Source organism: Megalobrama amblycephala, linkage group LG14 (assembly GCF_018812025.1).
Source record: "Megalobrama amblycephala isolate DHTTF-2021 linkage group LG14, ASM1881202v1, whole genome shotgun sequence".
Lineage (NCBI taxonomy): Eukaryota > Metazoa > Chordata > Actinopteri > Cypriniformes > Xenocyprididae > Megalobrama > Megalobrama amblycephala.
The window spans coordinates 36,851,544-36,922,105 of record NC_063057.1 but is presented as its reverse complement, the minus strand read 5'-3'; the positions used below and the strand labels follow the sequence as shown (position 1 = coordinate 36,922,105).

Sequence of the window (70,562 nt, the reverse complement as noted above, 5' to 3'; positions counted from 1 at the left end):
ACATTTTAATTTCATGGTTACAGTAGATCTAAAGCATGTAAATCAGGCCAAATGTATATGTAAATAAAATCCAGAATAATTCCCCATTTGCATATATATAAAATATATATATATATATATATATATATATATATATATATATATATATATATAATGTATATATATTCATTTGGAAGATGCTTTTAACCAAAGAAACTTACAAGTGAGGAATACAACAAGCGAGTCGTCATGAAGAGGCAAATAGACACAAGAAGTGCTCACAATACAAGTTTCAGACATTGCTCAGAGTATCATAAGCTACAACAGAGAGGGCTTAAAGGAAGTGAAAGATATATATATACAGAATGACTCACCAAGACAGACTAAAACAGAGGGCTATACACACACACACACACACACACACAGAGAGAGAGAGAGAGAAACTAACAAGATGACATTATATATATCATCTTGTTGGTTTCTCTGTGTGTGTGTGTGTGTGTGTGTGTGTAGCCTAGTCTGTCTTGGTGAGTCATTCTGTAACATTGGTGGCAAAGATGAGGTGAGGGGAGGATCAACATGCAGCAAAAGTAATGCAATTTGAAGCATGCTAAGAGCCTCAAAAACACCCAAGAATATTATAAAAGTTTGACGTGTTGCCATGGCAACAGTATTTAAGATATCAAGAATCCTTTCACAGGTCTACATCTGCCATGTCTTTATTCTAACTAAGTTTGAAGCGAATTGGGTAAAAATGAGAGAGCGTTTTCAAAGCATTTTGAAAGTGACACACTTCACGTTGCCAGTTGGTGGGTCTATGACTATGACTCACAATGGTCATAACCATGTGATCGGCATTCTATAATAAACACACAGCTGAAGTTGGTGACTGTAGGTAAAACTAACCTCCAACTTTAGACAAAAGGTGGCACTATAGAGCCCTTCCTCCATGCCCCTTTCTAAGGCTTTGTCTTCTGGCTGGGAACTCTGCTGTGAATGTTGAGTTTTGTGCAATCTGAAGAATGCTAAGTGCCTCAGAAACCCCCATAAAGAACATTAACCCTCTGGGGTCTGAGGATTTTTGGGGCCCTGGAGAAGTTTTGACATGTCCTGACATTTGTGCTTTTTTCAGTTGTTCATAAACATATAAATGACAAAAGTGTCATTACGCTGTATTCAGCACAAACTAGACTACAATAATATGTGAGGAACATGTATGCACATGTTTGTGTTTTTGAAGGAATAACGTTTATGCGTGGTTATTGAAAAAACAAAAAACTTAAGTCACTGAAATAAAGCCAAAAAATATATATACTTCTGAGTATTGGAGGTTGTAGACTAGAGTTTTTGCTTCAGAATGATGTAAAAATTATTCTGCCTACTCCTTCATATAAAACAATAGAGAGATTTAAATTTTGTAAGACACTTTTTGTCAAGAAACACAGTATGCGTGGAGGCGTGAATCATCATGTATAATGGGTGATTCTCACCTGAGAAGACAAAAGAAACACATAATAATGACCTGAAAAGACTTGCATAATAATGAGCTCTTTCATTCAGGTAGGCTGTGAAAAAACCTGTGAGACATATACATATACATAATACATATATAATACATATACATAATACATATACAGATACATAATACATATAATGTATTTCTGTGATGCAAAGTGTCTGAACAATTATGTTACCTCTATGGCATTTCATATAGGCTTTTAGCTTAAAAGCATGCACATTTTGAGAAATATTGATGGATTCTCATAAGTTTATGTCAATTTTCTATACACAGGAGTAATATTTATTCAATATTTATTGTCATCACTATGAGCGCTGAATACTGTGTTTTCAATTCATACTTGCAGCCGGAGGGCGCTCTGTACACCTTTAGTCCACAAATTAATCTAAAGAAGAACAACCATGTGACTCTCCAGGAACTAACAGAGGCCAGAGATCGCTATATCATCCAGATAAACACTTTTCAAGACAATAAATACACGATTGAGACGATGAATGCATGTATTGCCTCAGAATTTGTGTCTGAATAGCGCTGGCTCCGTGGGCGTGGCCGCATTAGCGGATAATGAGCTGAATCACGGACTTCTGACATGGCTCTCTTTTCATACAGATTACATAAACACAGAATATTTGTTTTCAATTTGACTTACACGATTTAAAACCTGACATTTCAATGTTTTTTTAGACATAAGTCTAATTTTTTTGTCATTAGTATTCACTAAGTTACAGTTCATTTTCTGAGAACTATCAGATTGGAGTTCGTTCAGAGGGAGACGAGAGATCACGCATCATGTTAGTTTTCTTTATTTTGCAAAAAGCACACCATTTTGCTTTTACTCTGAGTGTACACAAATAAAAGAAGATATTCCACAGATTAAAATGGTGTATAACTCTTAATTGTATGTGCAACATTGACAGAGTATTTTGAGTCTCTTTCACACTGGTTAGAAAAAAACCATGGTGGTCACGCCGGCGTGACCACCGACCCGAGGGAGTTAAAAGTTTAACATTTTGCTATAATAACAATATTCAAGATATCAAGAATCCTTTCACAGGTGTGCATCTGTGGTGTCTTGACATTTATCTGACAGACTAAAGCAAATTCGGTAAAAATAAGAGGGTGATTTAAAGCATTTTGAAAGTGACACGCTCCCTGTTGCCAGTTGGTGGCGCTATAACTATGACTCACAATAGTCACATCCACGTGATCAGCCTCGTACAACGAACACACAGCTGAAGTTTCATCAAAATCATTTAATGTATACAGAAGTTATATCACACTTCCCTTTTCTTGACATAAATTCATTTCAACACTACAGTCAAATCGTTCAAGATATATAAAAATCTACTGGCAATTTAGCATCCTCAATGTCTTGATTTCATGTTGACTTAGAGTTCTGTGGAGTTTGGCAGGTCTGAATTGAGTCTGTGTTCACTCATTAGGGAGTGATTTGAATTACTACATAGGCAGCAATTCACACATTGTTAACTCTGAAGACTTGACTTAGTTTTGATTTAATTAAAAATCTCTGAAATACATTTTTAATTGAACTGAATCTTTTAGCAATAATTGTTGGTTTTTAATGAATTATATTTATACATTAATATTTTTTTAGTATACTGATTATTGAAAGATAACGTTTTATACATTCTATACCTATTTTAGACTCTTATTCACATTTGTAATATTGGTAAAAACACACTATTATTCTGACACATGTATGAACTCTGCTTTATGATCTCATACACTCTCTGTAACATGTCTGTTTTCATCACATTTGTAACTATTAATATTTTTAAAACAGCGATTATCTTTTGTGATTGTAGACACCAGTGTGAACATGACTCTTATTTTGGTGCTGCAGCATGATGTCATAAGGCGGCGCCGTGTTCCTGGTTGTGATTCGGCTGAAGAAAGGTTTGTTTTAAGAATTTAAGCTGTTTAATTCGAGAGAAACCGTTCAATGTTTTATAGGTTTTACAAACGATGTGAAATATTCAGCATTGACTATAAGATTGTATTGCTCTATCTGATTTTAATGAAGGATATTTTGTGCGATTAAATGTAAAGGTGCGTCCCATATCGTGAATCAGTTTATCATAAACACGAATAAGGTCACCGGCATATAGTGATGAGAGAAACCAAAGATTATAGGGACTTTGGAGAAACTGGGCTTTTCGAAACTGCGAGTCATTTGAACAAAATACTTGTAAAATGATTCAGTGATTCGAATTGCTTGAATTACGACTCGTGCTGCTCAAACAGTGTAAATGAACGAGAACAACAAACACTAACGTGTAAAAACTACTTTTACAAACCAACTGCTAATGTTTTCATGATAATGTAATCTGTTAATTGTAATTTTATAAAATACATACAACATATAAATCACAAACATAAAATGTTTGTGTAGTTTGTGTTCTTTTATTAATTTTAAGTTAGTTTGTTGCTTTTTTTTTTTGCCTTGTTTAAAGCCATTAACTCTCATTCTGACTCTCTCACCAGTGCACTGAACTACTGAACTAGAGCTGATTGAGACACACCCAGAGATTTAGCTTGGATTTATTTTTCTTTCTGTTAATTGTTCTCATCTTAAACAGGACAAACACAGAAAAACTCCTGGTGAAGCGACTGAGATCCACGTGTCACACTATTATAAAGATGGCGTTTATTAAAAAGGATAGTGAAGACATGAAGGTTGAAGAAACATTCAGATTGAAACATGAAGAAACTGGGGAACAAACAGGTTGGTTTCAATCACAAAGCTGAGAATTTGATCATTATTAAAATGTCCAGCTCTACAGAAATAGAGAATAATACAGAATTAGCCTTAACAAGACAATTATTTAACATTAAACCCAATATCTACTTATGAATAGAGAACAATGAAAAAGTATTTTTTTTATATTTGTCCTCAAAAGTGCTCTACTAACATTTTAACATACCTGAACATAAATAGCAGTAAATGTACTTAAAATGAATGTCATAATTGAGTGGATCAATCCGAGCCATCAGATGTTTTTAAAGTTGCTGATCCTTTCCTCTGATAGAGCATCAAACCCAGGGTTTCCAGGTTTTCACAACAAAACCCACCAAATTGCTACTCAATACTAGCCCAATCCCATAGTAAAAAACGCGTTCTGGAGGGTAAAATCTGCGTTTTTTGGTTCCTCTGGTAAAATGTCACATCCTTTGCAAAAGCAACACAAAATCAAAGTTGCTAGATCAGAGTTAACAGCTAAAATTTGATTGTGGTATGGCTGCAGGTCAGAGATAGATAACCACGGTTGGATTGCGGACCGTAGAGATGAAACATTATGAAAATTTTATAGTATAAAAAATTCTCATGGTTATATACACTTTTTGTTAAAGCACTGATACAAACTGATCTAGTTTCACCAAGTTTTATATACACTTTTTGTTAAAGCACTGATACAAACTGATCTAGTTTCACCAAGTTTTATATTAAACCCATAAATACATTAAGCAGCACTATGCAGTCATGCATCACCTGGCTAAATGCTAATGTATGCGATTAATGCCACGAAACAGGAAGTTGTTGTAATTCAGGTATACAATGTCCAATCTGCCCCAAACTTCACATTTGATATTAGCCCTGGCCTAAAGACATCTACATGGCAATAATCAGTAACCGTCAAAGCACCACCTGTTGGCGGCAGGAAGTGTGGCACTTTGAAATTACTTTACCATATTTCCCTTGTATTTACTCGCTTACATGCATGTTGGCCACTGTTCACTGTTTTCCTGAGGCCAACTGCTTGCAGCTTTAATTTATATTTGACTTTGAATTATGTTGTACAATTAAAGTTAAATAAGACTCTATGCTGCTAGCACAGCACAAGTAAGAACAAACTTATTACTGCACTGGCAATAACAAAAGTTATTGTTCACTGAACAATGCAACATGCTTCAAAGTATTAGTACATGCAGTTATTCACAACCTAACAATAAGCTCTTCTCTTCTGCACAATGGTAACAATCAAAACTTCAACATAACAGAAACTCTTTCAAATGTCAAACACAACTGAACATTAAATTCTCTTTTAAAGGTGCCCTAGAATCAAAAATTGAATTTACCTCGGCATAGTTGAATAACAAGAGTTCAGTACATGGAAATGACATACAGTGAGTCTCAAACTCCATTGTTTCCTCCTTCTTTTGTAAATCTCATTTGTTTAAAAGACCTCTGAAGAACAGGCGAATCTCAACATAACACCGACTGTTACGTAACAGTCAGGATCATTAATATGTACGACCCCAATATTTGCATATACCAGCCCATGTTCAAGGCATAACACAAGGGCAGCCAGTATTAACGTCTGGATCTGTGCACAGCTGAATCATCAGAGTAGGTAAGCAAGCAAGAACAATAGCGAAAAATGGCAGATGGAGCGATAATAACTGACATGATCCATGATATCATGATATTTTTAGTGATATTTGTAAATTGTCTTTCTAAATGTTTCGTTAGCATGTTGCTAATGTACTGTTAAATGTGGTTAAAGTTACCATCGTTTCTTACTGTATTCACGGAGACAAGAGCCATCGCTATTTTCATTTTTAAACACTTGCAGTCTGTATAATGCATAAACACAACTTCATTCTTTATAAATCTCTCCCAACAGTGTGTAATGTTAGCTTTAGCCACGGAGCACCATCAAACTCATCCAGAATCAAATGTAAACATCCAAGTAAATACAATACTCACATGATCCGACGCATGCATGCAGCATGAATGACGAACATCTTGTAAAGATTCATTTTGAGGGTTATATTAGCTGTGTGAACTTTGTTTATGCACTGTATAACTGCACTTATAGGCGAGAGCTCGGGAGAGCAGGGAGCGAGAGATTTAAAGGGGAAGCAGCCTGAATCGGAGCATATTTAATGATGCCCCAAAATAGGCAGTTAAATAAATTAATTTAAAAAAAAAATCTATGGGGTATTTTGAGCTGAAACTTCACAGACACATTCAGGGGACACCTTAGACTTATATTACATCTTTTGAAAAGACGTTCTACGGCACCTTTAAAACGCATAAAATAAGACTTAATTTCAATATTTACTCTCCAATTCCAGCCATATGCAAAGCATGCTGGGAACTAACAATGGTGTCTCTAAATAAAACCGCATAATTAAACTAATTCTCTTTCCTTAATTTTATTAGCTTAATCGGTTCATCGATTCAAGCCTCAACTGCGTAAGTTTCCTTAAAAAATTAAGAAAATGTATCTCTTAGTTTTATTAGTGAAATGTTCTCAATATTTTCCATACAACACTGAACCTCAGTTTTATTAATAAAATATAGACAATATTTTTAATTATCACCTTAATAAAATTACAAGACCGAAACACTTAAAGTGACCCACAATGACTCTTCTACCTGTTGTTTTCTACCTGTGCAATTGAACTGGTGTTAATTTGCATTTGTCTCTTTTTCGCTGTAGACATGATGGCACTGAAAAAGGACGGTGAAGTACTGAATGAAATGGAAGAGGATGATCAATGTACGAATCATCCTGATTTCATACCTGGAGAAAAAACTTTTAGTTCCTCACAGGCTCCAAAGACGTTCTCACGTAAAACAGTGTGTCAACAGTGTGGAAAGTGTTTCAACCAACAGAAAAATCTTAAAGTCCACATGAGAATTCACACAGGAGAGAAGCCTCATACCTGCCAACAGTGTGGAAAGAGTTTCTCTCAAAAAGTACAACTTAAAAGACACATGAAAGTTCACACAGGAGAGAAGCATTTTACCTGCCAACAGTGTGGAAAGACTTTTTCTGAAAATTCAAGCCTTAAAAGACACATGAGAGTTCACACTGGAGAGAAGCCTTTCACCTGCCCTCAGTGTGAAAAGAGTTTCGGTTGTAAAGGAAACCTTAAAGTCCACATGAGAATTCACACTGGAGAGAACCCTTATATCTGTCAACAGTGTGGAGACCGATTCAATCTAATAGGAAGTCTTAAAAAGCACATGAGAATTCACACTGGAGAGAAGCCTTTCACATGCCCTCAGTGTGAAAAGACTTTTACTGAAAAAGTAAGCCTTGACAGACACATGAAAATTCACACAGGAGAGAAACCTTACACCTGCCCTCAGTGTGGAAAGAAGTTTATTGAAAAAGTAGGCCTTGAAAGACACATGAGAGTTCACACAGGAGAGAAGCCTTACACCTGCCAACAGTGTGAAAAGAGTTTCACTCATATTGGAAACCTTAAAGTCCACATGAGACTACACTCTGGAGAGCAACCCTACATATGTCCCCAGTGTGGAAAGAGTTTGAAACAAAAACGACACCTTAAAGATCACATGAGAATTCACACTGGAGAGCAACCCTACATATGTCCTCAGTGTGGAACAGGTTTCAATCGAAAACAACACTTCGAAGACCACATAAGAATTCACACTGGTGAGAAGCCTTTCACCTGCCAACAGTGTGGGAAAAGTTTCAACCGAAAAGGAATCCTTAACCAACACATGAGAGTTCACACTGGAGAAAGCCTTTCACCTCCAAACAATGTGGAAAGTGTTTCAACAGAAAAGAAGTCCTTAACAGACACATGAGAGTTTACACTTGTTAGAAGCCATTTATATGTGCTCACTGTGGAAAAAGTTTGGGTATAAAATGGTACAATATGAGTATTCATGTATGTAAGAACTGTTTTTGTATGTCATCATTAATTTCAGACAGGAAACACCATATTTGAAGGACTTTATAATAAGCTGATTATTATGGTACTAAATCACCTCAGATGGCTGAATCAGTACTGGAGGGACTAGAAACCTTCCTGATGGTTTCACACTTAATTCTTAATTATTTTGCAGTTTTCTTCTGCATCTGTTTTTGTCTGACCCTGCTGACCCAATGAGCATTAACTTTGCAATTTCCTAGTATTGCTTTAATATTGCATCCTTCTCATAGGCATTTAATAATTTTTGACTTTTTAGTCCGAGTTAAATCTCGTTTTGGCAAATTTTTATGCACACCTCAATATAAGGTGTTTTCATTTCCAGCCCTCATGAACAGTTTTATATATTACTTATAAATGATTAAATACAAAATTAATAGTAGTTATTAAGATTGATGTGGTTTTGAATTGGTAAAATGTGCCTGGGAGAAAAAATTTGATCAGAAAATCAACTTGCCTAATAACTCTGCACACTGTGTACATTAGACAGGTGTCCAGTTTTATTTTATTTCTTCTTTTGTTACTTTCAGACAATAATTATGACCAAGTGTTAGAGACATAACATACAGTATAAAAACATATCTAAATGTTATCCCCTGTAAGTAAAGAAATGTTAGTAATGATTAATTTTAATTAAAATTTTTCACATTGACTTGAATGAAGCTGTTTGTTCTTAACCCATTTTTATGTCCCAAATCTGTCTTCATCTACTCATCATCATCTTGTCTGATTCTTTGTTCTTATCCTGAATTTTTAAACTGAGGTGTTTGTCCAACCTCTTTGAGAGGTTTTGACCAATTAGGTATCAGCTTTGGTTCAGAGGTGGTTTTTTCTCCTCCTCTCACCAGATTACTTGTTATCACAGTTTAGACATTATTCCTCTATAAAGAATACAATACATTTTACACCGATTTCATTTAAGCCAAAAAGTTATGAACAGAGAGATACACTCATACCAAACAAGGCACACTTAGTTATAACAATTACATGAATTGTGAGTGATTAAGCATATATATATATATATATATATATATATATATATATATATATATATATATATATATATATATATATATAGGTTGTAGACATGATACAGAATTATGCAGTTAAATGATGTTTGACCATTTATTTTTAGTCCATTTATTCATAATTTTGGAATGATTTGATGCTTTTTTTATATGTAAAAGCATAAAAGCATTTCTGGGGTTTTTAAGAGATTTGAATCCTGTGTTTAAAAGGTCATTCAAAGGTCTTGTAGAAGAAGAAGGTCTGTCTTATTTCTCTGTCTCAGGAGATCAAAAGACCTCTGGTGTTAACTGATGGTTTTCTTCATGCGAGACACGATGTCCCACAAAGCAGGAGACTCCTAGGCGGATCCACATTCAAGTCGCCAAACCCGTGTGACTGTCACATTCATTTTGGCGCCGCCCAGAGGATCAGGTCGGCCCCGGGCGGCGCCGCCGGAAATTCTACTGTCAATCAGCCCATGTCGGATCCGCGGACGCGCCTTTACTGTAACAGTTGTATTAATTTGCGGGTCCCAAACGGACCCGCCGCGGAGGTAAGGTTTTAATCACGGATGCAGCGCGGAGCCAAGGCGATCTGGCTTCGTTGCGGATCCGTCACTGCGCGCAAGTGGACGCTGATACGGGTCCGTTCGCGGTTCCGGAAGCCGCGATACCTCCGCGGAGTCCTTTTGCTGTGTGGGGTGTTGTCTTTTGACAATTAGTCTTGGGTTTACTGCCCAAAGTTGACAACGTTATTCCTTAGCTAAGATTATTTCTTACAAACTTGCAAGGCCATAAAGTACTTAGCTGGGGGGTTTGTTAGTTAGCTGAGACTGGACTGGATGGAGCTCACTTCATTTATGGTCCTAGACGGTTGATTTGGGGTCTGGAGTGTTGAGTTGGGTTTTTTGTGTGAAATTATGTTTGAACAAATTATCTGGAACAGAGGTCTTGGGGGACCCACTGTCCTGGAAAGTTTATTTCCAACCTACTTCTGCACACCTGCATGTGTAGTCTCAAGCCATCCTGAAGAGCTTGATTAGCTGCGTCAGATGTGTTTGATTAGGGTTGGAGGTAAACTCTCCAGGATAGTGGGTCCCCAGGAGCAGGGTTGAAGACCTGATCTGGAAGATTCATATGTGTCTGGTTCACCCTCGATTCCTACACCAGCAACATCCTCCTGTATTGAAGGATGCCGACTCTTCAGGCTATCTCACCTTTTCTCGTGCTCAAGCTGCTTTACTCACAATGGAACTCAAAATTTACTCACATCGGTCTGGCTTTCTCCCTGCTTCAGGTGTTCCAGCCCCAACACCAGATCCCACAGGGGAAAAACCTCCTCACTAGCCCTCATGGGCCAGTCTTTGAATTTTGAGATCACAATAGAAGTGAAGGACAATAATGTGTTAAGAGTACTCACTTAAGTACTGGGGAGCTAAACCATTTATTGCTTTGTAAGTAATTATCAAGATTTTAAAATTGAGAGCAAATGCACTGTTGACAGAAATGGACTAATAATCATACTTCCTGGTTCTAATAAAAACTCTAGCTGCATTTTGGACCAGCTGGAGGTTGTTTATTAGGCGTGCAGGGCAACCACCCAGTAGAGCGTTACAGTAATCTAGCCTTGAGGTCATGAATGCATCAACTAACTGTTCCGCATTTGTCATTGGGTACGTTTACAGTACATGAGCACCAATAATGCAATTATTTCCAACAATCAGCGCAATGTCTTAATTGCATTATGATGCCAGGAGCAAAGCTCTTCACTCCCGTTTACATGCAATTTTAATTAATCGGATTATTAGAATTGTGGTTATTTTTTTGGGTGCCCACACTATAATGTTGCGCTTATGGCAACATTAAATCCTGGAGAGAAGACAATTCTAGATTCACAGCTGCACATGCAGGAGGACAAAGTTTGAGCATGCACATGTGATATCTGAGCAAGAGTACACATCCAGTTTTGTGCGAGAAGGGAATCCGCCTGTGAGCGGAGAGATTCCTGCTCACGCATTTGATGCACTCTTGTGTTACAATAATGCACTCTCAACATTTTTCATTATAATAACGTCATAGAACCCGCATTAAATGAACTATTAACATGAGAAGAAAGTCATGTCTGAAAGTCGCAATCAATTTTTTTATTGGTCGACCATTTCTGTGGGTGGCGCTTGAGCATCCACGGGATCGCCGCATGTTTGATCGAAATATTTAAGATCAGGATGGATGATTAGGCTACATGCTTTAAATCATCAATCTGGGCAGCTTTGAGCAGCTCTTGAGGTTCTTAACCAGTATGTGAGATGAAATCCTTGCTGGTGTAATTGTGTTTACTGACTTTGATGAGGCCCGCACTTAACTATTCCTTTGTGCTGTCCACTCAGTTGTCAACAGCAGGAAAACCTCTCTCTATGATTGCTTTGGTTGGTTATTTTCATAGCTAGAATATGACAGCTGCACAAATAAATTTTTAAATGCCAGTCACAGTTTTTTATTATATTTCTTACTGTGGTATTGTAATTTCTGGGATGAATAAAAAATACAGACATAAATGAAATGAGGGTCACTACTTAAGTCTTGTGGGACGCGGGACAAAGCTCCCAATTTCTGGACTGTCCCGCAAATTGCGGGACGGGTGGTCACTGTAGTCTCTTCTCTCCTGCTTGCTTCAGCACATGGGATAGTAGCAAAATGCTTCCCTTTGCTTACCTTCTATTACCTGAATGCTGTTAGCAAGTGAGCTAATGTTAGCTGTTTCGATTCATTAAGGAATGTTTTGTCACTTATGTCGGCAACACAAGAAGCCAAGTAAAGAGTTGCTTGTCTACATTGAGTCTCCCTGCGAGTCTTATAGAAAGGACAAGTTGGACAAGCATGCATCCTCTGATCAACATGGAGCTGCCATGCAATGTCACATTGAGTTGATGAAAGATGTCGTGTCATGTCTGTTTTAATTTCAGAGCTGTATTTGGAAGTCTGTGTACTGGCTATCAATGCATGTTTGTTTAATTTTTCAAATGTTAAATAAAACCCACAGGCAACACTTTGTTAACTGCATAATAATTTGCATGTCTATGCTTCAAGTTAGTAATTTATAGTTAAATTCTGTCATGTTAAATGTAACTGTGAATTTGAATAAATAATAAAATGTGTTAATGCCTATTACTTTTTTCATTGTGGCTATATTACTTTGTAATAACTGAAAATCCAAATGTTTGCATGCTTTTCAGGTTGGTCAGAGCACCAATTACAGGTCTCACAGGATCACTGATGACATGTTAGGAATTCTAGCAGCAGTCATTGAGAAACCTATCCTGCAGGAGATAAAGGGTGCTTTCACACTTGCCTCATTTAGTTCAGTTGAATCGTACTAGAGTTCGTTTCCCCCTTTGGTGCAGTTTCGTTTGGGCAGGTGTGAAAGCAGCAATCGCACTCGGGTGCACACCAAAAGCGTACCAAACAAGCGTACCAAGACCTCCTTGAAGAAGTTGTCTCGGTACGTTTTCAAACGAACTCTGGAGCGGTTCGCTTGAGATGTGAAAGCAATCCGACCCAGTTAACAGACCAACGAACCAAATGATATCATAATTCATAATGGGAAATGTGATATAAAAAGCGGTAGTGTCTGATTCTGTGAGTGACCACATTATTTACCATAGCTGAAAACCAACGAGTGCCTCTGTTGTGTAATTGCACTTCTCCGTGCGAGAATGCTGTCCCGACAAAGCATTCATTATAAATATGGTCATATGGACATATGGTCTCTCTCAACACACTGACAACAAGTCGCCTACTAGACAGCGCTGGGAAATCCAGAGACAGAGAGAGAGAAAGAGCCCGCGTTTGAATTTGCCACAGCATTAATATGGATGTAGTATATAATTTAACAGCGCGAAAGACGGCTACATTTATAAAGTGTTTGCGTGTGTCTCAACAGTTACAAATAAAGCTACAATAAGCTCATGAAGCGAACTTGTCAATCATTATTTTGATGGATGATGCAGAGAAAGCTCTGACCAATAAGAGGACGGTTGTACTCGAATGTGACTTGCCTAAATGCATTTTGGTACTCTTTGAAATGTTGCCATGTGAAAGCGAACCAAACCAAGAAGAAAATGCAACATTGTAACAAATTTAGTCCCTGTTTCAGAACAAAACAAACAATCCATAGGTGTGAAAACACCCTTGAGCCCTGGGTATATTCACTTTCTGCACCCGGACGCGTCACATGCACAGTCTTTCAAAGTATACTAAACCAAGGATACGCACAGATGACAGAGTTCGACACATGCGCAGTGCAATTTTTTCTATACTATTACCAGACAACCGGACATTCGCTAGGCAGGATCAGAGAAGAAAAATAGTGCAGCCACCATTGCAACATAGTTCAGAAGATACACCAAGAGAACAAGAATCAAAAACGATGGAGAAGGCATGATTTTGAGTTTACTCGTCTTATTTTTTAATCGTTCTTTACACACTCTTCTTCGACAACTGCACATTGTGCTCAGTACTGTATGTGTATTGCCACCTAGAGGACTTTTCTTTCCTGCTTGCGCATGCGCTGTTGCACTCGCACCGTCTGGAAGGGGTCCCTCTGCATGACGAAAATTACGTCGAACAGTGCACAAACGCAGGCGGCTGAAGTATAACCGGGGCTTAAACCATCCCAAGCAGAGAGACTTGATCTGGATGAATCTACTGATGTGTCTGTACTTAAGCAGCATCTTTTTATGAATAATCAAACTAAAAAATGAACCCTAATGGCAGTTAATTTTGATTTTGTAAGATATTTGGACCAAGAGGGCTTTGGTACACCAATCAAGGATGGGAAAATAGACACCATAGTAGCTGCTGTTATGGAGGTTGTGACAAAGAAGGAGATCCCTACTCATCTCATCTTTGTATTATTCCCTGTAAAGTCTTATTCACCTAATCATAAAATGATTTTTTTTAAGAGTTGATTACAACTCTTTTTAAGAGTTGAATAAGAGTTGAAACAAACTTTTATAGGATGAAGAAACAGAAGGACAAAACAGCTTATGTACACCTCCCCTTGTTAACAAACTTTCAAGACTAAGTTTATAAATCACCAACTTAAAATAAATTTATAGTTGCCTTTGTAAAGAAATGCTCACTTTATATGTAGCTTGGAGCCGCTGTTGCAACGCTTTACAAATGCTTCAAGTGTGAATACCTGCGCTTCTCTGCAGCTGCAGTGACAATGTAGTTATGCTCACACGCCACATTACTAGAAAGAAGAGCAGCACCACCCCAGGAGGGATGAATACCATTTCTTTTCAACAGGTTGGGTCTACCCGAAAAACTTTTCTAATTGTCTATGAAACCTATATTATTCTGCAGACACCACTTAGCAGACTATCATCACTCAATGGCTGGCTGTCTAAGTATCTCATCACTCAGATGAACAGAAAGAAGGCCAGAGCAAATTACAGTGTCCGACATCGTAATTGCGAGTTCACATACCTCTTAAATATTAATTTTAGTGGTCTCCGACTGGTGAAGTCGAACATAATTAGTGCCGATGTGAATAAAAATCTTAGTGTATTTACAATTAGCATTAGCCAGCAAATTAAATTTGCTTTGTTGTCAGGTGCTCTGGCTCCCAGCAAACATGTGACTATGGTGGCTGGTGTCTCTATTTTTACATTCTCTTTAATAGAATCGCCAATAACTAGGGCACTTTCAACAGGATTCTCAGTGGATGCATCACTGAGTGGAGAGAACCTGTTTGATGTTCTAATCACCCAGTTACCCTGCTGCACTTCTGCTTTGCTCTACAGGCGGAACTCAACAATGTACAGAGTTCACTAAGCTAGTCACATCCAAAGCCCTTGCATTCTTACTATCCTCAATTAAAGTTTGGATGTGCGTCTCTAATCCTGAAATCTCTGTTAGCCTGACTATGTCTCTGAATTTATCACATGTGTAAATCTCACCACAGACAGAGAAGGCTATACTATACATGTGGCAGGCAATGCAAATGACAATAACAGGTGAAGATGACATGACTTGCTGCATTTGTTGACTGATCCAACTGACTCAGACTCGTAAAGGTGCGAGTGCGTGAGATAAAAAAAAAGATGGCAAGCAATGACAAGTTAACAGGCTAGTGAAATGCTAATGCATCGTGCTAGCAATAACAATTAGTCAGATTAAAGTAATAGGCAATATTAGACAATATCTGATATACAGTGATGAATAAGTTATATTTAACAATATAAACAACATGGAATGATAGTAACTAGAGATTCAAAACAAAAAGCTATACAGAGCTTACAGACGCAAACCACTCAGCAGCGAGGAAGACAGGAGCAATCAATCTCTGCTCTATCACTGAGCAGAGCTTATCACTGTGAAGCTGCTTTGAAACAATCTGTATTGTAAAAAGCACTATATAAAATGAAGATGATTTCACTTGACTGTGGCTACTTAGTTTTCAATGGATTTACAACTGAGTTATTACCACTCCACTTCACATTGTCATTGACAATAAAATGTAATGATAAAATGAATATCCACGACTTCTAAATGCATTAGGGATGTTCTGCTGCTCAGTTATTTTGAACTTCTTTTAACCCCCAAACAAAGAAAGAAAGAATTCTGCCTGAGTATATCAGGTATATGTGAACCCCAAGGTTTGCTTTATTTCCGCAAGTCTTTCCACAGTGACGGCTCATAAAAGGCTTTTCTCTGGTTTGAGTTATTACATGATCCTAAAGTGATTTCTGTCAGTGAAACTCATTCTACACTGATGACATTATACAGTTATTTCATACATGAATCCTCATGGCTATCAAGTGTTTCTTTATATCTGAAAGTCTTTTCACAGTGACAACACTTAAATGGCTTCTCTCCAGTGTGAATTCTTGTGTGTATGGTAAGAAGTCCTTGTCGGCTAAAACTTTTTCCACATTGTTTGCAGGTGAAAGGCTTCTCTACTGTGTGAATTCTTATGTGGTCTTCAAAGTGTCCTACTTGATTGAAACTCTTTCCACACTGAAAGCACAAGTAGGGTTTCACACCAGAGTGAATTCTCATGTGGAGTTTAAGGTGTCTTTTTTTATTAAAACTATTTCCACACTGAGAGCATCTGTAAGGTTTCTCTCCAGTATGAATTCTCATGTGTCTATTAAGGTTTCCTTTTTGATTGAAATTCTTTCCACACTGAGGGCAAGGATAGGGTTTCTCTCCAGTATGAATTATCATGTGGCCTTTAAGTATTTCATATTGATCAAAAGTCTTTCCACACTTATGGCATGTATAAAGCTTCTCTCTAGTGTGAATTCTCATATGCCTGTACAGGTTTCTATTTTGGTTGAAACTTTTCCCACATTGTTTGCAGGTGAAAGGCTTCTCTCCACTGTGAGTTCTTATGTGGTCTTCAAAGTGTCCTGTTTGATTGAAACTCTTTCCACACTGAGGGCATTTGTAGGGTTTCTCTCCAGTGTGAATTCTCATGTGGACTTTAAGTTTTCCAAGTTGATCAAAACTATTTCCACACTGATGGCATGTGTAGGGTTTCTCTTTAGCGTGAATTCTCATGTGCCTGTTTAGACTTCCTTCTAGAGTGAATCGGTTTCCACACTGTTGGCAGGTGTAAGGCTTCTCTCCAGTGTGAACTCTCATGTGGGCTTTAAGGTTTCCTTTTTGAGTGAAACCCTTTCCACACTGAAGGCACATGTAGGATTTCTCTCCAGTATGAATTCTCATGTGGGCTTTAAGGTTTACTTTTCTATTGAAACTCTTTCCACACTGTTGGCAGATGAAGTGACTTCTAGTCCCTGCCTTTTCAGCTCTTTTTCGTGAGGAAGTCTTTTCAGGCTGTGAGCAACTGAAAGATTTTTCTCCATTTATGAAATCATGATGATTCGTATATTGATCTTTCTCTTCCACTTCATTCACTTTAGTCTCCTCTTTCAGTGCCATCAGGTCTAAAAATGACAAATGCAAGTTAATACCACTTTAATTGCACAAAGCAAGCTGAAACGTTGGTTAATAAATATGACAATGACCCAAAACATTCCAGTACATCAACCAAGGAATGGTTCAAAACAAAGAAATGGAGAGTTCTGGAATGGCCAAGTCAAAGGCTGGATCTGAATCCTATTGAGATTCGAAATGGGCTGTGCATGCAGGAAACCCCTCAAACATCACACAGCTGAAAAAAATATTTATGGAGTGGGAAAAACTTTAGTTATAGGAAACGTCTTATTAAGGTTATTCCAGACAAATCAGACAATACCAGCTATTAGGGCACAGGGTGTACTAACTTTTTCCTTTAGTAGGAATTGACATCTTTATACATTTTTTGTTAAATGTATCATGGTTAAAATGTCATTGTTGTTGGTTCAATTACATCACCTTTATCTATAAATATTGTTTGAAAAATAGAAACACAAATTCAGAGAGAATGTAGAAAAAGTGAGATGAAGTTGTCATAGAATTGTTTAAATAATAAAATTGTTAAATGCCTCATACAGATTTAAAGAATTTGTGTCTTCTCGGGTCCATTCGGTATAAAGCACATTTATTTTAAATTACCCAAGACCACTAATACTGAACCCGACCCGTTTCCAAGGCCCTCATCGAAGTTTAGTAAAATATCTAACTTACACCAGACTTCCTTCTGTATTCAAGTTACAAAGAAAGTGTAAACTGGCGTTGCGTTGCAAGTTGAACAGGGAAGGCGTAGAACGTAGTGTAAGCTTTTTACACTTTCTTCGTAATTTGAATACGGAACGTAGTCTGGCGGAAGCTAGATACTTTACTTCATAACAATTCGCTTCAGAAGACCTTTACTAACCCCCCCGGAGCCGTGTGGGATATGTTTATGATGGATAGATGTGGATGGAGGCACTTTCAGCAGCTCAGACTCATAACCCCTGATCACTGCTATTATAAAGCTCGGATGCGTCAGGATATTTATTAAAATATATAAAAAAAATAAGAAAGCCATATACTCCTAGGATGGCTTGAGCGTGAGTAAAACTTGGACTAATTTTCATTTAATAGTGAACTAATCCTTTAATACCTTTAGTTCTGTACTCCTGTTATGGCCAAATTACTCAATGCCTTATAAAACAATTTCTAATTATTTACATTATGCCTACACTTTGTTGGTAATGAGATGATTTGAGCGTGCAAAACTCAGTCAATGAACAATCGATGAACCGTGTTATTCTGAGCTTTAACACTTCAGATTGGCCTTTGCGTTTATGCGCTCAACAGGCCTACAATGCTCAGTGCACTGTTAGCCCAGATTTAATATCTACAAAAACAGTTTAATTGCAACATACTTAATTTTTTTAAGATTTAGTGCAATACTGTAAAAATGTAAGTAAATTCTACTACTTCTGCAGACATAGTTGAATGTGTGAATAACTTTAAGTTTAATGGATTAAATTTAAAAAGTTTTTCAACTGACCACACCCATCCACCCACCCCAGTTAGCTGTTGAGAAGTTTTAGACGACGCCATTTTCATGTGGTTGCAGCTGCATGTGGTTTCGTAGAGTTGTTGGTGAGTAGTTAGAATATAATCATTTAAATCAGCTTTTTGTTCTGTTGAGAGGCTGAGAGGCTGTTTATGAGTATAAAAAACACTGTTTTAAGTGTGTTTCGCATTTTTTACTCGTGTTCGGGTCCTAGGCTACTTCAACATCTGACACGACAGGCAAATTCGGCTGGCATAGTCATGACATCGGCTGGGTGATTGGGAGTAATGAAAAACACAATTTAAGGAATTTCCGCTGGCCAACTTGCAAGATTATTCACTTGCGCAGTGAACACGATACCACTTGAATAACGTTATCTTGTGTGGCGTTCTCCGCGGCCTTTTGTAGTCTGTTTATTGTTACATTTTATTTTTTAAGAGCTGTTTGCGAGCACTACAAAAATTGTTAAACGGGTTGCGATATTTTCACCGACTAGGCTTTTTACGTGGTTGGCCGTGGGCATGGTCCCGTTTTACCCGTGCGAGTTCGCCTCGCATAATTCATCGCGCCAAGCCTGAACTCACGTGAGGCGAGCTCCGCAGCCCTTTTTCGTCTGTGTATTGTTCTCGCTGTTTCATCGAGGGATTGTTTGCGAGCGTAGAAAACATACTTTAAACAGACGATGTTATTTCCAGATGTCATATAGTTGTTTTTGTCACTGGCCTGCAGCAGACACGGTCCCGTTTGATCCCATCTGAAGTGCTGCGTTTTAAACGTGTTTCCAGTGGAGCAGAAAGTTCAACAGCGTGACAAATTTAATAAATCTGGTGAGTGAATTTAAACTAACTTTAAAAACCAAGTTTTATTTAATGTTGAATTAATGTTTAAATGCAAACACAGATGAACGCTCTCTAACAGTAAATTTGTTTTGTGTTTCAGGTTGCAGGAAGGCATGCACTGGAAGTGTAAGTATTGTTCTTTTAACTGTGAAAAAAGATCACAGTTATTTAAACATTACAGACTGAAACATGGCAGTTATGCTAGAAATGAGCCATTTCCATGTTTGCATCAGGAATGTCTATGCACTTTTAAATCGTTTAATGCCTTAAAAGTGCACTTATCCCGCTTTCACTCCAAACCGTCTGGTCAGCAGAGTGTAGATGTACCAGTTAAGTTTAGCTGTCTGTCTTGTGGGTTTGCCGAGTATTGTTCTGAGGCTGATTACTTAATTCACTTGCACACTGCACATTTAAAAGTAAATCATAAAGTCAAGTGCCCTTACAAACAGTGTAACTTTGAAAGCAGTGTCTATTCCACATTCAAAGCGCACAAGAGCAAGTTACACAAGGAACAGAACTGGAAAAGATTTAAATCAGAAATCATTGGTCATTATTACACAAGCCCTGACAGTGATGCTGCAGAAGAGCAAATGTCACATGCTGAAGATCTGGAAGATTTAGAAGCCCTGAGTGAAGAAGACAGCAATAATGATCTTCCTGATTTAGAAAAACAGCTTGAGCACAACTTGGCATCTCTTCTGTTAAAGATGCAAAGTGTTTTGAACATACCAGAGAGTTCTGTACAAGAAGTCGTAGAACAGCTTTGTCAGATTCATAAACTATCACAGCCACTTTTGCACAACAGAGTCAGGGCTGTGTTAAGTAAATATCCTGACATGGATGAAACTCTTGTAAGAGAGGTTACAAGTGTTGTGTCAGAAGGTAACATTATGCATTTTTTGGCAAAAGATGGACCCTTAGGAACTGCTAAAAGAAGAGCAGCCTATGTACGCAGAGAGTTTCCTCTAGTAAACCCCATTGAATATGTTGTGGAGAAAGGACAAAAAGCACTTGCATATGTCCCCATTCTTTCCATGCTACAGAAGTTGCTTAACAAAACTGATGTGTTAAACCGAGCAATGTCAGAAAAGGTCCATGTGCTGCAGGAATACAGATCATATGTAGATGGGCAGTACTTTAATGAAAATTCTTTACTTACAAGAGATGATTTCACAATTGCTCTGGGACTTTACATAGATGACTTTGAAATTGCAAACCCACTAGGAACATCAAAGCTAAAACACAAAATGTGTGCTGTGTACTGGGTCATTGCCAACTTACCAGCAAAATATCGATCAACCCTCAACTCAATCCAGCTTGCTTTGCTGTGTAATTCGTCAACAGTCAAAAAGTGTGGTTATGCAAAAATTTTGCAACCACTTATTTATGATCTGAAGATATTGGAGCAAAATGGGGTTTACCTCGAAAAACTTGGTAAAACTGTGAGAGGTACAGCATTATTTGTTGCAGCTGATAATCTTGGTGCCCACTCTCTTGCAGGATTCCTGGAGAGCTTCTCTGTCGACAAGTTTTGCAGATATTGTTTGGCGAGCAGTGGAGACACTCAGCAGCAAGAGGTACGTTCTGGTTCCTTCCAGCTCCGAGAGAAAGACTCCCATAATAGGCAGGTGCAGGAAGTTAGACAGAACCCAGAATTGAGTCGAACCTATGGTGTCAAAGGTGCCTGCCCACTAACTGAGAATCTTGATCACTTTCATGTGGTCAGTGGGTACCCTCCTGACATCATGCATGATGTCTTAGAAGGGATTGTTCCAACCGAGTTGTCCCTGTGCCTTACAGACCTGATAGGCAAGAATTATTTCACTCTGGACATGTTAAATCATGCCATCAAATACTTTCATTACACATTTGCTGACAAAACAGACAGACCACAAGTGATTGGAAAGGGATTTTCCACCAAAGGTACCATTGGTGGAAATGCCCATGAGAACTGGTGTCTCATAAGGCTTCTTCCATTTCTCATTGGTAGCTATGTCCCTGAGGGTGACGACACTTGGGAAATTCTCATGCTTCTCAAGGACATTGTTGAGCTAGTTGTGGCACCACGGCATACTGAAGAGACACTGCATTTCCTGGAATGTAAGATAGCAGACCACAGACAGCTGCTGCAGTCAACATTTCCTGATTTCCGTTTAAAGCCTAAACATCACTATATAGAACATTACCCTCAGCTAATAAGGAAATTCGGGCCCCTGTGTGAAGTTTGGACAATGCGCTTCGAGGGGAAGCATAAATTCTTTAAAAGGTCAATTCGCAATGCACAGAATTTCAAAAATGTTGCGATGACACTTGCTACCAAACACCAGAAAGCAAACAGTTACCATCTTGATTGTAGCTCATTTTTCAAACCATCAGTTGAAGTCTCAAAGGTCACCCCAATTTTGCTTGCCTCTTTCCCCATGAATGTTCAGAGTGTAATCACTCAAAACATTCAGGATCATTCTGGATCTGTTTTTAATGCATCGTCTGTCTGTTTAGATGGAATCAAGTATAATCCAGGCATGATTCTCTGTACTGGCTCTTGCTCAGGTCTCCCTGAATATGCCCAAATTGAGAAGATTGTTGTGGCTAACACAGAAATTTTGTTTGTTTGCCACAAAATGACAGCATGGTACTCTGAGCACTTTAGATCGTACCAACTTCTCTGCAGTGATGTCACCTCGATGTGTGTGGTTAGGGTTTCAGAGCTGAATGATGTCTTCCCATTATCAGCATACAAGGTGCAAGGAGAACTTATGGTGACACTGAGACGATATGTTATCTGCTAAAAATGTCTTTATTATTTTTTCCCAGATGGCTGTCCAACAGAAACTAACCATGAGAGTTATTGTCACTGATGGAGATATAAGAAAAATGACTATGACAACACGGCCTGACAGACTTGAAGATTTGATTGGATGGCTCAAATCCACCCTCCAAACGAACTACAGCTTCTCTTTACAGTACCAAGATCCTGAATTTAACAATGAACTATGCAATCTTACAGATCTTTCTGAGCTTCCGGATAAGCCTACCATCAAAATCATCCCCATAATTGAGCTTGAACCTATTTGCTTCACAAAGTGAATGTTTTAGTGAAACATGCAGCCTGGCAGACACAGAGATCCTGTCTGTCTCTTCTATGGATAGAAGTTCTCAGTGGCCAGATGTATTTTCTATTCCAAAATTTTCAGTTGATGTCGAGTATCGACTTCGTCAAGGCAACCTGCTGTATCTGAGGGATGAAACCAATCTGAAAGTCCCAAAAGAGATGAAACATGATATTCTGGAGAAACTTGCTGAGGCCATCTATGAATTTAAAGCATATCCAACGAAGGAAGAATTTGATGCTGTTGCAAAATCCTTGGTACAAACACACCCATGTCTGAAAGAGCCAGGGTCATCCTCTGGTTGGGAAGGATGGAAAAATAGTTTAAAATTCAAGATGGGTAATTATAGGACCAAAATGCGCCAGCTGGGTCGACTTGAAGTCACTATCAATGCTGGTAAACGTGGGAGGCACACTGCAATTGGCAACCCTCCCAACAAAGACATCAAGAAGCCTAGGAAAGGGGAAATAAATTTCTTACCTGAAAATCCAGAGGGGATGGATGACAAGAACCTAGAAGGAGTTCGTCAGGTTCTTGTTAATGAAATGAAGAAGACAAAGCCAAATGGATCCCTTGTCAAGCAACACATGGACATGACATTTGCTCTTCGCAGAAAAGAAGTTGTTAATGAGAAGCCTCACATCAGCCAGATGATTCTTCGATGGCCAGCTCTGTTTACAGAGAGTCAGGTACAGTACAAGAATTTTTTTTTTTATTGTAGACTTACACCAGTGGTTTTCAAACCTGTCCCGGAGGCACCCCAGCTCTCCACATTTTGTGTCTCTGTAATGAAGGTTCTTTGTGTAATGGGAAGGAAGAGGACAGGGATCGGCTTTGGGCTTGACAGTTTTATTCACCAGAGAAAAATATCAAACACATAAACAAAAAGACGGTGCAACGCACACAATAATTCCACACCAAGGACGGGCTTCACTCCACGACACGAGCACAGCTCACTCAGTTGACTTCAGCAGTCCCTCTCTCTCTCTCACGCTCCTGCTTCTCCTGGCGTTTTATCCGTCTCCATGCCAATTACTGGAACGAGAAACAGGTGTTCGTGATTTACATTCACCCGCTCACCGCACTCCACACTCCCTTTGCAGACCCCGCTAAACCACGCCCCCCTCGCCACAGTCTCCCTCATTTATCACACATGATCTAACTCTTCAGCTTGTTAGTTTAGACCGCAAGAACTAAATTGGGTGTGTCTGATAACTGGAGCCATACAAAATGTGCAAGGCTGGGGTGCCTCCAGGACAGGTTTGAACACCACTGGACTACACAAATAGGTATAAATGACAATGGGCATGTATAACCATTAGGGGTGGTCAGCACTGTGACACAAATCATGTGGCATTGACCATGGCTTAATATGGTTTGACGTTTTATATTTTAGGTTTATTACGAGTTCAACCGAGTAGTGGGTAAAAATCTCAGAGAGAGCTTCTTTGATGCTCTTGACCGTTACTCTCCAAATCTAATGGACATCTTCAGAAAGAAGAAAGGCCTTGCTGGTCAGCTTTTGGCTGAGCTTTTACGTAAGACAAAGGTGGGTTTATTTGTCTACATCAGTCTACCTTATTCCTCCTGTTTTTTTGTCATTCCTCTGTATTCTTTACTTGTCTGTCCACTCTTGTTTCTACTTTTTCTTTCTCTTGTTTCTCTCTTCTCTGTTGTCTCCCTTTACTCCCCTTTCTCCTTTTATGTTTGTCATTTCGTCTTGTCCTCTTCTTTACTTCCCAAACTCTAAAAATTATTAATTAAATGCATTTGTGTATTCCAACCAAACTGTTTTACAATATCTGCCATATCTTCCAGACCACTGAGCCAACAGATGTTCGGTCCCTTTGCCTTCGTGGACTGCCAGTCATTTTGGGGGATGATCCTTCCACCTTCTTTAAGACCTGCTCCGTAAGTTATTCAATTTTTTTGGTAAATTTTCCAGGTACAAAGTAAAATATTATTTCATTAATGAAGATTGCCTGCTGCTAATTTTCATTATCTTCCAAAATTTTATTTTCAGTATTTTAACCATTTTTAAATAGTTGCATTACTGGTTAATGTTGGGACAGATTGAAAATATTTATTTAAAAAAAAAAAGTAATTTTTTTTTTTTTTTTTTTCTTCCCCAGTTTAAATTGTTGGTTCACCAAAAAATGAAAATCATTAGTTATTAGTTATTCAAACATATTCTAAACCAATATGACTTACCTCAATTTGTGTTCTGAACATGAATGTATTTTAATGATATCTGTTTGTCTGTTCCTCCACTGTCAGTCTATGCAACTAGCACTTTTAATGTCCAGAAGGGTAAATGCATCATTTAAGAAATCCAGGTGACTCCAGTGCTTTAATCATGCCTGTGGTGCTCTTGTGAACATGTGCCAGAGAGGAATATTTTGTTAAAGGATTAGTTTACTTTCAAATAAAATTATAACATTTTCCTAATTTACTCACCCCCATGTTTAAATGTATATGCTTTATATAAACAAATGTTCACTTCAAAAAAGCTTGCCCTCCATGTTCTACACCTTCCCTATTCTACTTACAGAAAAAATAGAGCTGGCGCTGCTTTCTTTCCGTAAGTAGAATAGGGAGACGTAGGACATGCAGCGTAAGCTTTTTGAAGAATATGTAAGTGCGTTTTTGGTGGAACCACTTGGAAGGCGATCATGTGTTTATTTGAAAATGAACTAATCCTTTAATAATAATATTTTTGTTGCTGTTGTTATTGTTGTTATAATAATAATAATAATAATAATTATTATTATTATTATTATTATTATTATCTTTTTTACTGGGCACATAGTTTTTGTGTTGCTTCATTAAGCCACTAGATAACCACTGGAGTCCCATGAATTATTTTAATGATATATTTGCAACCTTTTTGGACCTTAAATGTGCTATTTGCATAGGATGTGAGTGGAAGAACACAACTTGTATTTCATTAAAAATAAAAAAAGACATGAGGGTGAGTAATTAAAGGGATAGTTCACTCAAAAATGAAAATTTGATGTTAATTTGCTTACCCCCAGGGCATCCAAGATGTAGGTGACTTTGTTTCTTCAGTATAACACAAATGATGATTTTTAACTGCAACCGCTGCTGTCTGTCAGTCAAATAATGCATGTCAATGGGTACAAAATCTAAAAAAGTAAAAAAAATAAAATAAATAAAAAAAATAAATGCACAGACAAATCCAAATTAAACACTGCGGCTCGTGACGATACATTGATGTCCTAAGACACGAAACCATCGGTTTGTGTGAGAAACCGAACAGTATTTATATCATTTTTTACCTCTAAAACACCACTATGTCCAACTGCCTTGAGCATCCGGTGCGTGAGATGTGTATGTGCTCTGGTGTAGTTTAAAGGGTTAGTTCACTTTCAAATAAAATTTCCTAATAATTTACTCACCCCCATGTCATCTAAGATGTTCATCTTTCTTTCTTCAGTCAAAAAGAAATTAAGGTTTTTGATGAAAACATTCCATGATTTTTCTCCTTATAGTGGACTTTAATGGCCTCCAAACGGTTGAAGGTCACAATGTCAGTTTCAGTGCAGCTTCAGAGAGCTTTAAACGATACCAGACGAGGAATAAGGGTCTTATCTAGCAAAACATTTTCTAAAAAAAAAAATACAACTGTATATACTTGATAAACACAAATGATCACCTTCCCTATTCAACTTGCGTAACGAGTGCCAGTTCCGTTTTTTCCAAAAGTTGAATAGGGAAGGCATAGGACATACAGCGTAAGCTTTTTGAAGAATACAGAAAGCGGAAGCACGTGCAATGCAATCATTTGTGTTTATCAAGCATATACATTTGTATTTTTTTTAGAAAATGGCCGATCGTTTCGCTAGATAAGACCCTTATTCCTCGTCTGGTATCATTTAAAGCTCTCTGCAGCTGCACTGAAGCTGACATTGTGACCTTCAACCGTTTGGAGGCCATTAAAGTCCACTATAAGGAGAAAAATCATGGAATGTTTTCATCAAAAACCTTAATTTCTTTTTGACTGAAGAAAGAAAGATGAACATCTTAGATGACATGGGGGTGAGTAAATTATCAGGAAATTTTATTTGAAAGTGAACTAACCCTTTAAACTACACCAGAGCACATACACATCTCACGCACCGGATGCTCAAGGCAGTTGGACATAGTGGTGTTTTAGAGGTAAAAAATGATATAAATACTGTTCGGTTTCTCACTCAAACCGATCGTTTCGTGTCTTAGGACATCAATGTGTTGTCACAAGCCGCAGTGTTTAATTTGGATTTGTCTATGGAAGTTTTTTTGACTCAAAGATTTTGTTGCCATGCATTATAAGACTGACAGATGGCAATGGTTGCAGTTAAAAATCATCATTTGTATTCTACTGAAGAAACAAAGTCACCTACATCTTGGATGCCCTGGGGGTAAGCAGATAAACATCAAATTTACATTTTTGGGTGAACCCAACTCTGCGTATGTGAAGGGAAAACTTCATTGTATTTTGATTTTGAAGGACAGTGCTAATTTAATTTATACATTGCAAGTATTGGTTGCAAAATTGCCATAAATGTGGCCTGACATTAAAGGAGAACATTTGTTCTGTTTTGTGCATGACTTACTTAGACTGGTATTGATTGTGTGTTGGATATAGGTTTCAGTTGTCAACACAGAATTATTTAACTTGCATGATCTTGTTTCTTTCATTGTTAGGATATCACTGACGAGGACTCATTCCAGCAAATTCCAGTAGGAATCCTCTGCGTTGATGCAGAAACTCCACAACTGAACCCTTCCCAAGTGGCCATCATCTTGGAAGGGAATTCCGTTATGGAACCAGACAACCTGCCTCAGGCCTTCTGTCTAACTTTTGGACTTATTTATGGCCTTCACTTGGACTATCCTAAGTGCATGAGAAACACTTTTAATTTCATCCAGCAGGTGTTCCTTAATCTTGGAAAGGTGGAGCTGGCACCAAAAATTCAATCCTTAAAAAATCTGCTCACAATTATGTAAAATGGTGTCGTCCACTAGTCATCATTTTTTTTTTTTTTTTTTTTTTTTTTTTTTTTTTTTTTCTGTGTTCCGTGGAAAAAAAAAAACCTCAAGTCAGATTTTGTTATAAGTGCTTTTATTCACAACAGTAAAAAATAAGGTGCCTTGTACTTTTTTTTTAATTTATTTTAATTTTTATTTATTTATTTTTAAATACTTTGCAGTGTTGCACTTTGAAAATAATCCAAGCACACATTTGTGCACTCACTCTGATAGTTCAGCAGACCTGAAGAAGGGTAAAAGAGTCTATAAATGTTTTTTTGTTTTTTTTTGTTTTTTTGAGAGAGTGAGTGATGGCAATAACAAAACTAAAGTATTTTGAACTGAGGTGTGAAAAAAAAAAAAAAGTTTGTTATACATGTACAGTACGTTCATGTGACGTTATGTTCATACAGCATGTTCATGTGCTTAATTGCAGATGTTTAAAGAACCTGTCATGTTCTCAGGGGAACAGCTCAAAAAAGCTTTTGATTAAGACTTGATATTCTGTTTGAGTAGATGCACTTTTAGAGAGGAAAAAAGGTGGAAACCTTTTAAACTTAAGGGCAAACTTGTTTAAAACTTGTCTTAATTGTACTGTTGCATTTTAAAAAGTTTTAAATAAAAAAAGAAAAGAAATCTTTTGTTTCATTGCTTTTGTATATAATTTAATGCAATTAAAAAGGCAAGTGGAGTAAGTGAACAGAGGTATTATGTAAACTTAAAGTATTTAGTCTAATCAACTTAAAATAATTATTAGAACGGCTAATATCTTTTAAGTACATTTCACTCAAGTTTATCAAGTAAACATTACTTAAATTTTTTAGGGCAACCAGTTTCCTCAAATTTTTTAAGTAAACTCAACTTATTCGGGTTTAGAGTGTGCTGCAAAACATGTAAATGCAGCATAATGCTCTTCAGACCATAAACACAAATTTGAAGAGGAATTTGAAAGCAGATGCCTATCAGTCAACGCTGAATTAAGTTAATTGGGTTGTTGACATGACATGGCATTTTCAGTGTCACACAAGATAAAAATTAATAAAATTTGCATTGTCATCATTTAAAATGCAACTATTTTTTTTTTGTCTTACATGGACATGTTAATATCAAAACTGCCTTGTTATTAGACTTTTTAATTATTTATTTATTTAGCCAAATCTCAAAATTGTCCTATGGTGTGACTGTCTCAAGCATTGGGTAAATAAATTACAACTTTTATAAATTAAAAAGAAAAGCATAAAATTGGCTATTTTAGTAAATGTCTATCTTTTTTCCCATCCATATATTTCTAAAACCGTAGGAACGTTATACATTTTGTCACTAGGGCTGAACGATTAATTGCATTTGCGATAGCATCACGATATGATAAAATGTAAAAAAAAAAAAAAAAAAAAAAAATTGACCTCAAAGACTGCGCTTACATCTTGGTCACGTGACACGTGAGAGTAAAGTAGTCTGCAGAGGAAGGCACGCAACACATATATAGGCCTGGCCTACAGGAAAGCACAGTTTATGCAGCTTATTAGATCTCCCACTGTCACCAGTATTTAAACTAAAAATGTGTATTTTTAACATGCAAATGTTATTTTTTTTATGTACTTATTTTAAAAAGTACTTATACTTAAATAAATAAAAGATTTTAAATTTTAAGATTAATTAATAAGATTAGATCAAGAATTGTTTTGGAATTGGACTCGGACTCGGAATCGGGTCGTGAGGCGTCTAAAGATTCCCACCCCTACTATATAATGATTTATGGCTTATTTTGTTGAATAATACAGAAGACAAACAGCTTAATACCCTTGGACAAATTTAATAAGAATATTTAAAAAGCTTTGAGAATGAAACCAACCTGTTTGTTCCTCAGTTTCTTCTTGTTTCACACTGATTGTTTCTTCAATCTTTATGTCTTCAATCTCTTTTTTAATAAACTCCATCTTAATGTCTTCAATCTCTTCTTTAATAAACTCCATATTTATGTCTTCACTCTCCTCTTTAATAATCTCCATCTTTATAATACCGTGTCATGTGGATCTCAGTCGCTTCACAAGGAGTTTTTCCTGTGTTTGGGATGAGAATAATTAACAGAAAGAAATATAAATTCAAACCAAATCTCTGGGTGTGTCTCAATCAGCTCTAGTTCAGTAGTGAGAGTCAGAGTGAGAGTTAATGGACTAAAATGATCTGATTATTTAAAAAGAATAATAATTAAAAAAAAACTAACAGCATTCAAAATTATATAAACTTTTTGTTATGATTTACATTTGGTGTTTATTGATTTGTAGATATTCAATACTAAACTTTTATACAAACATTAGCAGTTGGTTAGTAAAAGTTGTCATTACACATGTTGGTGTTTGTTCTCGTTACATTTACAGTGTTTTGAGCAGCTGGTGTCGTCAGTGTGCGGTGAATCGAGCGCTTCGAATCAGTGAATCATTTTGCAAAGTATTTGATTCAACTGACTGTTTACTGTTACTCGTGAGTGGATGCGATTTACTTAACAAAAAAACACTGTTTATTTATGTTAGACAATGTATTGCAATGTTAAATTAAATTATCAAGCTGTAAAACTAAAAAAAAAGTCCGAAACCGTTTGTATCGATTTAAAACACAAACCTTTCTTCAGCTGAATCACAACAGACGCATGAGCGCGGCGCAGCCTTATGACGTCACATCACCAGACCAAAATAAAAGTATCATTCACACTGTGAAATAATTAAACGTCCAATGATTTGATGAATATGTTAAGTATTAACTAATGAAAGCGTGTATGTTTTTTAAAACTATAATGTTTGAGTAAAGAATCCATTTGTACCAGATAAATTAGAAACAGATAGAGGCAATAAATAAATAAATGTCACACCCAAAATAAAACAGATACAGTTCATGAATCCTTTGCACAAATAAAACCACACAACAAATATAAGGGTGGCCTCGTTTGAAAGCAGACACTTGGCAGTTTTGTTGTCGTCAAGTCACAGTTAATTATTGCCATAAAAAAAAAAACGAAATATCTAGAAAAAGCTTAAAAGTTTTGTAAATTTATTAGAAAATTTTTCTCATTAAATATCTTTATAAAAATAAAATTGAAATTAGCCTTGTTGCTAGCTAGAAACACAGTGTCAAAAGATTTCTACAGTTTTGGTTTAATGTAGAAAATGCTGTTTTTGTTGTTGTTGTTTTTATTTTGGATATTTAGGAAAAAAGTTACGCTCAGTATTGGCCATTGCTGTACACGTGAGCAGCACGATGCATGCGTGTGATGCTGACGCAGGAGCCGGCCAATGAGTCTACTTTCTGACGTACAACCAGGAAATGCTAAACATAAACAGCATAGGAGACTGACAGGGAAGAGAAGAAATTGGTTGAATCAAGTTGTTATTTTTGTTTTATTTTAATGCACAAAAAGTATTCTCATCACTTCATAACAATAAGGTTGAACCACTGCAGTCACGTTGACTATTTTAATGATTTTTATTAATATGTTATTATGCTCATGGAACATTGTGTTATGTAAGACTGAACTCAACACACTTTGGCCCAGTTTCCCATTAAGGGCTTAAAATAAACCAGGACTAGGCTAATTCTACTTAAATTAATCCACACTAAACAACTGACTTTCTGAGATGTTGCTTAAATTTGGATTAACTAGTTCTAGACTACAGAGTCTCAGATTAAGGTAATAAAGGACCAGTGAGATCATCTTTTGGAAACCCGATTAGATTAATGGCATGCACATGTGGCTAAGGAGAGGTTGCTATAAAAACCTGGTATGGAATACTTGTAATTCATTAGTCTTAAGGATTGTGTGGAACAGGAGTCACTACACTTAACCAAAAAAATGGATAAAGGGCGAAGAAAACGCTCAAAAAACTTCAGTGAATTTGAGAAGACCCTTTTTAAACAAATTGTATCAAACTATCCTGTAATTGAAAACAAACAGCATGATTCAGGTACAGAAAACAAGAAGAAGAAGGCATGGATTTCCATATTGAATGAATTCAACTCAAATGAAAAAGTAACCAAACGGACACTCCAACAAGTTCAGGTAAGATTTATTGTTGCCCCATTCTTACAAATCAGTCAATTATAAATGTTTTCATTAATTAAATGTAAAAAGAAAACAATATTATATAGAACTCCTACTTCAGAGTATATATTATCTTGTAAAGGTCCTGTGGAAAAACATAAAAATAAACCTGAAAAAAACAACTGCTGGTGGGGGACAGGTGGGGGACTCCCAGTTCCACCAGACACAGAGGAGTTGGGGGACTTGTTGGCTGGGATTATTGAAAGTCAACAACCCATGGAAGGTATTCCAGATGATGACCATTTGGACAGTTCAGGTGAGGAATCTTTCAAAGACTCATTTGATAGGACACGTCTCATTTACAGTAACATGTGCTATCCCATCCAACATAATTAAATGCAAGTCATGTCTTGTAACACAAATTATGTAATGACCTTTATTGTTGAAGTCGAATGTAATGCTACATTTTTTTTCCATACAAAGATGACCTGATCTTGACACAGGACTTGGGGGGCGCAGGGAACAGTCAAGATGCTCAAATGAATCCAGCAGCAGCCAGCACCAACATGCAGCAGCATCCAGTCTCCTGCAGTAGCATTAGTCAGCATCCAGCAGTCTCTAATCCAGGCAGCAGGTCAAGAGGGAAAAGGATGACCATTCATGAGAAACTTGCCATAGAGTTCCATGAACGTAAATTACAATATTTAAAAGAAGAACATGAAGTCAAAATGAAAATTCTTCATCTTGAGTTGTCTATGAAAGAGAGAGACATGAAGCAGCAGCAGTGTCAATTGTCTTTGGAACAAAATCTCAGTTAAATAAATAATTTCCTGAATTTTTTTACCTGTCTATGCCAATCATTTATGTATCACTCAAGGCTCATTTATGAGAAGTGCTGCAAAGCAAAAGCATCTCTGTAAGCAAGTCCATTTCTGTCATTGGCTAGCTCAGCGATAGGAACATGTTGGTCATCATCATCTTCAATATCAGGGTCTGGGCAGCCACACTGTTTAAGAAAATTATGAAGCACTGCTGTTGCAATAATAACAATGCAGCACCTCCTAGGTTCAAACCGCAGTGTATTTCGGAGACACTGGAAACGATTCTTCCATACACCAAACATGCGCTCTATTAGCCCTCTGGTGAGCATGTGAGCTTGGTTATAGCGCTGTTGCTCTGGTCTGACTGGATGGAGATAAGGGGTGAACAAGAAGTTTGTCTGTGCATACCCACTGTCACCAAGTAGAATTCCAGAGTGTTGTCTTGTTTCAAACTGACCGTACAAAGAGGAGTTGTGGAAAATCCTTGAGTCATGAGTTGAACCTTTCCAACGTGCAACAATATTGGAGAACTGCATAGTGGGAGTGCACACTCCTTGTACATTTATAGAAAACCAGTTTTTACGATTTCTGAATTCCTCAGCATCTGCTGTAGAGGGACACTTGATGGGAATGTGGCAGCCATTGATACAACCAATGACTCCAGGGAAGTTCCCATATTCATAGAAATCTACCTTGTAGGTGGCCTGTTCAGCAGCATTTGGGAATTTGATGAAATCCTTTTTCAGTTCACATATAGCATTGAAAACTTTGTGTACTATTTTGCACACTGTTGATTCACCTACACCACACAAATCCCCAGTTTCACGATGGAAGGTTCCACATGCCAAAAACCTTAAGGTAATTAATATTTGTAAGGAAGGAGAAATAGGGGTGCCCCTGACTAAGTCACCTGAAAGCTTGGGCTGCAGCAAACCAATTATTTCTGTTGCATTTTCCTTTGACATACGGAAACGGTCAAGAAAATGTAAATCATCAAAATCATTTAGTGGGTTGCTCCTGTCTTTCAGCAACCTTCTTTCTGGTCTTGGTGGTGGTCTCTGATTGTCGTTGAAATAGTTGAGGTAATCCATTTTCTGCTACTGTGGACGTGAGCCTTGAGGCAAGAAGTTTTTAATCTGAGGTTAAACCTGCTTCTGACCAGGTTTAATTTAAGACTTCATTTAGATCTGAATTAGGTCTAATCCTACTTCTAGAAATCCGATTGTTTAAGTCTAGACTAGTGCAAGTCTGAGACTATTGTAATCCATGTGTGAGAAAGCTACTTCAATAAATCCAGGTTTAAAATGACATTTAGTCTACGACTAGGCTTAATCCCCCTACGGGAAACCGGCCCAAAATGATTTTAAATGCTGACTAAAGCCCTGCATTTCAGCCCGAGCCCGACGGGGCCCGACTTATTTACGCCCCTAGGGCCGGGCTTTGGGCCAATTTTCACGTCATAGTTCACACGCGGGCCGGGCCTCTGGCCTTTTTTGGGTTATCCTTCTTTTTATATTTTTAGACATTAATAAAAAAAAATGAGAAGTTGACGTCGACGATAGAAACACAAACATAGAAAGACATTTCATAACCTCATAACTTTCATAATCTGATAATTACACTGACATATGACTGACATCACAGTCTCACGCACGCACACACACAGAAGGTTTTCCGTCAGCACGACCCACAATTCACCTCATGTGCAAATAATGGAGAATATTAAGAGAAAAATCGCAGATGGCCAACTTAAAACGGTAAAAAACACCAGAGGAAAGGCAAACTTCTGGGCTGTTTTTCAAATTGTGGCAACCTTAAATGATGAACCAACTGGTTATGCACAATGTACAATTTGCAAGGCTGTGCTAAGCTACGATAGTAAGAAGACGGGATCATCTCATTTACAAAGACATTTTGTAACAAACAAATGAGTGTGAGTGATTTCCGTGCCAAACCAATTCCTTCTATTGTGAAATCACTGATCACAGATAAATGCATGAATTTCTGTTGTATGGACATTCGGTCATTTAAAACGGTAGCAGGGAACGGTTTCATCCAGTTAGCGCAAGAGCTAATAAATGTAGGCGCAGCCCATGGTCGTCTGTCAGCAACAAGTTTACTGCCTGACTCCACCACAATCTCTCGAAAGTGCAAAGAACTGGCGACTGCTAAGAGAGGGGACGTGGTTGAAGAAATCAAGGGGGTCATGTCGTTGATAAATGTGGGGATGACAACTGACATGTGGACGGATGATCACCGTAAAATAAGCTACATGTCAATCACATGTCACTATGTCACACCACAATATGACATGAAGAGCAGGGTACTCACCACAACAAGCTTCCTAAACAAGGCCAAAACAGCAGACAATATTCGAAAAGAGTTGCAGCAGCAATTAGTCTCAGTCCTTGGATTTGATGCCTCGGTGATGAATTGTGTTGTCTGGGTAACCGATCAGGGCGCTAATTATGTTGCCGCTCTTCGCCCATACCGGCGCCTGGACTGTCAAGACCACCTGTACAACACTGTCCTCCGGCATGCATTGAACCCAGATGAGCTTTCAGAAACAGTCCCAGAAGTAGCAGAGACCCTGCAGGCCGCCAAGGCTTTAGTCCGATATTTAAAGCAGTCAGGTCTGACAAGCCGGTTGTCAAAAACTCTCAAACAGATGGCAGAAACCAGATTTAGCACCGTATTTCTCACCCTGGAGTCAATTGAGTCAGTCTACACAGAGTTACAGGAGATACTTCAGAGCCGTGGTGAGAGCCAGCGACTACACGATGTGTCCCCTGATGTGCTGGCTTTCTGGTGCGATTTCTGCGCCCGTTCTACGACGCACAAAGGGAGCTGGAGGGGGATAAATACCCTACACTTAACCTCGTCGTGCCCTGGCTTCACAAGCTAAAACACCATTGCCAGCCAGATGTGTCGGACACACCTTCCCAAGCTATTATCCGCCAACGACACCTTGAGTGGATAATAAAAAAAATCCACATCCAGCCACTTCACAAACTGGCCATATTCTTATGGCCAAAGTTCAGTCAGTTAAGGATGTTTACCAAAGCTGAGAGGGATGACATCTTTCAGCTGGCCAAACGTCAGATAGCCCGCTTCAGAGAGGAGGGGACGGCAGTGCAAGGGGCGGATCAAGCAGCCGGTGAGATTTTCTTTTAAGTGTGTGTATTAGGTCTACTATTATTATTATTATTATTATTATTATTTCACTTTATTTGCACCTGCAACCATACCAAGTCACTTATTATAGTAGTAGCTATAAGCCTCTAAATTAATGTATTAATAATAGCCTACTTGGCCAACTAATAATTATAAAATAATGATGATTTATGCAGCAGCGAGCATTTCTGTGTCTGCACCTGTTGCTGCGGGCCACACAGCAAAGAAGAGAGCGCTGGCCGAGTTTGAGGAAGAGTGGGAAAACATTGTGGGGCAGGACGAGGATGACGATGAAGTACAGCAATACTTGCGCCTCAATCACAACATGGAAGGTGATGGACGAGATGTGCTGCTCTGGTGGAAACAGCACGAGACTCTGCTACCGCAACTGTCAAGACTGGCTCGCTCTGTGTTTAGTGTCCCCGCCACTGTCTTCAGCGCAGCGGGAAGAGTGATAGAGGAGAGGAGGACTGGGTTAAAACCTTCCACTGTGGATGCTATTCTTGTTCTCCACAATGCTCTGTAAGAGACTGTTCTAACTTTTCGTTTGATTGGACTTTATTTTCGTTTAACTGTTGGAAACTACTGATGTTTTTAGTTTGATTGGACTTTATTTTCATTTAACTGTTGAAAACTAATGGAAAAAAATGGCCATGTTCTGTGGTGCATTTTTGAGGTAAGATAACCTGCAAGTTTGTTTTTAATTTATTTAATTTAATTTGTTTAGATTGTAGGCTATTACTCATTTTGTTTGCGAAAATTTTCGTTTGCGCTGTTGCGAACAGCCTGAGCCTGCCTTAGTATTTCAAAAAATGTTGTTTTACTCACTGTGGTTTAATAAATAAACATTTATTAAACTAACTGTCTGTGTGATATGCTTGAAGTGTTTTATATCTATGGATTTTATTGTAGCCAAGTAAAGTATTAGCGTTGATTTGAGAGGCTAACTTGATCAAACATGTTTTACTCGCTTTCGGCTCAGCTGCTTAATCGTCATTTAAAAGAAAATGCTCCAAACATTTGTCTAAATTACCTTAATAAAGAAATGAAAAGAAACATAACTAACAAAACTGTTAGTTATGTATGCTGCCGCTGTGTAATGAAGTAAAAAAAAAAAAAACGGGCTTGTGTCGAACTCGGGCTGATAATTCTGATGAGCTGTTGGACACGGGTCGAGCTAGGGCCTGAGCGTCTCGGGCCAGGGCCGGGCTCGGGCCTAAATTTGAGGCCCGTGCAGGGCTCTAATGCTGACTATAAACACCGACCGAACGCAACTGGCTCTGACTCGGCACGTTTGGGCATGATCAGTCGTTAGTATCAAATTACATTCATAATCGGCCTTACAATCATTAAGTGTGTCCCCGGCTTTAGAGAGACAGGATGTAGTTAATTTTCACAGTATGCATTCAGTGTGAGAACTAACCGTGCTAGAGCATGGAACAGCTACTACTTTTGTGTGCATTCATTACGACAGCAAACATCTTTATTACTACATGGATAGTACACTTTACAATTTTAACTAATTTTAGTGTATTTGTATATAACAGGTCTGGTTCTCACCTTTTTGATCTCACCATTTCTCCATTAACGTCAGCTGCCTTCGTAATGATCCATTAATATGTGCAAGTGAAAATCACTGTGTTGCATAAATAATAAATCTATTAGGCAGTATCTTAGCGAAAGTCCTTTTTTCCTGTTTTCTACAATACAAAAAGTTGCAGGTAAGCGTATACGTGCATGTAAGCGTAAGCGTGCTCCGGCCCAGAACGTTAAGTGCAATGTGAGTGGAGGCCAGTAGTGAGGGGAACAAGATTAAATATCTTATATAAGTTTCTTATATAGAAAATGCATCTTGATTTAAGAATTTTACTTTACTTAAGAAACTTACTATGGTAACTTACCCAGAGATTTAGTTTTGTGTTTTATTGGAACTGAAAATCACAAGTTTCCCTTTTCTGGGATTAACAAACTGAGTTTCCAACCAACCCGCTTTCTGGAATACACCCCAGGTCCGTGTACGTTTTGATAGTTTGTTTTCCAATTTGAAATGAAATATGCAGAAACGAGAAAACGGTCGTTTTCCGTTTTTTCGTTTGTTAAAAAACGGAAAAACGAGATTTTGGCTCTATTTTCGTTTTTTCGGGTCACAAATAGAAAACGGAAACACAACTTCAAAACTCATTTTCCACATGTGGGCGGTCATTACACGCCCCTTTCAGCTGATTGGTCAAATAAATCTGAGCCAGTGACGTCACCATCAGTTCGTTCAACAAAATAACAGTCCTCTGCTGCTATATCAGTATATGCTATGTCATATATTATATTCTTCTGTGCAACCTAATGCGTATTTCACAGAAATATTTATTTCAGAAATGTTAATCAGCACGCAGGCTGTTGTAATACTGTTTGTAGTTTAATATGCATGGTGAAACTGCGCTAGTGAATTCTCAAGTGGAGTTTAAGGTGTCCTTTCTGATTGAAACTCTTTCCACACTGAATGCACATGTAGGGTTTCTCTCCATTATGACTTTTCTTGTGGACTTCAAGTTTTTCATGTTGGTCAAAAGTCTTTCCACTCTGAGAGCATGGGAAAGGCTTCTCTCCATTGTGAGTTCTCATGTGTCTATTAAGACTTCCTTTGTGAGTGTATCTGTTTCCACACTGTTGGCAGTTGAAAGGTCTCTCTTCAGTGTGAACTCTCTTGAGAACTTTAAGGTTCTTGTCTTGAATGATAGTCTTTCCACTCTGAGTGTATGTAAACAGCATCTCTCCAGTGTGAATTCTCATGTGCCTGCATAGGTTTCTTTTTTGATTGAAACTTTTCCCACACTGTTGGCAGGTGAAAGGCTTCTCTCCACTGTGAATTCTCATGTGGTCTTTTAAGTTTCCTATTTGATAGAAGCTCCTTCCACACTGAGAGCATGTGTAGGGTTTTCTCCAGTGTGAATTCTCATGTGGTATTTAAGTTTTCCTTGTTGATCAAAAGTCTTTCCACACTCAGAGTATGTGAAAGTCTTCTCTCTATCGTGAACTCTCATGTGCTTTTTAAGGCTAACTTTTTTAGTGTATCTGTTTCCACACTGTTGATAGATGAATGGGCTCTTTCCATTATGAAGTCTCATGTGGAGTTTAAGGTTTCCTTTTCTTTTAAAACTTTTTCTACACTGTTTGCAGATTAAGTGACTTCTAGTCCTTGCCTTTTAAGCTGTTTTTTCTGAGACAGTCTTTTCGGGCTGTGAGCAACTAAAAGATTTTTCTCCAGTTATGAAATCATGATGATTTGTATATTGATCTTTCTCTTCCATTTCATTCACTTCAGTCTCCCCTTTCAGTGCCATCAGGTCTAAAAATGACAATAGAAGTTAACCCCATTACTGGTATTTAATGGCAAAGCAACTGACATGAAACATTTATACATGAAAAAACAACAACAAGTTGTCATCAGCGGGAAAAACTCTATGATTGCTTTGGTTGGTTATTTTCACAGATAGAATATGACAGCTGCACAAATAATTTTTTAAATGTCAGTCACATTTTTTATTATATTTCTTATTGTGGTATTGTAATTTCTGGGATGAATAAAAAAATACAGACATAAATGAAATGCGGGACGCTACTAAAGTATTACGGGACAAAGCTCCCAATTTCTGGACTGTCCCGCAAATTGCGGGATGGGTGGTCACTGTAGTCTCTTATCTCCAGCTTGCTTCAGCACATGGGGTAGTAGCAAAATGCTTCCCTTTGCTTACCTTCTATTACCATGCTGAATGCTGTTAGCAAGTGAGCTAATGTTAGCTGTTTTGATTCATTAAGGAATGTTCTGTCACTTATGTCAGAGATTTAAGTGTCCCAAGCAGAGAGACTTGAGCTGGATGAATCTACTGATGTGTCTGTACTTAAGCAGCATCTTTTTATGAATAAATAATCAAACTAAAAAATGAATGCCTATGGAAGTTAATCTTGATTTTGTAAGATACTTGGACCAAGAGGGCAAGTTCTACTGCCACTTCCTTGCTTTGGTACCCACAAGGATTGGAAAGTAGACACCATAGTAGCTGCTGTTATGGAGGTTGTGACAAAGAAGGAGATCCCTACTCATCTCATCTTTGTATTATTCCCTGTAAATTCTCATTCACCTATTCATAAAATGATTTTTTTAAAGAGTTGATTAAAAACAGAGTAACAGAACAGCTTACAGCTTATGTACACCTCACCATATTAACAAACTTTCAAGACTATCAAGTTTATAAATCACCAACAAATTTATAGTTGCCTTTGTAAAGAAATGCTCACTTTATATGTAGCTTGTAGCCGCTGTTGTGACGCTTTACAAATGCTTCAAGTGTGAATACTTGCGCTTCTCTGCAGCTGCAGTGACGATCTAGTTATGCTCACACGCCACATTACAAGAAAGAAGAGCAGCACCACCCCAAGAGGGATGAATACCATCTCTTTTGAACAGGTCGGGTCTGCCACAAAAACTTTTCCAGTTGTCTATGAACCCTATATTATTCTGTGGACACCACTTAGTCAGCCAGCCATTGAGTGATGATAGTCTGCTAAGTATCTCATCACTCAGATGAACAGAAAGAGGGCCAGAGCAAATTACAGTGTCTGACATCGTAATTGCGAGTTCACATACCTCTTTAATATTAATTTTAGTGGTCTCCGAGCATGTAAAGTAGCTTTGTTGTCAGGTGCTCTGGCTCCCAGCAAACATGTGACTATGGTGGCTGGTGTCTCTAATTTTACATTCTCTTTAATAGAATCGCCAATAACTAGGGCACTTTCAACAGGATTCTGTTAATCGGAATGGAAGAGCGGTGTTTTGTCCCGCGACTATGCCTTCTCACAGTCACCCAGTTACCCTGCTGCACTTCCGCTTTGCTCTACAGCCAGAACTGAACAATGTACAGTGTTCACTAAGCTAGTCACATCCAAAGCCCTTGCATTCTTACTATCCTCAATTAAAGTTTGGATGCGCGTCTCTAATCCTGAAATCTCCATCAGCCTGACTATGTCTCTGAATTTATCACATGTGTAAATCTCACCGCAGACAGAGAAGGCTATACTAATACATGTGGCAGGCAGTGCAAATGACAATAACAGGTGAAGATGACATGACTTGCTGCGTTTGTTGACTGATCCAACTCACTCGGACTCGTAAAGATGGCAAGAACGGATGACAAGTCAAACCACTTATCAGCGAGGAAGACACTGAGCAGAGCTTATCACTGTGAAGCTGCTTTGAAACAATCTATTGTAAAAAGCGCTATATAAAATGAAGATGACTTTCACTTGACAGTCGTAAATCCATTGAAAACTCAGTAGCCACTGAGTTATTACCACTCCACTTCACATTGTCATTGACAATGAAATGTAATGCTAAAATGAATATCCACGACTTCTAAAGGCATTAGGGATGTTCTGCTGCTCAGTTATTTTGAACTTCTTTTAACCCCCAATCAAAGAAAGAAAGAATTCTGCTTGAGTATATCAGGTATATGTGAACCCCAAGGTTTGCTTTATTTCTGCAAGTCTTTCCACAGTGACGGCTCATAAAAGGCTTTTCTCTGGTTTGAGTTATTACATGATCCTAAAGTGATTTCTGTCAGTGAAACTCATTCTACACTGATGACATTATACAGTTATTTCATACATGAATCCTCATGGCTATCAAGTGTTCCTTTATATCTGAAAGTCTTTTCACAGTGACAACACTTAAATGGCTTCTCTCCAGTGTGAATTCTTGTGTGTATGGTAAGAAGTCCTTTCTGGCTAAAACTTTTTCCACATTGTTTGCAGGTGAAAGGCTTCTCTACTGTGTGAATTCTTATGTGGTCTTCAAAGTGTCCTACTTGATTGAAACTCTTTCCACACTGAAAGCACAAGTAGGGTTTCACACCAGAGTGAATTCTCATGTGGAGATTAAGGTGTCCTTTTTTATTAAAACTATTTCCACACTGAGAGCATGTGTAAGGTTTCTCTCCAGTATGAATTCTCATGTGTCTATTAAGGTTTCCTTTTTGAATGAAATTCTTTCCACACTGAGGGCAAGGATAGGGTTTCTCTCCAGTATGAATTATCATGTGGCCTTTAAGTATTTCATACTGATCAAAAGTCTTTCCACACTTATGGCATGTGTAAGGCTTCTCTCTATTGTGAATTCTCATGTGCCTGTACAGGTTTCTATTTTGGTTGAAACTTTTCCCACATTGTTTGCAGGTGAAAGGCTTCTCTCCACTGTGAGTTCTTATGTGGTCTTCAAAGTGTCCTGTTTGATTGAAACTCTTTCCACACTGTGAGCATTTGTAGGGTTTCTCTCCAGTGTGAATTCTCATGTGGACTTTAAGTTTTCCAAGTTGATCAAAACTATTTCCACACTGATGGCATGTGTAGGGTTTCTCTCTAGCGTGAATTCTCATGTGGGCTTTAAGGTGTCCTTTTTGAGTGAAACCCTTTCCACACTGAAGGCACATGTAGGATTTCTCTCCAGTATGAATTCTCATGTGGTCTTTAAGGTTTCCTTTTCTATTGAAACTCTTTCCACACTGTTGGCAGATGAAAGGTCTCTCTCTTGTGTGAATTCTCATGTGGGCTTTAAGGTTTACTTTTCTATTGAAACTCTTTCCACACTGTTGGCAGATTAAGTGACTTCTAGTCCCTGCATTTTCAGTTCTTTTTTGTGAGGAAGTCTTTTCAGGCTGTGAGCAACTGAAAGATTTTTCTCCAGTTATAAAATCATGATGATTTGTATATTGATCTTTCTCTTCCACTTCATTCTCCTCTTTCAGTGCCATCAGGTCTAAAAATGACAAATGCAAGTTAATACCACCTTAAGCACAAAGCAAGCCAAAACATTGGTGAATAAATACGACAATGACCCAAAACATTCCAGTACATCAACCAAGGAATGGTTCAAAACAAAGAAATGGAGAGTTTTGGAATGGCCAAGTCAAAGGCTGGATCTGAATCCTATTGAGATTCTACACTCATAGTTTTTAAAGTTTGAAGGGAATTTCAAGGACATTTGAGATCTGTGCATTAGTTTGAATGCAGCTTATTAGATCTCCCATGTCATCGCAGTGAATCTGAGAATAAAATGTTCAGATACTCTTGCTTGTAATATGTTTTTTTTTTAAATTATTATTAACTAAGGGTGCGTTCACACTTGTCATGTTTGGTTCGATTAAAACGAACCCTGGTGCGATTGCTCAGATAGTGCGGTTCATTTGAACATATGTGAACGCTGCCATCCGAACCCTGGTGCGCACCAAACAAGCGGACCGAGACCGCTGAAAAGATGGGTCTCGGTCCGCTTCCAAACGAACTCTGGTGCGGTTCGAATGATATATGAACGCAACACGGACCAAAGACATGTAACCGAACCAAAAACAGGAAGACGAGACCCTAAAAAGGACAGAATCCTCACGCATGTCGGTTTTTCTTGTCATAGACGCGAGTTTGCCCATGACAGGCATCAGACGCGCGTCTCCACGCAGCAGATCATTTGTGTGTGTGACGGATGGATTCCCGCCGGTGTTTTGACTACTTTACACATTTTATAAGCTCTTCACGAGTTCCCAGCTGGCCAAAATACCATCACCTGCAGGCTACGCACCGCTACGCACACACAACGAGCGCATTTTACCTCAGAAAAAAGCACTGTTTTGGATGTTCGGTAAGTTCCGTCTCAAAATTGGCAATATGTCATAAAATCCGACCAATCACGTTGTGAATGTATCTCTATGCCTGAAGGTTCGGTATCTTTTGGTTCGGTGATAAAATTGCCAATGTGAACGCTAACCGGACCAGGACTAAATGTTTTTTTTTCTTCTTTGGTCCGGACCAAATAAACCAAACGAACCGAACTACAAGTGTGAACGCACCCTAACGTTTATGTTTTATTATTATTAACTATATCTAGGGGTGGACTGGGCCGCGCATTTCCAGGTGAAAAAAAGTACACTTCCATAATGTCCTTAAAGCACTCTATTTTCGTGCACTAATTTTGTACTTAATATACTAAAAATTCATCTTTAGTACTTCTTCATATAATCTTAAGAACATCTAAGTGTACTCAACTGTGCTATTTTGAGACACCATGAATTTGTATTTAGTTACCACTTGTAGTACACTTGAACTCATAAGTGTAGGGTACTACAAATACAGAGATATTTAATATAATAAAAAACACTGGAGCCAACTGGCAGAAGTACCATGAATTGTGTGAAAATTACTTGAGCTAGCTGTATTTTTGTTCCTTACCTTTAGCACTTTGGTTAATTATAGGATTTGGCAGAGTCTGACTTTTTTTCTTTCCTGCACCACCTTTCCTTTTTTTTTTTTTTTTAAGGTCAACCATCTAACTTTTACTGACAAATTTGGACTGAGTGTCCTTTGCTGGTAGTTTGATTGGCAGGCAATCTAACCAATAATAACGTTGCATCCACATTTATTTCTGACAAAGCAGTTAGATTAACGTCGTCGTCTTGAATTTGAAAAATGGTGTGTCACGGGCCGCTTGAAACGAGGTTCTACAGCAATCTGTCAAGACACATTAAAGAGCCACAAAATGGTATTTATTGTTTAAATTTCTCTTCTGTTGATGCATTGTCAGTGTCCTCTTTGCTCCAATGTATTTTCACTCAGAGAACATGATGTGTGTCGTGAGAGCGGCATGGCATGTCATGTCATACATAGCAACAGTAACTAAAGGGGCGGGTCAGTCAGTCGGCCCATCTCGAGACCAGACCGGACCGGCCGTTGTCGACTGGGCCAAATGCTAAACATTAATATTATTATAACCATAGTGAGATCGAGCAAGCAATAAAAACCTGTTCTATGCGCTGACGGCCTGTAAAAACTAATATTTATTTATATATTAAAAATAAAACTGACCGGCCCACATATTGCCCGATGGCCAATCCGTACAGTACAGATCAAAAGTTTGGAACCATGTTTAATGTTTTTAAAAGAAGTTTCGTCTGCTCACCAAGACTACATTTATTTAATTAAACATACAGTAAAAAACAGTAATATTGTGAAATATTATTACAATTTAAAATAACTGTTTTCTATTTGAATATATTTCACAAAGTAATTTATTCCTGTGATGGCAAAGCTGAATTTTCAGCATCATTACTCCAGTCTTCAGTGTAACAATGTGATTGTTATTTGTCTCTTGTTGAAGCACGGACCCTTTTGTATGTTGCCCTTTAAGATGTGAATTCAGTTCAGTAAACACAGAGTCACGGATGTACAGCAGTGGTCTGAGTTATTTATTCACTTTAGCGAAAGAATAACAGTGAAACATGGTGGCAGCGGTTTTGTTTTTTGTTTTTGCTGCCGGCGAACGAGTTTTGGTTTAGCGCTTAACCGCTCAGAGTGAAGTTTGCCGCGGGAAAATAACGTGCTAGCGAAGCGAGCCCTGTTGCTCCGACGCGAGCCTCGTCAGATAAGATGGACGGCACACTCGGATTAAAACCACCGCCGACATTGATGCTGGACTCAAGCAATCTGGCAAAGACATGGAAGGCGTGGAAAGAAGAATTTCAGCTGTATCTCGATCTGACTTTGACAGAGGCGTCAGAAAGCACGAAGGTGAAACTTTTCTACTATCTGGTTGGAGAAACTGGTAGAGAGTTATGTGAAACGTTAGTGGGCTCATCAACGGAGGACAGGACTGTAAAGCTGTTATTAGAAGCATTTGATCAACACTGTAACCCGAAGCTAAATGAAACAGTTGAGAGATATCGTTTCTTTATGAGAAATCAAGGAACTGATGAAGGATTTGACAAATATGTAACTGAACTGAAAACGCTCGCTAGCACATGCAATTTTGGTGATATAAAAGACTCTCTAATCCGTGACAGGATTGTGTGCAGTACAAATAGTCCAAGTCTGAGAGAGAGACTGTTAAGAGAGGAAAATTTGACGCTGCAGAAATGTGTCCAGATTTGTAGGGCTATCGAGTTGTCCAGAGAGAACAGCAAAACCATTGAAGGAAAAGCAGTGGAAGAAATTCACGCTTTGAAACAGGTACCGACACACAAAACACTAAAGGATGACAAACGAAAAGCTGACATTACCTGCAAATTTTGTGGAAAGACACACGAAAGAGATAAACGAAAATGTTCAGCTTACGGAAAAACATGCAGGAAATGTGGGAAAGCCAATCATTTCGCTGCATTGTGCAAGTCCAAACGAGAACGTGGAAAAGTTGTGAATAATGTGACTGAAACTGAGAGTGAGCAGTATGAGGATATCTGGAGCATCACAACTGAGTCTGTGAACAAAGTCACAAAGAGCCTGGACGGGCAGCCCTGTCAACTGTTTGCAGGTATGCTGCTCGAGAAAAACTTTGTCAAATTTCAGTTGGACTGTGGAGCAACGTGCAACATTATCCCCATAAACTTTGTGAATCCAGATGTTAAAATAGAGAAAACGGACCAGGTACTTGTTATGTACAACAAAAGTACACTGAAACCAGTAGGCAAATGCCATTTGAAACTGAGAAATCCACGTAACAAAAAGCTTTACAGACTGGAGTTTATGGTCGTTGACCACACTCTGCAGTACCATTACTAGGAAGCAAAGCAGTCCAGGGGATGAAACTGGTTAAAGTACAATCTGAGAATATCCTGGTGGTGGATAATGTGGTGACAATGACAAACAGAGACGACACAAGCGAACATTGGACAATGGAACAAATAACAAGTGAGTTCTCAGATGTTTTCACAGGTGATGGTTGTCTGCCAGGCCGTTACAAGATAGAGATTGAGTCTGGGGTTCAGCCAGTGAAACTGCCTAAGCGAAGAGTGCCAGTCGCGATGATGGGACCACTGAAGGAGGAGCTAAACGATCTCCAAGAACGAGGTATAATCACACCCGTAGAACAAAGCACTGACTGATTTTGCCCGAGTTGTCAAAAGCACGAGTCTTCACGGTCTGTGATGTAAAAAATGGCTTCTGGCATGTACAATTGGATGACCCATCAAGTTATCTCACCACGTTTGCAACACCTTACGGGAGATACAGGTGGTTGAGAATGCCTATGGGAATAAGCCCGGCACCTGAGGTTTTCCAGAGAATGCTGACCCAGGCATTAGAAGGTCTTCAAGGTGTACACATAATCGCAGACGATGTGCTAATAACAGGGGAAGGTGAAACTTTGGAAATGGCGAGTGAGGACCATGATAGAAAACTGAGATTGTTTCTAGACAGATGCAGAGACAGAAATATCAAGCTGAACGCAGACAAATTCAGACTCAGGCAAAGTGAAGTGCCATATATTGGACATCTGCTCACATCTGAAGGCTTAAAAGTAGATCCAGAGAAAGTACGGGCCATAAATGAGATGCCAAGACCGACTGATGTGAAAGGGGTACAGAGAATTCTAGGCATGGTGAATTATCTGTCTAAATTTTGCAGACATCTTTCAGATCACTGTGAAGTGCTCAGACAGCTGACACACAAGGATAGTTTGTGGGACTGGTCTGAGGTGCACGAACAAGCCTTTCAGAGTATAAAAGACCTCATAACCAGGGCACCTGTACTGCGTTACTACAGCCACAAAGAACAGTTAGTTCTACAGTGTGATGCATCGGACACAGGCCTTGGTGCAGCATTGTTGCAGAGTGGGGAACCTGTTGCTTTTGGTAGCCGTGCGTTATCACTAACTGAGCGGGGTTATGCCCAAATAGAAAAAGAGTGCCTAGCTATAGTGTACGGCATGGAGAAATTCCATCAATACACATATGGGCGGAAAGTGATCGTACAATCGGACCACAAGCCTCTAGAGAGTATTGTTAAAAAGCCATTGCTGCATGCACCCAAGAGACTTCAAAGGATGTTAATGAGACTCCAGAAATATGATTTCATAATTACCTATGTTCCAGGGAAAGATATGCTGTTGGCAGATGCGCTGAGTCGGGCATACCTGGAGGACACCGCACAGGAAGGATCGGTGGAGAAAGAGATAGAAAGTGTGAACATGATTCAATATCTCCCAATATCTGAAGAAAGACTCAAAGTAATCAGAGGTGAGACAGCAAAAGATGTCACACTCCAGACACTGATAAAGACGATAAAAGAAGGATGGCCAACAAACAAAAGAAACATACCAAGCGAAATAGCTCACTACTACTCAATCCAGGATGAGCTAACGGTGCAGGATGGTATTGTGTTCAAAGGTGAAAGAGCTGTGATACCAGATGTACTCAGAAGCGACATGATACACCGAGTACACTCTGCACACCTTGGTATTGAAGGATGCTTGAGGAGAGCAAGGGAATGCCTCTACTGGCCTGGAATGAATGCACAGATAAGGAGATACATTGAGAAGTGTGATATGTGTAGATCACTGGAAACAAAACAACAGAAAGAGTCACTTTGCCCACACGAACTGCCTGAAAGACCGTGGTCCAAGGTGGGCACAGATTTGTTTGTATTCAACAATCGTGACTATCTCATCACTGTGGATTATTTCTCAAATTTCTGGGAGGTGGATTACTTGCCAGACACAAAGTCTTCCACGGTGATTAAGAAGCTGAAAGCCCATTTTGCCAGGCAAGGCATACCTGACGTTGTGTTTTCAGACAATGGGCCACAGTACATGTCATCCGAATTCCAGCAGTTCAGTAGATGTTGGGAGTTTCAGCATAAAACATCATCACCCACTCACCCGCAAAGTAATGGGAAGGCGGAGTCTGCTGTCAAGACAGCAAAGCGTCTGATGCAGAGAGCCAAAATGTCAGGACAAGATCCATACCTGGCGATATTAGATCACAGAAACACTCCCTCGCAGGGTCTGAATGCAAGCCCTGCTCAAAGACTGTTAAGCAGGAGGACACGCACGCTCCTCCCAACACACAGCAATCTGTTGAAGCCAAAAGTAGTAGACACCATGCATGGACTGAGACTAAATCAAAGACGACAGGAAATGTACTAAAACAGACACGCAAAAGACATGAACATCCTGAAACCAGGTGACCAAGTGAGAGTACAACCAACACAGGCACAAAAGGTTTGGCAGAAAGCAACAGTTCTGGAACCGGTCAACAAACGATCATACAGGGTTGAAATGGACAGTGGTGGTGTTCTGAGGAGGAACAGAAGGTACCTCAGACACACTGGCCATCAAGATCAGGCCACAAAACTAGAACAGTTTGCGGAGAACAACAGACAAAAGGAGCATTGTGTACTGCCAAAAGATGACACCAAACCTACTGTCACAACCAGAGCAGGTCGGATTAGTGTCAAACCACAGTATTTGAAGGACTATGTTACTTAGTTAAACATGGACTGATTCTTACAGCCTCTCTTTTTTGATATAAGAACTGATGTGTTTTGCAGGCTGAGAAAAGACCATCTTTAAATCTTAAAAAAAAAAAAAAAAAAGAGAGGAGAGGGAAAGAAAGGAAATTGTTTTGAAATGTTTAGACAGTCACTGTGTTCAAATATAGAGATAAATATGCGTTGTTGCATTTAAAAAAAAAAAAAAAAAAAAAAAGGAAGGATGGATGGATGTAACAATGTGATTGTTATTTGACTCTTGTTGAAGCACGGACCCTTTTGTATGTTGCCCTTTAAGATGTGAATTCAGTTCAGTAAACACAGAGTCACGGATGTACAGCAGTGGTCTGAGTTATTTATTCACTTTAGCGAAAGAATAACAGTGAAACATTCAGTGTCACATGATCCTTCAGAAATCATTCTAATATGCTGATCTGCTGCTCAAGAAACATTTAATGTGTACAATTGTACAAAATATTTGTGTACAATATTTTTTTTCAGGATTATTTGATGAATAGAAAGTTCAAAAGAACAGTGTTTATCTGAAATCTAATCTTTTGTAACATTATGAATGTCTTTACTGCCACTTTTGATTGATTTAATGCATCCTTGCTGAATAAAAGTATTTATTTCTTTAATTTCTTTTCAAAAAATAAAAATAAAAATTCTTACTGACCCCAAACTTTTGAACGGTAGTGTATAATGCTACAGAAGCTTTGTATTTCAGATAAATGCTGTTCTTTTGAACTTTCTATTCATCAAGGAATCCTGAAAAAAAAAGTACACAACTGTTTTCAACATTGAAAATAATCATAAATGTTTATTGAGCAGCAAATCAGCATATTAGAATGATTTCTGAAGGATCATGTGACACTGAAGACTGGAGTAACGATGCTGAAAATTCAGCTTTGATCACAGGAATAAATTACTTTGTCAAATATATTTAAATAGTACCCAGTTATTTTAAATTGTAATAATATTTCACAATATTACTGTTTTTTACTGTATTTTTAATTAAATAAATGTAGCCTTGGTGAGCAGACGAAACTTCTTTTAAAAACATTAAAAATCTTAGTGGTTCCAAACTTTTGGTCTGTACTGTATTTAAACTAAATATTTATATTTTTAACATGCAAATGTTTTAATTTGTATTTCTCCTGTAATTATTTCAAAAAAGTACTTATAATTACATAAATAAAAGATTTTAAATTTTAAGATTAATTAATAAGAAAGATTAGATCAAGAATTGTTTTGGAATTGGACTCGGAATACAATGATTTATTGCTTATTTTGTTTAATAATACAGAAGACAAAGAGCTTAATACCCTTGGACAAATTTAATAAGAATCTTTAAAAAGCTTTGAGAATGAAACCAACCTGTTTGTTCCTCAGTTTCTTCTAGTTTCACTCTGAACGTTTCTTCAATCTTTATGTCTTCAATCTCTTCTTTAATAAACTCCATCTTAATGTCTTCAATCTCTTCTTTAATAAACTCCATATTTATGTCTTCACTCTCCTCTTTAATAATCTCCATCTTTATAATAGTGTGTCACGTGGATCTCAGTCGCTTCACCAGGAGTTTTTCCTGTGTTTGGGATGAGAATAATTAACAGAAAGAAATATAAATTCAAACCAAATCTCTGGGTGTGTCTCAATCAGCTCAAGTTCAGTAGTGAGAGTCAGAGTAAGAGTTAATGGACTAAAATGATCTGATTATTTAAAAAGAATAATAATAAAAAAAACCAACAGCATTCAAAATTATATAAACTTTTTGTTATGATTTACATTTGGTGTTTATTGTAGATATTTAATACTACACTTTTATACAAACATTAGCAGTTGGTTAGTAAAAGTTGTCATTACACATGTTAGTGTTTGTTCTCGTTACATTTACAGTGTTTTGAGCAGCTGGTGTCGTCAGCGTGCGGTGATTCGAGCGCTTCGAATCACTGAATCATTTTGCAAAGTATTTGATTCAACTGACTGTTTACTGTTACTCGTGAGCGGATGCGATTTACTTAACAAAAAAACACTGTTTATTTATGTTAGACAATGTATTGCAATGTTAAATTAAATTATCAAGCTGTAAATTTAAAACACGATTTAAAACACAAACCTTTCTTCAGCTGAATCACAACAGACGCATGAGCGCGGCGCAGCCTTATGACGTCACATCAACAGACCAAAATAAAAGTCCCGTTCACACTGTGAAATAATTAAATGTATGTTGTCCAATGATTTGATGAATAGGTTAAGTATTAACAACTATTGGGCGTATGTCACACCCAAAATAGGGGGGCACAAATAAGACCACACAACAAATATAAGTTTTGTCTCATTTGAAAGCAGACACTTGGCAGTTTTGTTGTCATTAAGTAACAATTAATTATTGCCATAAAAGACGAAATATCTAGAAAGAGCTTAAAAGTTTTGTAAATTTATTAGAAAAAAAAAATATTTTCATGAAATATCTTGATAAAAATAAAATTTAATTTAGCCTTGTTGCTAGCTATAAACACACTGTCCTTACAAAAGATTTCTACAGTTTCGGTTAAATTTAGAAAAATGCTGTTTTTTGTTATCGATTTTTTTTGTTATGTTTTTTTGTTTGTTGGTTTTTTTTAAGTAATTTAGGAAAATTTTGTTTTTGCACCGTTGGTTTTGTTTATAACGGCACTATCTGCCACGAATGTACAACGCTGAAGGCGAGCAGAAATGCTCTCTGCTTGCAGCACGTCTGTCACGCTCACCGGGAAAGTGAGTGAAACACACACACAAGCAACACATTTTTATCAAATAATACGGCATTAATAGCGGTTCACTTCCGCAATATGGTACGTTTGCGTTCATATAAGCAGTGAACCGTACTGGAGTTCACTTGGGTCTCACACCCCAGACCACCCTTTTTAAGCGGACTCGGGAACGGTTCGCGGGTGCGCAAACAAGTTCAGAAGACAGTGTTCACATCATCCAAACGTACCGAACTCTGACATCAGTCGAACCCAAGTGCGCACCAAAAGTGCTAATGTGAAAACACCCTTAATTTACATTTACATTTATTGACTTGGCAGACGCTTTTATCCAAAGCGACTTACAAGTGAGGAATACAACAAGCGAGTCATCATGACGAGGCAAATAGAAACAAGAAGTGCTCACAAGTTTTAGGCAGTGCTCAGAGTATCATAAGCTACAACAGAGAGGGATAAAAGAAAGTGAACGGATAGGTATAGGAATTTATTTTTTTTCAGGATGAGGTTAAGTGCTCACGAACGAGTGACCCATATCCAATTAATGCGTTTGCCAATTCTTGCCATACCATCTGAAACATCGCCAACATTTATTGACACAGACCTCATGTTAGTTTCATCCTTACATCTACTATAATACAATATATTGTTAGTCTCGAGAGTATTTACATTAGTCAATATATAAGTGGATCATCCTGATGGACTAATGGGGGATTTTTTGTTCTGGGTTCTAATCTGTCCTTGTATAATGTATTTTATTTTCTTCTTATTAAAACCCAAAATGTTCATCAGTGATTGTTTATCAAGAGCAGGGACATGTTTATGTGTATTTTGTTTTGTGATTTCACCGGAATTAATAGTCTCTGCAACAGCATTAGATTGAAGGGCTCGTCCGTGTGAAGACCAAGAAAAGCGCCAAGGAAATGTTGTTGCACCACTGATAACAGCGAGAAAGAGCACTCAATATGATTTCAAAAACAACACACCCCAACGCCAGATTGTCTCGTTTAACGCAAATGAATGAATTGCTAATCAACTAGAGATGTTTCTTTTGTGTTAGACACATCCGTGCCGCAAGATGTTTTTAAAAAAGTGGTGGGAAGAATATCTACCCTGGCAAAAAGTGGTGGGGACATGTTCCACCCACAAATTAGGCCTATGAACATCACGCATGCTTAAAGGGGGTTTCTTGCACCACACGAAATATCCTCGAAAACAGATTTGTTTCCGTACAAGCCTTTAATTTTATCTTGAAAGAAAAAGTACTCTGCCTGAGTATATGTGAACCTCAATGTTTGATTTATTTCTGCAAGTCTTTGCACAGTGACAGTTCATGAAAGGCTTTTCTCTGGTGCTGTTACATGATTCATAAGAAGATTCCTGTCTACACTGATGGCATAAAACAGTTCTCTCATACATGAATCCTAATGGTAAGTAAGTGTTGATTTATATTTAAAAAGTCTTTTCACAGTGACAACACTTAAATGGCTTCTCTCCACTGTAAATTCTTGTGTGGTCTTCGAAGTGTCCTATTTAATTGAAACTCTTTCCACACTGAAAGCACTCCAGAGTGATTTCTTAAGTGTAATTTAAGGTTGTCCTTCTTGATTCAAACTATTCACCTGAGGGCATGTGAAAAGCTTATCTCCATTGTGAGTTCTCATGTGCCTGCTAAGGCTTCCTTTGTTAGTGAATGCTCTTCCACACTGTTGGCAGGAGATAAGCCTCTTTTCAGTGTGAACTATCACGTGCCTGTATAGGTTTCTTTTTCGGTTGAAACTTTTTCCACATTGCTTGCAGGTGAAAGGCTTCTCTCCACTGTGAATGCTTATGTGGTCTTCAAAGTGTCCCGTTTGACTGAAACTCTTTCCACACTGTGAGCATTTGTAGGGTTTCTCTCCAGTATGAATTATCATGTGGAGTTTAAGGTGTTCTGTTTGATTGAAACTCTTTCCACACTGAGGGCAAGGGTAGGGTTTCTCTCCAGTAAGAATTATCATGTGGACTTGAAGTTTTTCATGTTGGTCAAAAGTCTTTCCACACTTATGGAATGTATAAAGCTTCTCTCTAGTGTGAGTTTGCATATGCCTGGATAGGTTTCTTTTTTGGTTGAAACTTTTCCCACATTGTTCACAGGTGAAAGGCTTCTCTCCAGTGTGAATTCTTATGTGGTCTTTAAAGTGTCCAATTTGATTGAAACTCTTTCCACACTGATGGCACGTATATAGTTTCTCTCCAGAGTGAATTCTCAAGTGGAGTTTAAGGTGTCCTTTCTGATTGAAACTCTTTCCACACTGAGTGCACATGTAGGGTTTCTCTCCATTATGACTTTTCTTGAGGACTTGAAGTTTTTCATGATGGTCAAAAGTCTTTCCACTCTGAGAGCATGGGAAAGGCTTCTCTCCATTGTGAGTTCTCATGTGTCTATTAAGACTTCCTATGTGAGTGTATTTGTTTCCACACTGTTGGCACTTGAAAGGTCTCTCTTCAGTGTGAACTCTCTTGAGAACTTTAAGGTTCTTGTCTTGAATGATAGTCTTTCCACTCTGAGTGTATGTAAACAGCATCTCTCCAGTGTGAGTTCTCATGTGCCTGCATAGGTTTCTTTTTTGATTGAAACTTCTCCCACATTGTTTGCAGGTGAAAGGCTTCTCTCCACTGTGAATTCTTATGTGGTCTTTTAAGTGTCCTATTTGATAGAAGCTCCTTCCACACTGAGAGCATGTGTAGGGTTTCTCTCCTGTATGAATTCTCATGTGGTATTTAAGTTTTCCTTGTTGATCAAAAGTCTTTCCACACTCAGAGCATGCGAAAACCTTCTCTCTATCGTGAACTCTCATGTGCTTTTTAAGGCTAACTTTTTTAGTGTATCTGTTTCCACACTGTTGACAGATAAATGGGCTCTTTCCATTATGAAGTCTCATGTGGGCTTTAAGGTTTCCTTTTCTTATAAATCTCTTTCCACACTGTTTGCAGATAAAGTTGCCTCTAGTCCTTGAGGAAGTCTTTTCAGGCTGTGAGCAACTAAGAGATTTTTCTGCAGTTATGAAATCATGATGATTTGTATATTGATCTTTCTCTTCCATTTCATTCACTTCAGTCTCCTCTTTCAGTGCCATCAGGTCTAAAAAAGACAATAGAAGTTAACCTCATTACTAGCATTTATTGGCAAAGCAACTGGCATGAAACATTTATACATGAAAAAACAACAACAACATACAAGTAGACCCTTTACCAACTAAGCTACTATAAGAGGCGTTAATCTGAGAAGACTTCTCAATATTGCTCACTCTTCACTTCATTTAGGGAACGTCTCAAATATATCAAGCTGGCAGTAAAACCTTTTATTTAAAAAGCCCAGTTTGACCCCTGGAGATCTGAATTATAGACTGAACTTTTAAGGCAGAGATAGCCAACCCTGTTCCTGGAGGGGCAACCTTACTGCATTCTTCAGTTCCACCAGCTTCAACACACTCACCTGTTATACCTTGAACACCTTGATTGGCTGGTTCAGGTGTGTTTGACTGGATTGGAGCTAAACTCTGCAGGATGGTAGCCATTCAGGAGCAGAGTTGGAGACCCCTGCTCAAGGGGTAAATGGCTAATTTCCGCTGAGCGGTATGGTTCTGTTTAGTAGAGTATGGTATGCAATTTTTGCTGTTCTATTGTCAAAAGTTGTGAATAGCCCTAATACTGAACCGTACTGTACCACTTTTTTTGGGACCCTTTCGTTGGGGTACCAAGCACAATAGTACCATACCAAAAGGGTGGAGCTACACTCTGCAGAACGTTGATTGGTTGACAGAGAATCGCCACTTGCACGTGATATGAGGGGAATGACAACAGAAGAGGCGCCACACAAATGTGGTCCAGGCAATACGTGCATTAATTATCTTCACTTCATGTAGGCTATATAACAAAATAAAATATAAAAAAAAACCTCCTCTTTTGTTTTCATTTTAAAAAATATGAAACTGTGTGGTTCAGGCAATATGTGCATATGTACTCTGATTATCTTCACTGTATGTAGCCTATAATAAAATGAAATAAGACAAAACAACCCTCTCTTTTTGTTAAAAGTCAGTTTTAATTATCAATAATAACCATTATAAAATTATAAGTATGAGAAGCTATACAATACGAAATAAAGACAAGCAAACAATTAAGTCAAATGTACAGTGCACTAAGTACAACGGTAAAGTTAAAATAAAAATATAAAGTTATGAAACTTTTCACTTTTTTATAAATAAACCATTTTTTTTAATTACGTGGATTTTCTCCTCTATTGACGCTTGCTTGTAGGTGCTGCTGTATGGACGTCTGAACTTTGTGTACTTGGTATTCTGAAACGCCGAATGTTGGTTTGCAGCAATCAAAGCTCGTCTTCTTCTTGTGACAGACAGCCTCTCAAGCCAAGAAGCAAGAACAAGATCTGCTGTATGTCCTCCATTGTTGTTTATTCTTCGCGCGAGTATGACATAGATCACTACTGTCCGGATACACCACGCCTATCAAGGAAGGGTACTGACAGCGTTGGAAACGCAAGCCTGATCAGAGCGTACCATTCAAAATCGCACCGAACTGCTTTGTCTGTTTAGTAAAATATCTAGCTTACACCAGACTTCCTTCCATATTCAAGTTACAAAGAAAGTGTAAACTGGCGTTGCATCAGTTAGACTTTTTCCGCAAGTTGAATAGGGAAGACGTAGGATGTAGTGTAAGCTTTTTACACTTTCTTCGTAACTTGAATATGGAAGGTAGTCTGGCGGAAGCTAGATATTTTACTTCATAACTTGTTAAATATTCTGTACTCTTGCAGAAACTCCTGTTATAGCCAAATTACTCAATGCCTTATAATACAATTTCTAGTTATTTACATCATGCCTACACTTTGTTGGTAATGAGATGATTTATGAGCGTGCAGAACTCAGTCAATGAACCGTTTTATTCTGAGCTTGAACACTTCAGATTGGCCTTTGTGTTTATGCGCTCAACAGGCCTACAATGCTCATTGCTGCAAAACATGTAAATGCAGCATAATGCTCTTCAGACCATAAACACAAATTTGAAGAGGATAATTTGAAAGCAGATGCCTATCAGTCAACGCTGAATTAAGTTAATTGGGTTGTTGACATGACATGGCATTTTCAGTGTCACACAAGATAAAAATTAATAAAATTAGCATTGTCATCACTTAAAATGCAACATTTTTTTTTACATGGACCTGTTGTTACAAATACTGCTTTGTTATTAGACATTTTTTTATTATTATTTATTTAGCCAAGTCTCAAAATTGTCCTATGGTGTGACTGTCTCAAGCATTGAGTAAATAAATTACAACTTTTATAAATTAAAAAGAAAAGCATAAATTTGGCTATTTCAGTAAATGTCGATCTTTTTCCCCATCCATATATTTCTAAAACCGTAGGAACTTTAACATTTTGTCACTAGTGCTGAACAACTAATTGCATTTGCGATAACATCACAACATGATAAAATGCTATTTTTTTTAACCGCAAATACTGCAATTGCATCTTGGTCAAGCGACACATGAGAGTAAAGTAGTCTGCAGAGGAAGGCATGCAACGCATATACAGGCCTGGCCTACAGGAAAGCACAGTTTATGTTTCTAATCTAATATTGTATTGGTCATAATATACAATCTGTGGGAGAAAAGCTTCCAATTCCACACACACACCAGATGAACTTTACATAAAATAATCTTTCATAAAGTTTGGAAAGTTTGAAGAGAATTTCAAGGACATTTGAGATCTGCGCATTAGTTTGAATCTCCCACTGTCTATAATGTCATCAGTAATAAACAGTGAAGCTGAGAAAGAGAAAAATTACTCACTTTTCTTGAATGGAAATTGTTCAGATACTCTTATTCAGATTCTCTTGCTTGTAATATGTTTTTTTTTTTTAAACTAACTTTTATGTTTCATATTGTACGGAAGAGTATTAGGGCCAAGCAATAATAAAAAAATAAAACCATCTCAGAGATTAAAGTTGTTAAATTTCGAGAAAAAAGTCTAAATAAAATGTTGAGAATAAACTCGTTAAATTACGAGAAAAAGGTTGAGATAAATTGTTGAGAATAAAGTCATTAAATTATGAGAAAAATGTCGTTAAATTTCGAGAAAAAAGCCGAGATAAAATGTTGAGAATAAACTCATTAAATTACGAGAACAAATTCGTTAAATCTCGAAATTTAACGACATTTTTCTCATAATTTAACGAATTTGTTCTCGTAATTTAACTACTTTTTTCTTGTAATTTAACTACTTTTTTCTCATAATTTAATGACTTTATTCTCAACATTTTATCTCGACTTTTTTCTCGAAATTTAACAACTTTAATCTCAAGATGGTTTTATTTTTTTATTATTGCTTGGCCCTAATCCTCTTCCATAATATTGTCATTAGCTATATTTATTAAACTAAAAATTGATATTTTTAACATGCAAATATTTTAATTTGTTTTCTTTATGTATTATTTTAAAAAGTACTAATAATTACATGAATAAAAGACTTAAAATTTTAAGATCAATTAATAAGAAAGATTAGAACAAGAATTGTTTTGGAATTGGACTCGGAATCGGGTCGTGAGGCGTCTAAAGATTCCCACCCCTACTAAACAATGATTTATTGCTTATTTTGTTGAATAATACAGAAGACAAAGAGCTTAATACCCTTGGACAAATTTAATAAGAATCATTAAAAAGCTTTGAGGATGAAATCAACCTGTTTGTTCCTCAGTTTCTTCTTGTTTCACACTGATTGTTTCTTCAATCTTTATGTCTTCAATCTCCTCTTTAATAAACTCCATCTTTATGTCTTCAATCTCTTCTTTAATAAACTCCATCTTTACAATAGTGTGTCACGTGGATCTCAGTCGCTTCACCAGGAGTTTTTCCTGTGTTTAAGATGAGAATAATTAACAGAAAGAAAAATAAATCCAAACTAAATCTCTGGGTGCGTCTCAATCAGCTCTAGTTCAGTAGTTCAGCGCACTGGTGAGAGTCATAGTGAGAGTTAATGGACTTAAATGATCTGATTATTTAAAAAGAATAATACAAACATTAGCAGTTGGTTAGTAAAAGTTGTCATTACACATGTTAGTGTTTGTTCTCGTTACATTTACAGTGTTTTGAGCAGCTGGTGTCGTCAGTGTGCGGTGAATCGAGCGCTTCGAATCACTGAATCATTTGCAAAGTATTTGATTCAACTGACTGTTTACTGTTACTCGTGAAATGATGCGATTTACTTAATATAAACACTGTTTATTTATGTTAGACAATTCATTGCAATGTTAAATTATATTATCAAGCTGTAAAACTAAAAAATCGATTTAAACCACAAACCTTTCTTCAGCTAAACAACAGACGCATGAGCGCGGCGCAGCCTTATGACGTCACATCACCAGATCAAAATAAAAGTCCCGTTCACACTGTGAAATAATTAAATGTATGTTGTCCAATGATTTGATGAATAGGCTAAGTATTAACAACTAATGAAAGCATGTATGATTTTTTTAACTATAATGTTGAGTAAAGAATTCATTTGTACCAGAATTAAAAACAGATAGTAGCAAATGTGATTTATAAGTCAGTAGAGTTTAAAATAGTCTATGAATTAATAGAGCAGAGTTCATGCTTGTGTCAGTATTGAAACTTATATATTTTTTGTTTGGAAGGAGAGGAAGGAAGGAGGGAAAAAAAAGAAAAAAAAAAAAAGAAACGTCACACCCAAAATAAAGCAGATACAGTTCATGAATCCTTTGCACAAATAAGACCACACAACAAGTAAGTGTGGTCTCGTTTGAAAGCAGAAACTTGGCAGTTTTGTTGTCATCAAGTCAATTAATTATTTAATTATGCCCCAAAATAGGCAGTTAAAAAAATGAATTAAAAAAATCTATGGGGTATTTTGAGCTGAAACTTCACAGACACATTCAGGGGACACCTTATGGTACGTTCAAACCAGACGCGAATGAAGCGTTAAGCGCGAGTGATTTACATGTTAAGTCAATGCAAAGACACGAATAGACATCCTGCGGTGCGAATTGAGCGTTTCGGGCGTTTGACGCGCAAGTTGAAAAATCTGAACTTTTGGCGAAAATTCGCGCCGCGTTAACCAATCAGAAGCTTGTTCTAGTAGTGACGTGACGTAGCAAGCGGAGGCAGAAATCCGAAACAACATGGAGGACAAAATCATCGTCGCTGTACATCTTCATACTTTTATAGAAACAGAAATAAAAAGGATCTTGCTTGAAAGAATGTGAGTGAGGAGGTCGGACAATCTGGCAAGTTGTAAAAAACGGTCTTTACTCAATTTGAGCTATATAAATATACATATTGAGACTACAAGCTAGCTAAAGCCGACCAATTGAGCTTATTCGCTGTAATTTACAACTATTTCCCCCTGACAAGTTGATGTGTTTATTCAGAGGAAGTGTGCAGAAAGAAGTGGAAGAGTCTGGGACACATAAAGGAGTGGGAGAGCCCCTCTCATGACGCGAATTCGCGTCTGTTGTGAAGTGAATTTCACGCGCGAATGAAGCGAGTAAACTCAAAATGTCCAAGCATCCATCTACGTGCGAATAGCGCGTTTTATTCACGGAAGTTGCGTCTGGTGTGAACACCCCATCAGACTTATATTACATCTTCTGAAAAAGCATTCTAGGGCACCTTTAAAAGTTTTGGAAATTTATTTTTTGTATTGCTTAGAGAGACAGGATTAAAGGTGCCCTAGAACTTCTTTTTAAAAGATGTAATATAAGTCTAAGGTGTCCCCTGAATGTGTCTGTGAAGTTTCAGCTCAAGATTTTTTTTTTATTCCTTTTTTTAACTGCCTATTTTGGGGCATCATTATAAATGAGCCGATTTAGGATGTGCGGCCCCTTTAAATCTCATGCTCCCCCGCCCCCGGAGCTCGCGCTTGCCTTTAACAGCATAAACAAAGTTCACACAGCTAATATAACCCTCAAAATGGATCTTTACAAGATGTTCGTCATGCATGCTGCATGCATACATCGGATCATGTGAGTATTGTATTTATTTGAATGTTTACATTTGATTCTGAATGAGTTTGAGGCTATGCTCCGTGGCTAAAGCTAACATTACACACTGTTGAGGAGATTTCTAAAGAATGAAGTTGTGTTTATGAATTATACAGACTGCAAGTGTTTAAAAATGAAAATAGCGACGGCTCTTGTCTCCGTGAATACAGTAAGAAACGATGGTAACTTTAACCACATTTAACAGTACATTAGCAACATGCTAACGAAACATTTAGAAAGACAATTCACAAATATCACTAAAAATATCATGATATCATGGATCATGTCAGTTATTATTACTCCATCTGCCATTTTTCGCTGTCTGATGATTCAGCTGTGCACAGATCCAGACGTTCTACCCTTGTCTAATGCTGCGTTCACACCGAACGCGTCTGGGGCTTCAAATTCGCGCCAGACGCGTCTAGTTGGACGCTTGAACATTTTGAAGTCAGGCGCTTCAGACGCACGTAAAATTCGCTCAATTCGTGCGTCTAAACAAAGTGTGTTAAGACGCGAATTCGCATCATGGGAGGAGCTTCTGTCTGCCGCAATACCTGTGCTCCTTGCTTGATAATGGCGGATATGGATGTTGCTGAGAGAGTGGGTTGGATTTATTTACTTCGGAAAGTCCATCAGCGGCGTCGGCGGGCTCGCCGTGTCTGGGTTCACAAGATTGTCCAGAGACGCTCCCAGTTTGGTGAGTTTCACCATTTACTCCAGGAGCTGCGTCTGGATGACGGCCGCTTTTAGCGGTACAATCCGCGCCGCAGGATGTCTGCATTGTTTGCATTGACTTAACATGTAAATCAGACGCCCCAGACGCGTTCGGTGTGAACGCAGCATAATGACTTGAACATGGGCTGGCATATGCAAGTATTGGGGGCGTACATATTAATGATCCCGAATGTTACGTAACAGTCTGTGTTATGTTGAGCTTCGCCTGTTCTTCGGAGGTCTTTTAAACGAATGAGATTTATATAAGAAGGAGGAAACAATGGAGTTTGAAACTCAGTGCATGTCTTTTCCATGTACTGAACTCTTGTTATTTAACTATGCCGAGGTAAATTCAATATTTAATTCTAGGGCACCTTTAATTTTCACAGTATGCATGCAGTATGAGAACTTACCTTGCCAGAACATGGAACAGCTACTACTTTTGTGTGCGCTATCATTATGACAACAAATATCTTTACTACATGGATAGTGCACTTTTCAAATAATTTAATTTTAGTGTATTTGTATATAACAGGTCTGGTTCTCACCTTTTTTGATCTCACCATTTCTCCATTAACGTCAGCTTCCTTCGTAATGATCCATTAATACGTGCAAGTGAAAATCACTGTGTTGCATAAATAATAAATCTATTAGGCAGTATCTTAGCGAAAGTGCTTTTTTCCTCCAAGAAGTTGCATCATATGTGATGTAAGCATGCTCCGGCCCAGAACATTAACTTGGCTCGATTGCCTGGACTGAACCCGAGTTCAACTGCTCCCCCTGCCCCCACTGTCTTCATATTATATTATTTGGGTTCGACCTGCGGTTCGTTTGCGTCATCAAACCAGCAGCTGTTTACTCTGTTGCTTAATAATGATGGCGCAGGAAAAGGCGGTAAAATGCATAACGTTGTTCTCCTCACTTTTATATTTTTGTTTTTGAACCGTTGGTTTTGTTCATAACGGCACTTGCGTCTATCTGCCGCGAATGTACAACGCTGAAGGCGAGCAGAAATGCTCTCTGCTTGCAGCATGTCTGTCACGCTCGTCGGAAAGTGAGCGAAACACACACACAGACAACACATTTTTATCAAATAATACGGCATTAATAGCGGTTCACTTCCGCAATATGGTACGTTTGCGTTCATGTAAGCAGCGAACCGTACTGGAGTTCACTTGGGTCTCACACCCCAGACCACCCTTTTTAAGCGGACTCGGGGTGCTCAATCGAGTTCAGAAGACAGTGTTCACATCATCCAAACGTACCGAACTCTGACGTCAATCGAACCCGGGTGCGCACCAAAAGTGCTAATGTGAAAACACCCTTAATTTACATTACATTTTTTCATTTGGCAGACGCTTTTATCCAAAGCGACTTACAAGTGAGGAATACACAAGAAGTGTACACAATACAAGTTTTAGGCAGTGCTCAGAGTATCATAAGCTACAACAGAGAGGGATAAAAAAAAGTGAAAGGATAGGTATAGGAATTTTTTTTCAGGATGAGGTTAAGTGCTCACGAACGAGTGACCCATATCCATAATTGTGATTCATGTGTTTGCCAATTCTTGCCATACCATCTGAAACATCGCCAAAATTTATTGACATAGACCTCATGTTTAATATGATAGTTTCATCCTTACATCTACTATAATACAATATATTGTTAGTCTCGAGAGTATTTACATTAGTCAATAAATAAGTGGATCATCCTAATGGACTAATGGGGGATTTTTTGTTCAGCGTGCCAGATGTTCTGGGTTCTAATCCGCCCTTGTATAATGTATTTTATTTTTTTCTTATTTTATCAAGAGCAGGGACTCGTTTATGTGTATTTTATTTTGTGATTTCACTGGAATTAAGAGTCTCCGCAACAGCGTTAGATTGAAGGGCTCGTCCGTGTGAAGACCAAGAAAAGCACCAAGAAAACATTGTTGCGCCACTGAAAACAGCGGCAAAGAGCACTCAATATGATTTAAAAAACAATACACCCCCACGGCCACCCCTGCATAAACTCTGGCCACCCCTGTGGCCACCCCAGTATGATTTTGCATTTGGTACTATTAATTTAAATGCATAATGTAAATTCACAAGTTCATGAAGTGAAAGAAAATAAAATGCCACCAAAAAAGATAGATTGACTGATGCCACCAGAGTAGCTGTTTCACTGCCACCAAGAGTCTAAATAGTAATGTCTACAGACCTGAATTTCAAATGTTATTTATACTGTGAAGAGGGTAGGGTAGGGGTGTGCGATATATTTAGTCTACGATTTTATCATAATTGTTGTTTAAACGATGCACAATCGATCTGACATCCCTGTATGTGATGTTGTCTTGTAGATTAGACAAGTGTCGGTGCGCATTTAGAGTGCACGCTTTCACTGTGTTAATAAATATCACATGAAGAGTGCCGTTTTTCTCCAGATATCAGCATAACAAATGTTATATAAATTTTATTCATGTTTACATTTTAGACATCATTGCCTGTTTTTGCACAATTTCGCCAACGAATATAGTTCAGATCAAATCCAGAGCATTGTATTGCGTCCCTGAGCAACAAATGGCGCCGTTTCTTTACTGAATGAATCAGCTTTTTGAACGAATAAGTTGAATCAATGAAAATTGGAAAAGATAGGCTACAAGTGACGACGAGGGAGCTTCAGCTGAACAACAGTGAACTGCGGTCAGATGAGATGTTGTCAGACTATGTCAGTAAAATTCAGAAAAAAGAACAGGTCCAATCAGCCGTTATTCTGTGCTCGCGGCGCGCACTCAAGAATTGCATGCGCAAATGCGCCGGCGCGCTGCATAATTACTTTATTATAGCTTAAATAAAGCCCAAAAGAATACGAGCAATGACCGTCGTTGCTCTGTTGTAAGTTAAGGCATGAAATTACCACACATGCGATTAAAGCTGCCTCAAAACTGTGCATGCATGTATTTGTTAACATGGTTTTAAAGCTATTGTTATACAATTTGTTGGCCTTAAAACTTCTTAAAAATGCACATATGTACACCAGAGAAATCTAAATTTTCCCTAACTTTGTATGTATATGTATATACATATAGGCCTATATATATATATATATATATATATATATATATATATATATATACACACACACATACACATATTTAATTTCTTTTTTTTTTTTGCCACCCCAAGAATTGCTGTGGCCTTGTCTGGCCACCCCTATTAAAATTTTCTGGGGGCGCCACTGTACACCCAACGCCAGATTGCCTCGTTTAATGCAAATGAATGAATTGCTAATCAACTAGAGATGTTTCTTTTGTATTAGATACATCCGTGCAGCAAGATAATTCAAAAAGTGGAGGGAAGAATATCTACCCTGGCAAAAAGTGGTGGGGACATTTTCCACCCACAAATTAAGCCTATGAACATCACGCATGCTTAAAGGGGGTTTCTTGCACCACACGAAATATCCTCGAAAACAGATTTGTTTCCGTACAAGTTTTTAATTTTATCTTGAAAGAAAAAGTACTCTGCCCGAGTATATGTGAACCTCAATGTTTGATTTTTTTTCTGCAAGTCTTTGCACAGTGACGTCTCATGAAAGGCTTTTCTCTGGTGTTGTTACATGATTCATATGATGATTCCTGTTTACACTGATGGCATAAAACAGTTCTCTCATACATGAATCCTAATGGTAAGTGTTTAACACTTAAATGGCTTCTCTCCCGTATGAATTCTTGTGTGTTCTTCAAAGTGTCCTATTTAATTGAAACTCTTTCCACACTGAAAGCACTCCAGAGTCATTTCTTAAGTGTAATTTAAGGTTGTCCTTCTTGATTCAAACTATTCACTTGAGGGCATGTGAAAAGCTTATCCCCATTGTGAGTTCTCATGTGCCTGCTAAGGTTTCCCTTGTTAGTGAATGCTCTTCCACACTGTTGGCAGGAGAAAAGCCTCTTTTCATTGTGAACTTTCACGTGCCTGTTTAGGTATCTTTTTCGGTTGAAACTTTTCCCACATTGTTCGCAGGTGAAAGGCTTCTCTCCACTGTGAATGCTTATGTGGTCTACAAAGTGTCCAATTTGATTGAAACTCTTTCCACACTGATGGCACGTATATAGTTTCTCTCCAGAGTGAATTCTCAAGTGGAGTTTAAGGTGTTCTGTTTGATTGAAACTCTTTCCACACTGAGTGCACATGTAGGGTTTCTCTCCATTATGACTTTTCTTGTGGACTTCAAGTTTTTCATGTTGGTCAAAAGTCTTTCCACTCTGAGAACATGGGAAAGGCTTCTCTCCATTGTGAGTTCTCATGTGTCTATTAAGACTTCCTATGTGAGTGTATTTCTTTCCACACTGTTGGCAGTTGAAAGGTCTCTCTTCAGTGTGAACTCTCTCGTGAACTTTAAGGTTCCTGTCTTGAATGATAGTCTTATTTCCACTCTGAGTGTATGTAAACAGCCTCTCTCCAGTGTGAGTTCTCATGTGTCTGCATAGGTTTCTTTTTTGACTGAAACTTTTCCCACATTGTTTGCAGGTGAAAGGCTTCTCTCCAGTGTGAATTCTTATGTGGTAATTAAGATTTCCTTTTAGATTGAAACTTTTCCCACATTGTTTGCAGGTGAAAGGCTTCTCTCCAGTGTGAATTCTTATGTGGTCTATTAAGTTTCCTATTTGATAGAAGCTCTTTCCACACTCAGAGCATGTGAAAGTCTTCTCTCTATCGTGAACTCTCATGTGCCTTTTAAGGCTAACATTTTTAGTGTATCTGTTTCCACACTGTTGACAGATGAATGGGCTCTTTCCATTATGAAGTCTCATGTGGAGTTTAAGGTTTCCTTTTCTTTTAAAACTTTTTCCACACTGTTTGCAGATTAAGTGATTTTTAGTCCTTTCCTTTTGAGCTCTTTTTTCTGAGACAGTCTTTTCAGGCTGTGAGCAACTAAAAGATTTTTCTCCAGTTATGAAATCATGATGATTTGTATATTGATCTTTCTCTTCCATTTCATTCACTTCAGTCTCCTCTTTCAGTGCCATCAGGTCTAAAAAAGACAGATACAAGTTAACCCAACTTAATGGCACAAAGCGCCAAACATTGAAACATTTATACATGAAAAAACAACAACAACATACAAGCAGACCCTTTACCAACTAAGCTACTATATTAGACATTAATCTGATAAGCCTTCTCAATATTGCTCACTCTTCACTTCTTTTAGGGAACGTCTCAAATATATCAAGCTGGCAGTAAAACCTTTTATTTAAAAAGCCCAGTTTGACCCCTGGAGATCTGAATTATAGACTGACCTTTTAAGGCAGAGATAGCCAACCCTGTTCCTGGAGGGGCAACCTTACTGCATTCTTCAGTTCCAACCAGCTTCAACACACTCACCTGTTATACCTTGAACACCTTGATTGGCTGGTTCAGGTGTGTTTGACTGGATTGGAGCTAAACTCTGCAGGATGGTAGCCATTCAGGAGCAGAGTTGGAGACCCCTGCTCAAGGGGTAAATGGCTAATTTCCGCTGAGCGGTATGGTTCGGTTCAGTAGGGTACGGTACACAATTTTTATCATTTCCATTGTCAAAAGTTGTGAATAGCCCTAATTCCGAACCATACCGTACCACTTTTTTGGGACCCTTAAGTTGGGGTACCAAGCACAATAGTACCATACCAAAAGGGTGGAGCTACACTCTGCAGAACGTTGATTGGTTGACAGAGAATCGTCACTTGCGCATGATATGAAGGGAATGACAACACAGGAGGCGCCACGCAAATGTAGTCCAGTCAATGCATGCATTGATTATCTTCACTTCATATAGGCTATATAACAAAAAAATAAAAAACAACCCTGCCTCTTTCCGTTTTCACAGAGAGAGAGGCACAGAAATACCATTAGAAACACCATCTTAAAATGGTATAATTTTCAGCAGTTTTGCAAGGATGAAAGCAAAGTTGGTCTTGTATTTATTAGGGCTGTCGCGATAACCGCAATTTTGTAATACCGCGCTTTTGACGAGCCAACCACAGAACACTGCAAAAACCGCAGCAACCGCGATATTTGCATGTTTTCTATTTTTTGAAAGGCTATGTCCTTCTCGTTTTACACTTCATACAAAATATTAAATAAGGTAATAATGATAGCATAATGTGTACCATGGTGATTTGTACAAAGGCTCCGTAGATTTGCACTAAACAAGCTTAAACAGACAGTGAATGTGAGAGAGATCGACTGAGCGCGTGCAATTACCTGTGTCTGTCCTTCAGGCCGAGACATTTATTCGTGAAAAAAAAGTTGTCGTGTCCAAGGATAGCGAAATCTCTGCCTTAGCATCGAAGCATTACTGGTCAGCTGAGCCTTATAAAGTGGCGCTCAACGTTAAAATTATTTCAACAGCTTGTTTCATTTCATTTCTCTTTGAATGAATCTGCGTTTTTGAACGTGCAGTTGAATGAACGGTTTAAAGCAAGGCTGGGCAAACTCGGTCCTGGAGGGCCGCCGTCCCTGCAGAGTTTAGCTGCAACCCTGATAAAACTCACCTGCATGTAATCCTGAAGACCTTGATTAGCTGGTTCAGGTGTGTTTGATTAGGGTTGCAGCTAAACTCTGCAGGGACAGCGGCCCTCCAGGACCGAGTTTGCCCAGCCCTGGTTTAAAGACTCAAAGACAGTCCCTTGCCGCCACCTTGTGTCACAACAATGTAACTGCACTGAGTGACAGCCCATCTAGAACGCGCAGAGATGAGTAATGTTAGTTCTGCTTATACTCGTGAAACATCAGCAGAAATTCTTGTTTAGTCAGATTCGAGGATCGGAACTAACTATTATACATACAACAATAGCTCTACCATCTTATTGTCAGGTTTATGTTCTGTTTTGTAGACCCTTATTTTGACATTCTCTTTACTTCAATGCTCCATTTAGTTTCGTTATTGAATATGACCTCTCTCTCTCTCTCTCTCTCTCTCTCTATATATATATATATATATATGGCGGTAATACCGCATATCGCGCTATTGAGCCACTCAAAAATACCGCAAGGGAAATTCCTTAACCGCGACAGAACAGATCAAGGGGAAAAATAATGTTTATAATGTCCTTAAAAAAATTACACTATATTAAAATAAGTGTCTAACAATGAAGATAAAACTATCTCATGCAATTTGTATATTATTAAGTTTAATCTGTGTGTAACACAAATGTATTTATCAAAGTAGAATTATAAATATTTTTAAGTTTGCATCACCGTTGCCTTGTTCATTTAACAGCTGAACAAAGATGATAATAATCTTTACAATTAAATATCTTGGTTAGTAGTGAGGCACATACAATAAGTGAATGGGATAAAATGTGTGAGGCCATAGGGGTCGGCATTAAACATTGAATTTGAAAACATTCGATTGTGAAAACCCTGCCTGTGTTTTAGCGCATTATTATGGAAAGAGCGCATCTAACACATTAGATGCACATTCTGACTACCAAGGTTGAATTCACTCACTGACTTTGAGTTCCCTTTTCGGGAAACGTAAGATATCTGAATAATGTCATATAGGATGTGTTTGGTCATTCTAAAGTGCCTCAGTTAACCAGTGTTCAGCTCAATCAGCAACACATATCAACATTATTGACTGATTGGACTTTTTAAAACATATCATACCCACCAGTTGTTGTTTTTTTCACCATTGGACAAATTTAATATGAATCTTTGAGAATGAAACCAACCTATTTGTTCTTCAGTTTCTTCTTGTTTCACTCTGAATGTTTCTTCAATCCTCATGTCTTCATTCTCCTCTTTAATAAACGGCAACTTTATGTCTTCACTCTCTTCTTTAATAAACACCATCTTCATGTCTTCACTCTCCTCTTTAATAATCTCCATCTTTGTAATAGTGTGTCACATGGATCTCAGTTCAACATGAGTTTTTCTGTGTGTTTGTCTTAAGAAGAGAATAATTAAGAGAAAGAACAATAAATCCAAACTAAATTTCTGGGTGTGTTTCAATCAGATCTAGTTCAGTAGTTCAGTGCACTGGTAAGAGAGTCAGTCAGAGTTAATGGACTTAAATGACCTGATAAAATAATAATAAAATAATTAGCAATAAAAATTAACATCATGCAAATTATACAAACTTTATCTACATTGTAGATATTTAATATTACACTTAAAATAATTTGCAGTTGGTTTGTAAAAGTTGTCATTACACGTTTGTTTTTGTTCTGCTTACAAGCAGCTGGTGTCGTCAGCGTGCGGTTATTCAAGCGCTTCGAATCAGTGAATCATTTTGCAAAGTATTTGATTCAATTGACTCGGAGTTTCGAAAAGCTCCCTTTCTCCATCACTACTCGCCAGTGACCAAACTCTGATTCAGTATTTAGAGAGCGAAACGAGATGCAAGTTTACTGTAGTGTTACTCATGAGCGGATGCGATTTACTTAACAAAAATAAGGTTCATTTATGTTATACAAAGTATTGCAATGCTAAATTAAATAATTATTTAGCTATCTTACGTTGCTTGTATCGATTTAAACACCGTAAAATACTTAACACAAACATTTCCTCAGCTGAATCACAACAGATGCACGCTCGGGGCGCATCCTTACGACGTCACACCATCCGATCAAAATAAAAGTCTTTATTTACATACAGGATCATACAGGAATCCTGCAAGACAGAATGAAAATCCTACAGGACGGGGTACATTCCCACATACTGTCCTGTAGGATTGCATAATGTCCTACAGAAATTATAAGAGCTCTGCAGTATTCAAAATGTAGATTGATTGATTAAATAAATCATTAAAAACATAAACTTAATTGACCCTTTGCAAAGCAGGTGAATTATGATTTCAAAGTCCCAGCTTTCAAACTGTAATTTTTTAAGAAATTCAAACAATAAAAACTGTTTGTTTTGCATTTTCTTGTCATTATTATTTCTCTTGATTTAGCTTATTGGAATAAAGCTTATTAGGAATGCAGTTAAAAAGCCTCTAATGTTCAAGATATGAGGACAAAAAATAAACCTCTGAGGGTTTTTGTCTTATTTAAATATTTCATATGATATAGTTTACCAATATCGCACGAGAG

General features: G+C 38.0%; 7 protein-coding genes and 1 long non-coding RNA gene across 14 annotated transcripts in view; 3 read left to right on the top strand and 5 right to left on the bottom strand.

The window, feature by feature from the left end:
- LOC125244990 (gastrula zinc finger protein XlCGF52.1-like) overlaps positions 1-8,864 on the top strand; it is a 15,735-nt gene extending 6,871 nt beyond the window's left edge. For 2 of the 3 annotated variants that reach the window (XM_048155400.1, XM_048155398.1), the window contains 3 exons: positions 3,325-3,415; positions 4,099-4,244; positions 6,967-8,864. In XM_048155400.1, coding sequence (XP_048011357.1) covers positions 3,325-3,415; positions 4,099-4,244; positions 6,967-8,087 — 1,358 coding nt within the window. In that variant the 3' untranslated portion in view covers positions 8,088-8,864. The other variant, XM_048155401.1, reaches the window with a different exon arrangement.
- Positions 8,865-15,859: 6,995 nt separating this feature from the next.
- On the bottom strand, positions 15,860-30,587 carry LOC125244998 (gastrula zinc finger protein XlCGF57.1-like). The gene is made up of 3 exons (XM_048155413.1): positions 30,279-30,587; positions 29,512-29,719; positions 15,860-17,177 (listed from the first exon to the last, which is right to left on the bottom strand). The coding sequence occupies exons 2-3, from the start codon at positions 29,666-29,668 to the stop codon at positions 16,012-16,014; spliced, it is 1,323 nt and encodes a 440-aa protein (XP_048011370.1). The 5' UTR covers positions 29,669-29,719; positions 30,279-30,587; the 3' UTR covers positions 15,860-16,011.
- LOC125245038 lies at positions 19,019-22,563 on the top strand. The gene is made up of 4 exons (XR_007179429.1): positions 19,019-19,506; positions 19,619-19,644; positions 21,019-21,095; positions 22,333-22,563. It is a non-coding gene; the product is annotated as an uncharacterized LOC125245038 (long non-coding RNA).
- Positions 23,194-27,653, top strand: LOC125245023 (sterile alpha motif domain-containing protein 3-like). Its single transcript, XM_048155453.1, has 4 exons — positions 23,194-23,317; positions 24,025-24,177; positions 24,447-24,539; positions 27,336-27,653. The coding sequence occupies exons 1-4, from the start codon at positions 23,216-23,218 to the stop codon at positions 27,636-27,638; spliced, it is 651 nt and encodes a 216-aa protein (XP_048011410.1). The 5' UTR covers positions 23,194-23,215; the 3' UTR covers positions 27,639-27,653.
- Positions 30,588-38,123: 7,536 nt separating the features above from the next.
- Positions 38,124-38,474, bottom strand: LOC125244452 (zinc finger protein 239-like). Its single transcript, XM_048154535.1, has one exon. The coding sequence runs from the start codon at positions 38,472-38,474 to the stop codon at positions 38,124-38,126; it is 351 nt and encodes a 116-aa protein (XP_048010492.1).
- Positions 38,475-41,185: 2,711 nt separating this feature from the next.
- On the bottom strand, positions 41,186-51,800 carry LOC125244999 (gastrula zinc finger protein XlCGF57.1-like). 2 transcript variants are annotated; one of them, XM_048155414.1, is made up of 3 exons: positions 51,100-51,800; positions 50,361-50,568; positions 41,186-42,492 (listed from the first exon to the last, which is right to left on the bottom strand). In XM_048155414.1, exons 2-3 carry the CDS (start codon positions 50,515-50,517, stop codon positions 41,336-41,338), a joined length of 1,314 nt encoding a protein of 437 aa, XP_048011371.1. In that variant the 5' UTR covers positions 50,518-50,568; positions 51,100-51,800; the 3' UTR covers positions 41,186-41,335. The 2 variants fall into 2 exon arrangements, with proteins under 2 accessions (XP_048011371.1, XP_048011372.1); XM_048155415.1 differs by lacking the exon at positions 51,100-51,800 and adding an exon at positions 50,872-51,057.
- A 1,212-nt stretch (positions 51,801-53,012) lies between these two features.
- Positions 53,013-59,628, bottom strand: LOC125244989 (gastrula zinc finger protein XlCGF57.1-like). 2 transcript variants are annotated; one of them, XM_048155396.1, is made up of 3 exons: positions 59,094-59,628; positions 58,474-58,645; positions 53,013-54,854 (listed from the first exon to the last, which is right to left on the bottom strand). In XM_048155396.1, the coding sequence occupies exons 2-3, from the start codon at positions 58,592-58,594 to the stop codon at positions 53,320-53,322; spliced, it is 1,656 nt and encodes a 551-aa protein (XP_048011353.1). In that variant the 5' UTR covers positions 58,595-58,645; positions 59,094-59,628; the 3' UTR covers positions 53,013-53,319. The 2 variants fall into 2 exon arrangements, with proteins under 2 accessions (XP_048011353.1, XP_048011354.1); XM_048155397.1 differs by lacking the exon at positions 59,094-59,628 and adding an exon at positions 58,874-58,923.
- A 5,334-nt stretch (positions 59,629-64,962) lies between these two features.
- On the bottom strand, positions 64,963-70,286 carry LOC125244994 (gastrula zinc finger protein XlCGF57.1-like). Of its 3 annotated transcripts, none has more exons than XM_048155407.1 (3): positions 69,987-70,286; positions 69,201-69,415; positions 64,963-66,520 (listed from the first exon to the last, which is right to left on the bottom strand). In XM_048155407.1, the coding sequence occupies exons 2-3, from the start codon at positions 69,355-69,357 to the stop codon at positions 65,298-65,300; spliced, it is 1,380 nt and encodes a 459-aa protein (XP_048011364.1). In that variant the 5' UTR covers positions 69,358-69,415; positions 69,987-70,286; the 3' UTR covers positions 64,963-65,297. The 3 variants fall into 3 exon arrangements, with proteins under 3 accessions (XP_048011364.1, XP_048011363.1, XP_048011362.1); XM_048155406.1 differs by having other exon boundaries at positions 70,031-70,286; XM_048155405.1 differs by having other exon boundaries at positions 69,201-70,286.
- Between the last annotated feature and the right edge of the window lie 276 nt (positions 70,287-70,562).

Excerpts from the sequence above, each read along its gene's own strand:
- LOC125244452 (XM_048154535.1), bottom strand. The coding sequence starts at position 38,474 with ATGAGAATTCACACTGGAGAGATGCTGTTTACATACACTCAGAGTGGA.
- LOC125244994 (XM_048155405.1), bottom strand. The coding sequence starts at position 69,357 with ATGGAGATTATTAAAGAGGAGAGTGAAGACATGAAGATGGTGTTTATT. Across the intron at positions 66,521-69,200 it reads AGAAACTGAAGAACAAATAG|ACCTGATGGCACTGAAAGAG; the intron begins GTTGGTTTCATT and ends TGTCTTTTTTAG.
- LOC125244989 (XM_048155396.1), bottom strand. The coding sequence starts at position 58,594 with ATGGAGTTTATTAAAGAAGAGATTGAAGACATAAAGATGGAGTTTATT. Across the intron at positions 54,855-58,473 it reads AGAAACTGAGGAACAAACAG|ACCTGATGGCACTGAAAGAG; the intron begins GTTGATTTCATC and ends TGTCTTTTTTAG.
- LOC125244998 (XM_048155413.1), bottom strand. The coding sequence starts at position 29,668 with ATGGAGATTATTAAAGAGGAGAGTGAAGACATAAATATGGAGTTTATT. Across the intron at positions 17,178-29,511 it reads AGAAACTGAGGAACAAACAG|ACCTGATGGCACTGAAAGAG; the intron begins GTTGGTTTCATT and ends TGTCATTTTTAG.
- LOC125244999 (XM_048155414.1), bottom strand. The coding sequence starts at position 50,517 with ATGGAGATTATTAAAGAGGAGAGTGAAGACATAAATATGGAGTTTATT. Across the intron at positions 42,493-50,360 it reads AGAAACTGAGGAACAAACAG|ACCTGATGGCACTGAAAGAG; the intron begins GTTGGTTTCATT and ends TGTCATTTTTAG.
- LOC125245023 (XM_048155453.1), top strand. The coding sequence starts at position 23,216 with ATGGACATGACATTTGCTCTTCGCAGAAAAGAAGTTGTTAATGAGAAG. Across the intron at positions 23,318-24,024 it reads CTCTGTTTACAGAGAGTCAG|GTTTATTACGAGTTCAACCG; the intron begins GTACAGTACAAG and ends TTTATATTTTAG. Across the intron at positions 24,178-24,446 it reads AGCTTTTACGTAAGACAAAG|ACCACTGAGCCAACAGATGT; the intron begins GTGGGTTTATTT and ends CATATCTTCCAG.